The sequence below is a fragment of the Zingiber officinale genome, chromosome 4A (assembly GCF_018446385.1).
Source record: "Zingiber officinale cultivar Zhangliang chromosome 4A, Zo_v1.1, whole genome shotgun sequence".
NCBI classification, from domain to species: domain Eukaryota; kingdom Viridiplantae; phylum Streptophyta; class Magnoliopsida; order Zingiberales; family Zingiberaceae; genus Zingiber; species Zingiber officinale.
Genome location: NC_055992.1, coordinates 53,878,177 through 53,950,265, shown reverse-complemented (window position 1 = coordinate 53,950,265; position 72,089 = coordinate 53,878,177). Strand labels below are relative to the sequence as shown.

At 38.8% G+C, this 72,089-nt stretch overlaps 2 long non-coding RNA genes and 1 pseudogene across 4 annotated transcripts; 2 read left to right on the top strand and 1 right to left on the bottom strand.

Moving 5' to 3' along the window:
- Positions 1 to 1,743: 1,743 nt before the first annotated feature.
- On the top strand, positions 1,744 to 4,280 carry LOC121973297. Of its 2 annotated transcripts, none has more exons than XR_006109483.1 (4): positions 1,744 to 2,009; positions 2,112 to 2,261; positions 2,363 to 2,527; positions 4,233 to 4,280. It is a non-coding gene; the product is annotated as an uncharacterized LOC121973297 (long non-coding RNA). The 2 variants fall into 2 exon arrangements; XR_006109482.1 differs by lacking the exon at positions 4,233 to 4,280 and adding an exon at positions 2,908 to 3,360.
- A 41,320-nt stretch (positions 4,281 to 45,600) lies between these two features.
- On the top strand, positions 45,601 to 46,756 carry LOC121973296. 2 transcript variants are annotated; one of them, XR_006109481.1, is made up of 3 exons: positions 45,601 to 46,015; positions 46,481 to 46,542; positions 46,723 to 46,756. It is a non-coding gene; the product is annotated as an uncharacterized LOC121973296 (long non-coding RNA). The 2 variants fall into 2 exon arrangements; XR_006109480.1 differs by having other exon boundaries at positions 46,708 to 46,753.
- A 441-nt stretch (positions 46,757 to 47,197) lies between these two features.
- LOC121973295 lies at positions 47,198 to 49,232 on the bottom strand (annotated as a pseudogene).
- Positions 49,233 to 72,089: the final 22,857 nt, after the last annotated feature.

Sequence of the window (72,089 nt, the reverse complement as noted above, 5' to 3'; positions counted from 1 at the left end):
AGAGGCCAGGCCGGAGATCCATTCAGATAGCTTCCGGACAGCAGACTGAGTTTACACGAGACGATGAGGGGATTGTTTATTTCCGAGGCAGATTATGTGTACCTCAGTCTCACCTAGTCATGGAGGAGTTACTTCAGGAGGCTCATCGTTTTAGATTTGCTATCCACCCAGGTGGGACCCGTATGTATCGAGATTTGAGGTGTTCTTATTAGTGGAACGGTATGAAGAAGGACATCACGGAGTTTGTTGCTAGATGTCTTATCTGTCAGCAGGTGAAGGCTGAGCACCAGAGACCTGCTGGGTTACTTCAGAGGATCCCTATTCCAGAGTGGAAGTGGGAGCATATTACTATGGATTTTGTGGTAGGACTGCCTAGGACTCGACGAGGCCATGATGCGATTTGGGTAATCGTTGATCGATTAACCAAATCGGCACACTTTTTAGCGATCCGGAAGACTGATTCTCTGGATCGATTAGCAGAGTTATATTGTCGTGAGATTATTAGATTACATGGTGTTCCTTTGAGCATCATATCAGATAGAGACCCACGGTTCACGTCCCGATTCTGGCAGAGTCTGCAGCAGGCCTTGGGCACACAGCTTCGTTTCAGTACGGCATTCCATCCGCAAACAGATGGGCAGTCAGAGCGGACTATTCAGACATTGGAGGACTTGCTGAGGTCTTGCGTTATGGATTTCGGAGGCAGTTGGGAGGACCACCTGCCATTAGTGGAGTTCGCCTACAACAACAGCTATCATTCGGCTATCCAGATGGCACCGTTTGAGGCGTTCTATGGTAGGCCTTGTTGGACACCCATCCTCTGGGAAGAGGTTGGGGAGGCTCAGTTGGTAGGACCTCAGAGAGCTCAGCAGGATGCAGAGCTGGTTCGCACTATCAGATGGAGGATGTCAGAGGCCCAAGACCGTCAGAAGAGTTATGTTGATCAGAGACGGAGACCCCTGGAGTTCTCCATTAGTGATCATGTATTTCTTAGAGTTTCACCCACGAAAGGGGTGAAGAGATTTGATCTCCGAGGTAAGCTAGCTCCCCGATATATTGGGCCATTCCAGATCTTAGAGAGGATTGGAGTAGTAGCTTATCGTCTGGCGTTACCACCATCTCTAGCTAGCATTCATGATGTATTCCATGTATCTATGCTGAGGAGATACGTATCCGATCCGGCACATGTTTTGTCAGATATATCTGTTCCTATTCAGCCTGATGTTACTTACGAGGAGGTTCCGGTGCGGATTCTGGACCATAGAGAGCGTCAGCTGCGGAACAAGACTGTCCGACTGGTTAAAGTTGGATGGCAGCATCATTCTGACGAGGAGGCTACTTGGGAGCTGGAGGATACGATCCGAGCTCGATACTCCCATCTTTTTACTTGAGGTATGTGGGTTAGAGTATCTTCAGCATTTATACTGCATGGCTATATTCTAGTGTTTACTGTTGGTTATAGCGAAATTTGGGGACCAAATTTTTATTAGTAGGGGAGGATGTGAGATCTCGGAAAATTTAATTATTAGGGTTATTTGAGAAATAGCCTTATAGAATTTTTCCGGAATTTTTAGAAATTTTCTGGGAATTTTCGGAGCTCGTACGGAGGGTTTTGAGGGGATCGATCGGCGGGTTCAGATAAAGCCTGTTTGGGATACCCGTTTAAGTGAGGAAAAGTTTTAATTATAAATTCTTTTTCTTATTTCTTTTCCCCAAACGCCGACTCTTCACCCAACCCGAACACCTTCTTTCCCCGATCTCCCCGACTCCTCTCGCTGTCTCTCTCGCGGACGAACCGAAGTCGGCGAACCTTAGGCAATCGTGGTCGTCGCCTGAGGAGTACATCGCCGGAGATCGAACCAGGAGGCTTGGATCATCTGGATCTCTTCTAAACCCTTCCCGAGCCCTTCTCCCTGCGCGTGCCGACCCCTTTATTCTCCGATCGACGCCGCTGGATCAAGCCAGATCCACCGATTTGCCGGCAGGAAGAGGCGTTTAGGGCTCCGAGGGTAAGTGATCGATTCTTTCTCTATTCTGTTCTTCGGTTTGTGCCTAGCTTCGAGACTTCTTCCTTGATTCTTACCTTTCTCTTTGACTGTCGGCAATCTCAGGTAAGGTTAGGTGGTTGATTCGATCGGTGTTTGGATTGGTGATCTTTTTGCTTGATTCATTGATTGAGCCGATTGATCCAGTGAGATAGGTTCTGTGAAGGTGATCTTGGGTCTCCTCTTCCTTGTTGCTAATTGAGATTCCGGTTGAAGGTGAGTTCTATTTGGAATTAGGTGTTGCTTGATCAGAGATCATCATTTCATGTTGATATGTGATCTTTGTTTTGATTCCTTCTTGATCCTATTGATTCCAGTGAGGGGAGGTGAGGTTCCATTCTTGCTGTGGAATTGTGTTTGGTTCCGGCAGTAACAATCACCTCAATCCAGCATCAACAGTAGGTTCGATCTGCTCTGTTCTATTTGTGAACTTTCTGATTTCGGCAGTAAACCATCCCGCAACAACAACAACTGGATTTGAGGTAAGGAATAGGATAATTGATCTTGTTGTAGATCATGTTTCGGAGTTGAATGCTAGATGATCTTGTTCTAGATTGGAATTAGGGTTTTACTTAGTGGTTTATGTGGAGGGATTTAGATACATGATTAGTGTGATTAGATTTAATTGTTTAGAATTAGTCTAATGGAATGATTAGGGTTAAGGTAATTAACCCTAGTCTACTGTTGGATTTCTAATCTAATGAGAGATTAGGGATTAGATAACTAATCCTAATTGACCGTTAGATTTAATTAGATAGGATAAGGTTGTGTGATTAGAGTTTTGCCCTAATTTAGTTTTAGGGATTTTATTTAGCTATTCATTTGATTTAGCTAAATAAAATATATATGTTGTTTGACGCAGGAGTCTGATTTGAGACAGGCGTCTCGACGTTGACTTCGGATTTGGATTGTACCTTCTATTTGAGGCGGGTACCCTTTGACTTATCTCTTGATAGTGTCTTTTGATATGTGCAGTTTATATATACTTACTAGTGATTGGTAGATTTAGCACTTCCCTGGTTATAGGTTATTCGATACCTGTAGACGGTTACTAGTGATTGGTAGTTCACACTTCCCCTGGATTTAGGTTTGGTTGCTACTTGATACATGCTTCTACTGTTATCTGCTATACATTAGGCTGGTATACCTTTACTTATTACCATGTGTATATGTGTTCGTGGATATGGATATTTATAATGCTTTACTATACTGGATTAGTTGTTATACATATTGGATATGTGATGTTGGATTCATATTGCCTATATCGTTGTTATATATGTGTTCTTGGATTTATGCTGCTTCTATCAGGGTTATTTATGTGTGTACCTTTTGACACACATATATATATGGAGGAGGATATGTTCAGGTATGACATATTGTAGCCGCACGCATCATATCGCATGATTGCATGCTGGGCGATTGACGACTCCATTATTGTTGAGCTCGTCGGCCGGCTACATGAGGGCCTGCACACAGCGTGACCACTGCATGGGTAGTGGCACAGCACTCAGGGTGTGTATGGCAGGTTGCTCGGTGGTGCACCGCTGGGGTGCTCATGGGTAGCACGATACAGTGGGGTTCGGTCGGGATCCCATCGCGTACCGGGAGTTGAGAGCATTGCGCTCCCTCACTATGTTTGAGGTAGGAGGATAGGTGTACTCCGACAGCATCCCGTCCACTCGGTCACTCTTCAGGGGTAGTGACGGCAGAGTGCACGGTGTCACAGCCCTACCCACGCGGTCTCACCATTGTGTGTGAGATACAGACTGGCGTCAGGGGTGACCATGTCATATTGCATCATATGCACAGATTGCATTTATTGTGATTGTTGCATATTGGATGATGCACTTGGGTGACTGCATATGATTGACATGCATACAGGATACATGCGTATTTGTTCTGACTATCTGTCCACAGTCATTCGCCCAAGCCTCGCAGGTGAGTACAGTTTATTTCAGTTATGCATTTCTTATTATTCTTGTTGTAAACTGTATTACATGCTTCTGGTTACTCATTACAGTTTATTCAGCTATGCATACCTGTTATATTGTTAGGAGACTGTACTGTAGGTCCTATGGTTTAGGAGACTGTACCTTAGGATATTACTGGTAGTTATATGTTGCTGTACATATCTATTGGATTACCTGCTGAGTTCTTTGAACTCACCCCGTTGTTATTATTTTTCAGGTTGAGGCCGTCAGGAGAGATTCCAGTCGCTAGCCCCGTTATCGCGAGGATTTTCTTTGTTGGATTATATTTTGCTTTTGCATCTTATATACTTGTATCGTGGGTTTGTATTGTGGACTTTACATTGAACATTCGAGTTTAATACTATTGTTTTCCGCTGCAGATATTTTCATTACTTCGTGGATTTGGTTTCTTCGATGTAGTGGAGTAGGATGTGTACATATATTTTCGAGATTTTATATCGTCCTTCCTTATTCAACTGCGTGGATTGATTATATGTTGAATTATGTGGAATGTTGATATAAACTGCGTGGCTTGTTCTTTTGTATTGTATTATTCCGGCCGTGTGTGGCCGAGGTATGGAGATATATGTATACTGAGCTTCATATTGTCCGCCGTACAGGGGAGATGCTGCCGAAATTTCTTCGGACAGGGACTACCTGGGGCGTGACATCAACTTATCCCTTTTATAATATTCTGTTAACTATCTTAAATAAATTCGCTACCTTTTCTAAACAAACAAATCCAAGATCAACTTATCCCTTTTATAATCCAATATTCTGTTAACTATCTTAAATAAATTCGCTACCTTTTCTATATAGAAAAATCTGTTTGCCCACCTGGTCAGCCAAGTTTTGACTAAGTCAAAGGTCGTGGGTTTAATTCTTGGCTTGGATATTTTTTTGTCGAAACTTCCTTCGTTTAGTAAAAATACCAAACGACCTCCAAAAATTACATAAAAATACTCTAAAAATTTCTAAAAATCCCTAGAATATTTCTATAGCATTTTTAAATATTTTTAAATTACTTTTAGGACTCTAATTGAGGAAATTTGGGGTGTTACAATTCTCCCTACCTTATAAAAGGTTCGTCCTCGAACTTAGAATAATTCTGGATATCTCTGTCTCATACTGTTCTCACGCTCCTAAGTAACTTCCTCGTGCTTCTGGTTCTAAATGACTTCCACTAATGGTACTCTTTGTTCCTTAGTCTCTTAACTTCTCGGTCCTCTATTATTCATATCGCATCGTACCCATTAGGGGTCCTTGGAAGGCTTGATATCTTCTCTATCCTTTCCAAACATACTTATGTATATGAATATAAGAGAGACAAAACTTCTATCTTACTAAAGCGCATTTAAGCAATTACTCCATACTGCAAATAATAAAGAAAGCATAAAAGGAAAACTTAAATACTTTCTTACTTGAAGACGGCAAGGTTGGTGCTGATGTGTGATGTTGGAGAATAGGAACTGCTCTGATACCAACTTGTAACACCCCACCCTCCTCACTACTGGACTGTGAGGGCGGAGCGCTACTGGACTACTAACTTTACTTAATTAGAGTTGTTCACATGTAAAGATCAATACATAAACTCTAAAAAAAACTCAAAACATACAATTAACTAGCAGCGGAAGACTAAATGACTCATCGAATACATTCTTAATAAATGGCAATCTTAATAAATTCTTATGCTAGGTCCCATGGCTTCTATAGTCCAGGCATCACACATCCATCCGCACCTCCTTATCGCCTTCCTTTGCTATAACTTTTCCTTTCCTTTATCTGCAGTAAGAGGAAATGCAACTATAAGCAAAATTGCTTAGTAAGCGCTATCTAACTCACAAAACTCGAATATGCATGTGAATAAAATAAATCTAAAATTGATTTGTGAAGTTTTGAAAACTATTTTTATAATAGATAATAATAATAATCAAACTGCTGATGGGCCCGGCAACTATACTTGTTATGCGCACATCCCTAACTAGACCCGAGATAGCTGGTCCGGAATCTAGTAGGGTTTACTAGGTTATCTAAACCTAGGGACGACTATGGGAGCCCAACCCAAGGACAACTAAGAGTCCAACACAGTGCCACTGATAAAAGTAAAATACTTGTTATCTTTTAATACTTCTAATATATAATGCCTCGGCATTTTAACAAGCACCTTGTGTGCCAAAATTCCTAAAGTCTTGACTTTGGGATCTACTTAAGGCCTTGGTCTTTTTCTTTTTTTTCTTTATCTTTCTTATACTTGTTAATACTTCTAAAAGAATGCTTCTTTAAAAAGAAACTGAAATGTTCAAGCAAATTCTAACTTTGAAATGCTTAAACAAAAATCTGCATACTATGCTAATCAAAATTCTGCATACTATACTAATCAAGATTCTGCATTCTATGCTACACTATTTCTGCATACTATGCAAACATAAATTCTGTACTATAATACTTAACCAAACTGCACTATAATCTTTTTCTTTAAAAGCTGCACTACAAAAAAACTATACTATAAGTTCCACAAAAATGCACTATAAATTCCACCAAAATCACTCTGAGCTCTAAAGAAATCGCTCTAAAGAAATCATTTTAAGATCTAAGAAATAGCCTATATAAAAATCTGCACTATAAGCTTACTTAAAAATCTGCACTATAGGCTTAATTAAAAATCTGCACTACAAGCTTAATTAAAATATGCACTATAAGCCTACATAAAAATCTGCACTATAGGCTTAATTAAAAATCTGCACTATAAGCTTAATTAAAAATCTGCACTATAAGCTTAATTAAAATCTGCACTATAAACTTAATTAAAATCTGCACTATAAGCTTAAATAAAAATCTGCACTATAAGCTTAATTAAAAATCTGCACTATAAACTTAATTAAAATCTGCACTATAAACTTAATTAAAATCTGCACTATAGGCTTAATTAAAATCTGCACTATAAGCCTAATTAAAAATCTGCACTATAAGCTTAATTAAAATATACATTATAGGCTTACTTAAAATCTGCACTATAAGCCTACATAAAAATCTGCACTATAAGCTTAATTAAAATCTGCACTATAGGCTTAATTAAAAATCTGCACTATAAGCGCTTCTCATGCTTCGAATTCAAGAAGAACAAAGGTCCGAAACTACTCCTACTGCAGGTGAGAAGCACTTACCTTGCTTCTTGGACTCACAACCGGACAAAAAGGGCTTCTAGGACCTTGGTCGGCCGCCGGAGATGATGCCCTAACTCCCTTTCATTTTCTCCCCGAGCTCCGCCATCGTACACAGAAGAGAAGGAGAGAATGGTTTAAGTCACGGGAAAACAGAGCATCAACTTATCCCTTTTTAGAACTTAATATTTCTGTTAACTCCTTAAATAAATTCGCTATCTTTTCTAAACAGACAAATCCAATATCAACTTATCCCTTTTATAATCCAATATTCTGTTAATTATCTTAAATAAATTCGCTACTTTTTCTAAACAAACAAATCCAACATCAACTTATCCCTTTTATAATATTCTGTTAACTATTTTAAATAAATTCGCTACCTTTTTTAAACAAACAAATCCAAGATCAACTTATCCCTTTTATAATCCAATATTCTGTTAACTATCTTAAATAAATTCTCTACCTTTTCTAAATAGAAAAATCTGTTTGCCCACCTGGTCAGCTAGGTTTTGACCGAGTCAAAGCTCGTGGGTTCAATTCTCGGCTTGGACATTTTTTTGTCGAAACTTCCTTCGTTTAGTAAAAATACCAAACGACCTCCAAAAATTACATAAAAATACTCTAAAAATTTCTAAAAATCCCTAGAATATTTCTATAGCATTTTTAAATATTTTTAAATTACTTTTAGGACTCTAATTGAGGAAATTTGGGGTGTTACAAGGATACTATTAGATGTGCCTAAGTGTATACCATTACTTGACACTAAGTCCATTAATAAGATTATGCCCCTTCCGATGGGGAAGATCACACACTCTTAATTAATTTCCAATAGTCATCCTAAATGAAAGTTTGATCTAGTGATCCGCAAACAAACTCATCCGATATAGAGGAAGGCACTCAGAGCCAACGCGCAAGTTTGTTTGTATCACTTACAAACCAGTAATGGAGACCGTGAAATTTATTAAAATAAGTCCCTCTCCCACTTAGTTATTTAAAGTGAGGAATTTTAAGTTATCCTAGCATACATCACATGCATACACACACATCACAGTAAATAAAGCAATAAATATGGAAATTATTTTCTAACTATTATGGCATTTTCCTGTTACTGTCCTCCATGTGCTCCAACCCTAGCTGCTGCCATCTTTAGCCACCGCCAAAAGGTCGAGTTGTCGCATCCATCTTGCTTCTTATTCCGCTACGCCTCTGGTGCTCCAAAAGTATCACGCCTCACAAGAATCCGATCCACGACAAAAAGAGAATTTTACATATATCGATCCTATATTCCACAAGGGAATGTACATGTATTCTAGATCAAAAATAAAATTCTAAAATCCTAAGTTAGTTACATACAATCATGCACACACAAAAATAATGCCCTTGACATGTCCAAGGGTCCAATCACACACAACATCTATAAGCCATAATAGTTGGAGCATGCAACCACAAAGTTAGCACATCCTACTATTATCCTGCCTAAATTATGTATGACATGTGCATAACCTAATTTGAAAACCAAACACACAGAGGAAAACCCTAACTCTGATACCAATTGTTGGTTAGTCCTAAGAAAATCATACCGGTTCCACTGTACAAAATTTTTTTGTACAAGTGTCGAACATTTCCTTAAATAACCTATTGCATTATTTAGAAGTTAAATTAGGAATCGCAGACGGAACTTAATATCATTGATTCCAAATTTAACTTATCTGTTCTTAATGGTTTAGATTTGAATCGCAAGCGGAACTTAACACTATTGATTCAAATCTACCTAAGTTATTAATTCCATAAATATTAATTTCCAAAATTGGCTTCCAGGACTACATAGCGAGGCACACGGCCTTCTTGGATATGGGAGCAACCACCACCGCCTAGGCAAAGCCTTTTAAGGAAAGCTAATATTTATTTCCTTAAATAACTCTAGGTTAACCAAAAAGAACAATCGAATCACAAATTTGAAAAAGAAAAAAACACAAACTCGAAAAAACTATTTCGAAAACTCTAGAATCATATGCCTCTTGTGTTTGGTATTTCCATAAATAACTATACAAAGAAAACTAGTATGATGCGGAAAATAATTACTAGTTATACCTTTCTTTGTAAGCAAAATAACCTCTTGATCTTCAACCGTATTCCTCTTCTTATCTCAGACGTTGTGTGGGCAACGATCTTCCGAGATGAGAACCACCAAACTCCTTCTTCCCCAAGCTAGATTTGGCCACCATTAATTCTCCATTAGAAGTAAAGGTCAGACCACCACCACCAAGCTCCAAGGGATGCTAGAAACGAAGCCTTCTTTCTCTCCTTCTTCTCCTAGCTAGAACCGGCCACCATGGAAAGCTCTTGTGTTGATGTCGCCGGCCACAAAGGAGGAAGAGAAAAGAAGGAGAAGAGGAAACCCTAGGGCCGGCCACACAAAGGAAGAAAAGGATAGAGTCGTTCGCCATGAAGGCACCTCTACCCCCTCTTTTATAATCCTTGGTCTTGGGAAATAAGGAAATTTTAATAAAAACTTCCTTAATTCTTTTTCCATGAAAAGGATTATTTAATTAATTTAAAAACAATTTTCTTTTCTCAATTCATATGGTTGGCCACTTTCTCCCCAAAACAAGGAAAGTTTTAATTAAATCAAGAATTAAAACTTCCTAATTTATTTTTGAAAATTTATAAAAATTTGTCCAATAATTTTTTCCTTCATGGTGATTTATAAAAAAGAAATTTTATAAATTAAAAGTTTTCTTTTAAACATGTGGATAATTTCTAAAAAGGAAAGTTATCTCTAAAAATTAAAATCTCTTTTCAATCTACAAATAAGGAAAGATATCAAATCTTTTCTTAATCTTTTGTAGAAACTAATAAAAGAGAATATTTAATTTTTAAAACTCTCTTTTAAATTATGATCATGGTTAAAAAAGAAAGTTTTCTCAAAATTAAAATCTCCTTTCAATCTACAAATAAGGAAAGATTTCAAATCTTTTCTTAATCTTTTGTAGAAAACTATAAAAGGAAAAATTTAAATTTTAAACTCTCTTTTAAAACCATGATATCCACATAAGAAATAATTTTAATAAAAATCCTTTTTAATATTCTAGTGGCCGGCCACCTAAGCTTGGGACCCAAGCTTTGGCCGGCCACCAACTTGGCTCATCCACTTGGTCTTGGCCGACCCTAGCTTGGGTTCCAAGCTAACTTGGTCAGCCCGATTAGGATGGGTAAGAAGGTGGGTATGTGGTGGGTATAAATCTCTATATACAAGAGGCTACGATAGGGACCGAGAGGAGGAATTGGTTTTGGTCTCCCGATGAAATTAAGCTTCCCGTGTTCGCCCCGAACACACAACTTAACTTCATCAATAATAATTCATACCACTAAAGAATTATTATTAAACTACCGCACCAATCCCAAATTACATTTTTGGGCTCCTTCTTATTATGAGTGTGTTAGTCTCCCTGTGTTTAAGATGTCGAATGCCCACTAATTAAGTGAGTTACTAACAACTCATTTAATTAATATCTTAGTCCAAGAGTAGTACCACTCAACCTTATCGTCATGTCGGACTAAGTCCACCTGCAGGGTTTAACATGACAATCTTTATAAGTTCCTCTTGAGGACATTATCAACCTAGATTACTAGGACACAGTTTCCTTCTATAATCAATAACACACACTATAAGTAATATCATTTCCCAACTTATCGGGCTTATTGATTTATCGAACTAAATCTCACCCATTGATAAATTAAAGAAATAAATATCAAATATATGTGCTTGTTATTATATTAGGATTAAGAGCACACACTTCCATAATAACTGAGGTCTTGGTTCCTTTATAAAGTCAGTATAAAAGAAACCACCTCTAATGGTCCTACTCAATACACTCTAAGTGTACTAGTGTAATTATATAGTTAAGATAAACTAATACCTAATTACACTACGACCTTCCAATGGTTTGTTCCTTTCCATCTTGGTCGTGAGCTACTATTTATAATTTATAAGGTGCTGATAACATGATCCTCTGTGTGTAACACCAGACACCATGTTATCTACAATATAAATTATTTGAACAACTGCATTTATCATAAATGTAGATATTTGACCAATGTGATTCTTTTATTTCTAAATAAATGTTTATACAAAAGCTAGGCTTTTAGTATACACTCTAACAGGAAATCCACAAGAATAGGCAGCCGCATTATCCTTCAAAGAAAAGAAATCATGAACTTTACAAACGAAAAGACCGAATGAAAACTCAACAAACAAGAATCCCTAAAAGGAACGAACACACAACAAACATCTTCTCCGTTCTAGGTTTCGATCCCTCTATACCTCACGGATCTCATGCTATCACCGTGAGATTTACTTGCCTTCCCTTCCGCGATTCTTTGTTAAAGCCCTTCCCCTAGCCGTAGCCGTCGGTGGTCGTCGCTGGACTCCACGCCCGCTCACGATGCTCCCGCGAAGTCGCCGAGGTGGTGAAATGTCAGAACAAGGATCTGAGCTCGGTGACAAGCTTGATCGGTCCAGCGAGGGGTTGAGGAGGAGAGGAGGCGGCGATTAGAGCACAATGGCTGGGTGTGAGAAAAATGGTTGAGAAACTTTATACCTAGGTCTTAATACCTAGTGCAATTAATCCCTAGCCTAGGGTAATTCTAATTCATCAGCCCCCATTTAATCCCTTTATTAAATAGTTTCATGATGTCGTACCAGTTCGTTTAACTTTCCTAGATTTCGTAGAAAATTTAGTGGATGATTTTCTTTATTGTTGCTCATGAGATCTTAATTTATCAATTTTATTTTACCTAACGCTTGGGGGATCTTACAATTAGCGAGGACTTCTTCAGAACTCATCCACGCGGCGGATTCGGCGCGGATGAGGGCGCCCTCAAGGGGATTGAGGGCGCCCTTAGCAAGCTTTATGAGGAGCACTCGACCAACACATTGGATCAATCAATTCCAAAGCAATCCTTCTTCCGTGTGCTACTGTAACGACCACCCTTCTTACTACTACTCCTCTCTAAGGATGACCGTTACTTAACTACTAACTCTACTTAACCGGTATGATTAAAAATCACATGGAAACCCTACCAAAAAATTTCGGCAGAGTCTCCCTTGTACCGGTTACCATATTCAACAATACATGCAATATATACTCAGCCACAAGCGGCTGGAACACATATCAATCAACCACGCAGTATAATAAATCCAAAATAAAGAAAACAACACCAATTTCTACTTACTAAACTGAACTCATCCTACATGCAATCTAAACAGAATAATCTCAAATGACATGAACTTAAAATACAACTCAAATGTTTACAATAACCAAAATGCGGAAACTAAAAATTAAAACTTCTTTCCTAGTCCCAAGGCTTCCATAGTCCTGGCATCACACATCCTTCGAACACCTCCTTGTCGCCTTCCTTTCTATATCTTTTCCTTTCCTGTATCTGCAGTAAGAGGAAGTGCAATCTATAAGCAAAATTTGCTTAGTAAGCGCTATCTAACTCACAAAATCATGAATGTGCATGTATACGAAAAGAACTAGAAACTATATGCTCTAAAAAGAAATAAAGCATAAACATAATTGCTCATGTCAAACTAATAGCAAAGAAAAGCTAAGGAATCTACTCATGTAATTCCAATAGCTAATCATGCTACTTATCCAATAGGTAAACATGAAAATTACTCATCCACTAGATAAACATGGTAGAATAAAGAACTAAACTTACTGATTTTTAGAACTATATGAAACTTTATTCCATTTGTTCTAACTTAATCTTGAATACTTTATGTTTATGTAAAACTCGTTTTAGTTGTTCAAAAACTTATACTTATAATACTTCAAAATAATAATCAACTTCTTCTTGGGCCCAGGCATAGTACCATCTTATGCGCGTTCCCTAATAGGTTGGGGTAGCGAGCCACCAATCCTAAAAGAGCAGACCTCGGTCTACCAGGGCCAAGACCTCGGAATTGGACACCTGGATTTGTTTAACGACAACCTCGGAAGTCGGGTACTAGCCTCTTCTTAAAAGTAAAATACTTATAATCTTAATTACTTCTTCTTTAAATGCCTTGGCATTTTAATAGGCACCTTGTGTGCCAAAAATCCCTAAAGTCTTGACTTTGGGATTTACTTAAGGCCTTGGCCTTTTTCTCTCTTTTCTTTATCTTTCTTATACTTTTCTTTATCTTTCTTATACTTTTCTTAAACCCAAAATACTGTTAGGGTATCTTTCGTATGAATCTGTGAATGAAACTAACTATGTAACACATAATCATGCATAGAATACAAAAGAAATCTACACATATAATACTTATCAAAAATCTGCACTTAAAATTCTGCACGCTAAGCTAACAAAATTCTGCTCTACAAGCTCTAAGATTGCCTCGGCAATTAAACAGTGAGCTAAAGTGTATAGTAGCTCCAAAGGACTGTTCGCACTTAGTAATTCAACACAAAAACAAAAGCTAGTTAAGGTCACAAGCAACCTAAAAACTAAAACTACACATGCTCACAAATAACAGTAAACAAAAAAACTGTAGACTGTATTCTATCACTCTTAACTAGTTTCTTAAGGCTTGATTTCATATATATCTATTCTTTGTGACTTAAATTTCCACTAAACATATTTCCTGCATCTTACTATCTTCTTTTCGTGTTTCATATCAATTTAGTTCTCTATACTTGATTCATATCATGTAATACCGATAACCATGCATCGCCCCTCTACTGTCATTCTTATAGGACTCAACTCAAAACTTCAAGTAGTACATGTACAATCCAAGTTTCATAGGAGAATGTTGTAAACACATCCACTTAACCACACTGAAACCTATCCCTTCAAATCTGCCCAGCATTTCCCAGCCAACACCAGTAGTGAAACACAATGGAAAACATTTTAAAACACTTCAATTCTGTCCAGAAATAGCATAATCTGTTCGTCATACAGCAAGAATCAAATTCAACTAACCCATACTCAAATCTTCTAACCACAATCTAATTCTTCAATACCTAACCAATCTTGGCAGGAATCTAACAGGAGACTGACAAGTTGCAAGTATCTGTTTAATTTAACTCTATACAAGGATTCCAAAAACAAAAGTAGAACCAATAAAGACGTACTAATCCGGAACCAGTAAAATTCCATATTTGACTGATCGTGCTCATAAAAAAATTCAACAGAACAATCTAAATAGAAACAAATCCGAACAGTAAACTTAAGGAATTGTTCATGCCCTCTTTTAATAACACCAAACTGATTTGCACAGCAAGATTACCAACCCGGATTACTCAACAATAAGGTGATCTCATATTCAAATTAGCAAATTTCGGAATTAATGGTCAAGGCAGCAACCAACACAAGCATAAACAAATTCACAGCTTAAACTTTTGCAAGGCCATCAAAATTCCCTACAAATCAAAATCCAAAAACTAGGAAAATAATTCCCCTTGGAACTATAGCATGGCAGGAAACCAAAAAACAAGGAAAAGAAGACTAATTCCCTAACCTATACAACCTTTCCCTTCTCCGTTCCCTTTTTGAGGCTCACGGCAACAAGCCCTAAACCCAAAAAAACTTCACAGCAAACTCGAAACACAAGAAAACTCCAAATTACAATCGGAACTACTCTTACCGCAGGTGAGAAGCAACTTACAGAATGTTCTTGTGTTCAAACCGAGAAGGAGAAGCTGTTAGGGTTCCGGTTAACTCAAGCTCTCGGTCCCTTCTTGTGCTCACGGCCTCTCCTCGACGTGAGGACCACGACCTCGTGAAGAAACCCTCGGAGAACAACCTCGCCGACCGCCGGAGACGTGATCGCTTGCTGCCGCGATTTCGCCCAAGAAGAAGTCGCGCCGTTGAGAGAGAGGAAAGGGATCGGGAATTATGAGAGAAATTTCTAGGTTTTTGAAAAAAAAACAAACTCAATTCCTTTCTTATACTAGGGTTTCCTATTATCTAACTACGGCTTAAGAATATTTTGCACCATATATATTTAACAAAACTTGCTTAGCTCAGTTGGTTGGCTGACTTTGGTTAGGGTCTAGTTCGGTCCGAGATCTTGGGTTCAAAACCCAACCTTAACACTTTTTATTTCTTCCTCTTGGTAAAAATACCAAATGAACTCCAAAAATTACGTAAAAATACTCTAAAAATTTCTAAAAATCTCTAGAATATTTTAAAGGTATTTCTAAATATTTTTGAATTATTTTTGGAGCTCAAAATGAGGAAATTTGGGTCATTACAGCTACTCTAGAAACATTCCAGAAGTGCTGTAGCAACCCCCCGACGACCCGGAGCTTCAAATTCAGTTTTTTCTGTTGTTAGTATAATATTAATAACCATTCTATTTATATTACATATCTGTAAATTTGTGCGATTATAGTTATTACCCAACGTAAACGCTCAATGAACATGCGCCTTGGAGTAGGAGTCGCCCTAGGCTCCGAACCAAGTAAATCTTGGAGTTCTCTGTGTGTGAGTGTGTTTTTATTTTAATTTCCGCTGCTTAACTTGATACGTTTTCGACTTCGATAAGTGAAAGCTACGAGCGCTATTCACCCCCCTCCCTCTAGCGCTTCTCGATCGAACAATTAGTATCGGAGTGGGGTAGCTTTGATTTGGTGCAACCACCAGTCAAGCACATTTTTCGTGGTGTTTTTTAGTTTTTCAAAGTCGATCGAAATCTGTATTCTTACCGCCTTCTGATCTAGTTTTTTTTCGTAATCGAAGTTTTCTCTCGATGTCGGTGCAACACCACTCAAGATCGAATTTTATTTTCCTTTTAAATTGCACTACTAATCCAGGATCAAGTCCTCGGATGAGTTTTCCAATTTTTTTTTGCGCAATTGTTTTCACCTTCAATGTCTCTCCAAGAAGGCTATAGCATTGCTCACTCAGCGCTCTTCACCGGGGATGACTTTGGTTATTGGAAGGGTCGGATGAAGTCGTACCTTCAAACTAACTTCGAGGTCTGGATGATCATATAAACCGGTCTTGAACTTCCACTCGACGACTCTGGAAAACCGGTATCGTGCGTGAACTGGGATGCAAGCATAATCAAGAAAGTAGAAACAAACGCTAAAGCAACCTGCACACTTCAGTGTGGCCTAACCAAGGAGGAGCTAAACCGCATTGGCCTATTCTCGAGCGCCAGAGAACTGTGGCAAAAGCTGATCGAGTTGCACAAGGGCATGTCTGACACTAAGGTAAGTAAGAGGGATCTAATTCTCAATGTCTAGTCAACGGACTCCACACAATCAGACAGAAAGTGGGGAACCGCGACATCCTAAGGTATGCCCTAAACGCCTTTCCAAGGAACACCTTGTGGGCATCTATGGTAGAGCTATGTGCTGAATTAGATGAACTATGTGCTGAATTCGAATTGCATGAACAAGTTAACGCACAATCGACCGACAAGGGTATGACCTTGATTGTAGGTACAGGCAGATCCCGTGAATCAAAACCAAGATGCAGAACCGAACCAGAATTAGAAGAAGAAACAGACTCAGACGATGATGACGACGAACTTACGGTCGAACTCGTCAACTTGGTAAGGAAGCTCTATAAAAAGAAGAAGAGCTTCAACAAGAAGGACGTTAAAAAGGTAATCCAGTCCAAGGAGGCCCAACCAAAGGTGAAGTTCGAAGTAACATGTTACGGCTGCAACCAAAAGGGGCATATCAAAGCCAACTGCTTAAACTAGAAAGATGCTAAGAAACAAAGAAAGAAGAAGGCTCTGAAGGTGACCTAGGATGAGTCTTCCTCAGAAGAGTTCGACGATGAAGAACTCGAACAGATGAGTTTTCTTGCAATGACGGCCCGGGACCAAATCAATGAATCCGGAAGTGATGACAAATCAGAAGCTGAGTCCAAGAGAAGTCACGGATCCATATCCATTTATGAAGGGCCCAACCCCTTTGTAAGTACTTCTCGTTTGTACAATATAATTAATTATTTGATGCATAAATTAGCTAAATCTAATGTTCGGATCAAGTCACTTCTAAAGGAGGTAACAGCTCTAAAAGAAGTGACTCACTCCGAATCTTTGACTGACCCGATTCAGACTGGAATCTCAATTCAAGTTCAAAAGCTTGAGGAAGAGAATTCCATCCTGAAAACTCAATTCAAGGATTTGATGATTGCATTGGAATGGTTTACATTGGGTTCCAAGAATCTTGACTTGATTCTTGGAAAATAAAAAGCCGTATACAATCAATCCGGACTAGGATTTAAAGCTAAAAGAAAATACCGGTCTTATCTAACGCTTGTTAACAAACCAAATAGAAAGGTAGTCCAAGCATGGGTACCTAAGTCTAACTTGGTCAATCAAGTTGGACTTGGTCAATATTGGGTCCTCAAGGATCAAGTTCATTACCTTGATAGACCATATTGAGGTTATGATCCAGGGGGAGCCAATGGAAAAACTATCTTGATAAATAGATAAAATTGCTTGATGATTGTTTATTTCCCTTTCTTTATAATATGCATATTTAGATTAGCATAGATTAAGGACCTAGACATAATTTACACTTGTCTAATTAAACCTAGGGGTTTCAAAAAGGAAATTAAATATATTATTTCTTTGAAAGGCTCTGTCTAGAAGTGGTGGATGATCTCATACCCAAGAAGGCCTAGTGCCTTGCCACAGCCCAGGAGCCAATCTTTGAAATGTGTATTTAATTGACTAATTGGAAAACCTAAGTCTAACTCAAATGTAAATTAATCCTTAGAAAAAAATCTAAATTAAAGATAACCATCTCACAAAACTACTTAAGGTTCCCTGATAGATAACTTAGAATCGGGTGAGATGGATATAGGATGAATTTAGTCAAAATTAATTTAACTTAATAATTAATCACCTTAATTAATTAACTTAATTAATTAATAAACTTAATACTTAAATCAAATTAACTTAATCAACTTTAAATTAACCTAATCAACATTAATTAAATTAACTTAATCAACTTAAATTAAATTAACATAATCAACTTTAATTAACTTAATCAACCTTAATTAACTTAATCAACATAATCTAATTAATTAACTTAACTAATTAATTAACATCATCAAATTAATTAACTTAACTAATCAAATTAATTATTTAACTATTTAATTAATTTATCAAATATATTCAACTTAATTAACTTAATCTAAACTTAACTACTTAATTAACTTTAACTTAACTTAACCTAACTCAATTAAACAAATTAAGTTAAACTTAACCCTCGGCAAGGCACCTCTTGAAGGCAACGCAAAAGCGCCTCTAACGTAGAGGAGGCACCCTTTGTTAGGATGTATACAAAAAGCCTAGCTTTTTGTATGGATATTTATTTTGAAATGAGAATCACATTGGCCAAATGTCTGTATTTAGTTAAAAATAGTTACCCATTTAATTTATATTGTAGATAACATGGTGTGTGGTGTCACACAGAAGATCATGTTATCAGTTCCTTATAAATTATAAATAGTAGCTCATGACCAAGATGGATAGGGACAAACCATTGGAATGGCCGTAGTATAATTTGGTATTAGTATATCTTGACTATAAAATTACACTAGTACACTATGAGTGTATTGAGCAGGACCATTTGAGGTTGTTTCTTTTTATACTGATTGTATAAAAGAGCATGACCTCTGTTATTATGGAAGTGTGCGCTCTTAATCCCGATATAATAACAAGCATAAATACTTAGTATTTATTTATTTATTTAATTTATCAATGGGTGAGATTTATTCAGTTGGATCAATAGGCCCGATAAGTTGAGAAATAATATTATTTATATTGGTGTGTTGTTGATTATAGAAGAAAACTATGTCCTAATAATCTAGGTTGATGATGTCCCCTTGAGGAGCTTATAAGGATTGTCATATAAACCCTACAGGTTGACCTAGTCTGGCATGACAATGAAGTTGAGTGGTACTACTCGTGGAATGATATGTTAATTAAGTGAGTGTCAATAACTCATTTGATTAATGGACATTCGATATCTTAAACACAGAGAGATTAATGCACTCATAATAAGAAGGAGCCCATAATGTAATATGGGTTGGTGCGGTAGTTCAATAATAACTCTTTAGTGGTATGAGTTATTATTGATGAACTTGAGTTGAGTGTTCGGGTCGAACACAGGAAGCTCAAGCTCATCAGGAGACCAAAACCAATTCCTCCTCTCGATCCCTGTTGTAGCCTCAATAAAGCCTTATATCTATAAAGTCCACTTCTTACCCAAGTAATGGGCCGGACACACCTTGCTTGGTGCAAGAGGGCCGACCAAGCATTAACTTGGAGCCCAAGAGGTGGCCAGCCAAGCTAGGTGCCCAAGCAAGGGGCCGACCACATGGAGTTAAAAAGAGAGATTTTATTTGTCAAAATCTTTCCTTTTATAGCCATCCACATGGTTTTAAAAGAGAGTTCTAAATTTTTAAAATTTTTCCTTTTATAGCTATCTACAAAGGCTTAAAAGAGAGATGTTAATTTTGTTAAAATCTTTCCTTTTTTGTAGTTATCTATAATGTTTAAAAAGAGAGATTTTTTTTTTGACAAAACTTTCCTTTTTGTAACCATGATTTAAAAGAGAAGTTATAATTTTAATCTTTCCTTTTTTGTAGCCTTCTACATTGTTTAAAAGAGAGAGATTAATTTTAAAACTTTCCTTTTGTAGCCTTGACAATAGGAAATTTAAAAGAGAGAGATTTTAATTGTTATTAAAATTTCCTTTTTCCCATGAACAAGGATATAAAAGAGAGGTAGAGGGTGTCTTATGGGACATATATCTCCATAATTCCCTTACTCCCTTAGGGCCGACACCTCTTCCTCTTCTTCTCCTTGTGTGGTCGGCTCTCTCATCTTGTTTTCTTCCCTAAGGCCGACAGCACACATCTTCTTCTCTCCCTTTCTTCTTTCTAAGGTCGACACTCATCTCTTCTTGGTGGCTGAAACTTGAAAGAAAAGAAGGAGCACTTGGTGTCCGGTTTCTTGAGAAGAAGAAAAAGAGAAGAAAGTTTCCTATTTTGGCATTCCTTGGTGGCCAGAATTTCTTGGAGAAGAAGAAGTGGTTCGGGTGGATTTCATCTTGGTAGATCGTTGCCCACACGACGTCCAAGAGGAGGAGAGGAATATAGCAGAAGATCAAGAGGTCTTTGTTTATAAAGAAAGGTATAACCAGTTCTTAATTCCGTAGCGAAACTAGTTTTTCTTTGTATGGATCCTGAAATACCAACACAAGAGGCTAGCGATTTCGTGTTTTATTTTTTGTGTTTCGATTTATTATTTTGATCTTGTGCTTCTATTGAGGTCTCTGTAGTTAAACCTAGGGTTATTGTAAGAAGTTTAAATATCCAAGTTCTTTGAAAGGCTTTGTCTAGGAAGTGGTGGATGATCCCATACCCAAGAAGGCCGAGTGTCTTGCCATGTTTAACCTGGAAGCCAATCCTTGAAATAGATATTTAATCAACTTCTGTAACATGGGATAACTTGAATTAATAGTCTTAAGTATCGTTTGCAATCTAAGTTTTAACTACTGAAGAACACATGAGTTGAACTGGAAGGAAAATGTTAAGTTCTATTTCTAATTCAAGTTTAACTCATGAGGAACACATAGGTTGTTAGAAAAGTTCTATGCTTGTATAAATTTTTGTACAAGGGAAGCAGAACGGAATTCCAAGTAGCGACCAACAATTGGTATCAGAGCTAGTTCTCTGCCTCTGTGTATTTGGTTTTCAGTTAAATTATGCACTTTTCATACATAAATTTAGGCAGGATAATAGTAGGATGTGTAATTAGATTAACTCTATGGTTGCAGGCATCCTAGTTCCAACTATTATGGCCCTATTGTATTTATGTGTGATTGGACCCTCGGGCATGTTGAGGGCATTTTATGTGTGTACATGATTGTAATTATTAAATACATCAGGAGCTGTATTAGTTTTAGGATTTTACATTCTGTTTGATCTAGATTACATGTACATTCCTTTGCGGAATATAGGATCAATAAATTTAAAATTTTATTTTATTGCGGATTGTATCCTTGTGAGGCGTGGTGCTATTTGAGGACCGGAGGCGCAGCGAAAAAGGAAGCAAGAAGGACGCAACAACATAAACCCTAGGGCCAGCGACCAGAGTTGGTGGCGGCTAGGGTTAGCGGCATACAGAGGACAGCTATGGATGAGGCCATAATAGTTGGAAAATTAGTTTTCATATTCATTGCCTTTTATGCTGTGATGTGTGTGTTGTGTTTGTGTGCTTGTGTGCATGTTAAAATTCCTTGTTTCTAAATAACTAAGTGGGAGAGGAATTATTTAAATTCCATGATCTCCATTATTGGTTTGTAAGTGATGCATTCAAACTTACGCGTTGGCTCTGAGTGCCTTCTGTTAGAGTGTATACTAAAATCCTAGCTTTTGTAAACATTTATTTGATGAAATAAAAGAATCACATTGGTCAATATCTGCATTTATTGATTAAATGTAATTGTTCAATTAATTTATATAGTAGAGAACATGGAGTGTGGTGTCACACTCAGAAGATCATGTTGTCGGTTCTCTATAAATTATAAACAGTTGCTCGCGACTAAGATGGAAAGGAACAAACCATCAGAATAGTCGTAGTGTAATTAAGTATTAGTTTATCTTGACTAATAAATAACACTGATACACTTTTAGTGTATTGAGTAGGATCATTTAGGTAAGTTCTTTTTGTACTGACTTAGTAAAAGATCTAAACCTTAGTTATTATGGAAGTGTGTGCTCTTAATCCTAATATAATAACAAGCACATATATTTAATATTTATTTCTTTAATTTATCAAAGGGTGAGGTTTAGCTTGATAAATCAATATACCCGATAAGTTGGGAAATGATATTACTTATAGTGTGTGTTGTTGATTATAGAAGGAATCTGTGTCCTAGTTATCTAGGTCGAGAATGTCCCCAAGAGGAGCTCATAAGGATTGTCATGTTAAACCCTGCAGGTAGACCTAATCCGACATGACAATAAAGTTGAGTGGTATTACTCTTGGAGCTAGATATTAATTAAATGAGTTGTCAGTAACTTACTTAATTAGTGGGCATTCGTAATCTTAAACACAGGGAGACTAACACACTCATGATAAGAAGGAGCCCATAATGTAATTTGGGATTGGTGCGGTAGTGCGGTAATAACTCTCTAGTGGAATGAGTTATTATCGATGAACTTGAGTTGTGTGTTCGGAGTGAACACGGGATACTCAAGCTCATCAGAAGGCCAAAACCAATTTCTCCCCTAGGTCCTTGTCGTAGCCTCATTATAGCCTCAAGTCCATCCAAATGTAAGGCTCTTCTTGGTGTCCAAGAAGGGGGCCAGACCATTGCTTGGTGACCAAGCAATGGCCGGCCACATCCTCTTATAGGGGCCGACCCTATAGCTTGGTGACCAAGCTTGTAGGGGCCAGCCAACATTAGTTCAAATAGGAGGGTTGTTTTGAATTTTTAAAATCTTCTCTTTGTAGAAAACTATAAGTTTTAAAAGAGAGATTTTAATTTTTAAAACTTTCCTTATTTGAATTAGGCCACATGTTTAAATAGAGAGTTTAAAAGATTTTAAAACTTTCCGTTTTTAACCATCCTCATGGTTTAAGAAAAAAAAGGGAAAAGAAGTTTTAAAATTTAAATTTTCTATCACCATGTTAAAAAAAGAAATTTTATATGAGAAGTTTTAAATTTTAAAACATGGTTTTAATTTTTAGAACTTTCCTTTTTTAACTCTTACTTTAGGAAAGAGAGATTGTAAAATTTTATAAGAATTTTTCTTGTAAAATTTTATATAAAAATTATTTATTTCTTTCTCTTGTGGGGGCCGGCCAACCTTGCTTGGTGCCCAAGCAAGGTGGCCGGCCATATAATAAAATAAAATCATCATCGAATTAATTTTGGTGATTGATTTAATCAAGAGGAAATAAAAGAAAAAATAAAAGAGAAAAGGAAAAATTAGAGGAAGATTTTAATTTTTGTAAAAATTCTTCCCTTATTTGCCTTGGGCAAGTAATATAAAAGAAGGGGTGAGGAGGTCTTATGTTACAACAATTCTTATTCTCTTGTTTGGAGAAATTGGTGTGGCCGGCCCTCTCCCTTCTCTCTTTTCCCTTTTGCTCTCTTCTACTTGTAGTGGTGGTGGTGGTCAGATTTTACAAGAAGAGGAAGGAGGCTTTTGGGTGGTGTTCATCTTGGAGGATCGTTTCCCACACAAGGTCCAAGGCGAGGCGAGGAATACGGCAGAAGATCTCGAGGTCATTAGCATACAAAGAGAAGGTATAATTAGCAATTGTTTTCTGCATCATGCTAGTTTTTCTCTTTATAAGAATTCTAAATACAAGAGGCAATTAGATCTAGTTTATCGAATTTATTTTTCGATTTTGTGTTTTCTTCTTTTTCGAATTTGTGATTCGATTATTCTTTTTGGTTAACCTAAAGTTATTTAAGGAAATAAATATTAGTTTTCCTTAAAAGGCTATGCCTAGGCGATGGTGGTTGCTCCCATATCCAAGAAGGCCATGTGCCTCGCGATGCAGTCCTGGATGCCAATTTTGGAAATTAATATTTATGGAATTAATAACTTAGGTAGATTTGAATCAATAGTGTTAAGTTCTGCTTGTGATTCAAATCTAAACCATTAAGAACAGATAAGTTAAATTTGGAATCAATGATGTTAAGTTCCGTCTGCGATTCCTTATTTAACTTCTAAAGAACACAATAGGTTATTTAAGGAAAGGTTCGACACTTGTACAAAAAATTTTTGTACAGTGGAACCGGTACGTTTTCTTAGGATTAACCAACAATTGGTATCAGAGCTAGGGTTTGCCTCTGTGTATTTTTAGAATTCAAATAGGTTATGCACATGTCATACATAATTTAGGCAGGATAGTAGTAGGTGTTGGTGCGGTTAGCATTAGCGATTTAACCTAGGTTTTATTGAATGACAAATCAGGTTAAGTTAGTTTGTTGTTGTCTGACACTGTTGATCAAGTGTGTAGGTGAAGTCCAGACAGGTCGACGGGCTGATCGGTTGTCTGACACGAAGCCCAGCTAGGTCAACGGACTGATCGGATAGCTAGCGAGAAGACCAAGCGGATCGACGGGCTGACCGGACGCTTGGCGAGAAGTCCAACTAGATGGACGGGCTGATCGGGTAGCTGGCACGAAGTCCAGACGGGTCGACGGGCTGACCGAATGTCTGGCAGGTAAGTGAGGTAAGTCACTGGAGGGGAGTGACTGCGAGGACGCGTTCCCGGGAAGGGGACATCAGGCGTCGATCCAGCTTAGATCCATTTCGGATATCTAAATCGAGATCGTGACTAGATTCCGGTCTCGGAAAGACAGAATCTAAGTCATACTCTTTGCTATTACTTTGTTGAACTTTAATTGTGCTAACAATCTATTTTACAGGATATATATTTGCCTCGGACTAACTCTATTTTGCAGGAGAAGGAGTTCCTGGAAATAGGAGGTCCGGGCGCCCAGAAGGGATCCGGGCGCCCGGAGGTAAGTTTTATCCAAACTCGCGTGTCGCCACGTGGAGCTTACTGGTTGGACCTGCCACTTCCCACCAGGGCGCCCGGAAGGGATCCAGGGCACCCCGAGCATCATATAAAAGAAGTGTCAGAGGAGAGCTTCAGAACAACAATGAAAAGAAAGTCTTCTACTGCTTGCTCTACTGCTCTGCGCTCCAGCGACGCTAACAAAGATCCGACAACACGTTCCTTTCCTTTTCTTTAATTCTTGTCGGTATTTTCTTTATTTTGCTAGCATTCCTGTACTTCAAATTGTAATCATTTTCAAACTGCTAGTGATTGCCCAACGAAAGTACTCACGGAGTATGGGCCTTCGAGTAGGAGTCGTCACAGGCTCCAAACGAAGTAAAAAACATCGTGTTTAGTTTTTCTAAGTTTTTTATTATTCCGCTGCGCTTAACTCTTATTAATGCTGTTTTTTGAATCAATATTCACCCCCCCCCTCTATCGACGTTTCACGATCCAACAAGTGGTATCAGAGCAGGTACCGCTCTGATTTGGTGCAACCACCAATCAGACAGGGGGTGAAAATATTTTTTTACGCTTAATTCTAATCTGATATTTTTACTATTAATTTGGGAATTTTTCTTCGTTACAATTAAACCGATATTGGTGCAACACTAATTTAGATACTCATATTATTTTTTTCCACACTGCTAATCCAAGACCAAGTCTTGGGATATTCTTTTTCGTCGTTTACTTGTGTGCAGGATGTCCCAACTAGAAGGCTTCAACATAGTACGTCCTCCCCTATTCAACGAGGATGACTTCTCGTACTGGAAGAAAAGAATGGAGGTATACCTAAAGACAGACTACGATCAATGGTTCAGCGTCATAAAGGCGTACCGAACTCCAGTCGACAACTCCGGAAATCCACTATACCCGGAACAGTGGACTCCGGACATGAGGAAAAAGGCATCAACAGAAAATAAGGCAATCAACATGCTACACTGCGACCTAACACAAGAAGAGCTGAATCGGGTCAGACCGCATCAAAACGCTAAAGAATTGTGGGACAAACTGATCGAGCTACACAAAGGAACGAGCGATGCAAAGGTAACAAAAAGAGACCTACTTTTAAATAAAATATTTAATATAAAAATGCAGGAAGGGGAAACGGTAAGTCAACTGCATGCGAGAATCAAGGACGTCCTCAACGGACTCCACGCGATAGGCCACCAGATGGAAAACAGAGACTTAATAAGGTACGCACTAAATGCCTTTCCTCGTAATAGCTTGTGGGCATCAATCGTAGATGCCTACAAAATTTCGAAAAACCTATCTAAGTTAAAATTAGACGAGCTTTTCTGTGAGTTAGAATTACATGAACAAACTAATGCTAGAGCTGAGAAAGGTATTGCTTTATTTGCAGGCTCATCCAAAGAAAAGAAGAGCAAGCCTGAATCTGAAGAAGATTCCGATCAAAATTCCGAAGACGAAGAACACCTGGTGAACCTGGTAAGAAAAATGTTCACCAGGAGAAAAAGGAGCTTCAGCAAGAAGGACCTTCAAAAGATCAGTTCTCCCGCGGAACAAAAGAACGTGACGTGCTTCGGATGCAATAAAAAGGGGCACTACAAGAACGAATGCCCAAGACTAAAATTCGACAAACCGAAGCCAACCAAAAAGAAGGCCCTCAAAGCAACGTGGGACGACTCCTCGGATGAATCGGAGGTAGAAGAGCAGAAGCACCAGAGCCACCTCGCGCTGATGGCCCGCGAAGCTGAAACGGAAGACGAGTCGGGAGATGAAGACGGATCCGAACCCGAATCAAGCCACGAGTCCGTACTCGTTTCCGAAGACCCGGATGAGGTACATTTTAATTTAAACAAAAATTTTTTAAAATTATTTTCTGCTTAAATAGTAAGTTAATTAAAATAGAAAATGAAAACAAATCACTCCTTGAGGAAAATCAAGACCTCAAGGAACAAATAAGAAATTCAAATCCAACTCAAGATCTAATACTTGAAGAGAATTCATCATTAAAATCAGAAATTAATAACTTAAAAGAAATACTAGAAAAATTCACTACAAGATCAAAAAATCTAGACCTAATCCTGAACAATCAAAAAGCATGTTATAATAAAACCGGACTTGGATACAAGTCGAACTCAAATAAAACCTTTAAATCATTAATAACCCAATACAAATCAACTAATCAAGCTTGGGTTCCGAAAGCGTGTTTGACCACGTAAGTAGGAATTAATCAATATTACATACCTAAAGAAAAAATATATTATATAAACTCGAATAAACTAAATCAAAACCCAAAACACAAATCAAAGAAATCAAAATTTAAACATATTAAAACTCAACAAAATATAAATTATCACCAAGTTAATTATAACTATAAAAGAAATCGACACAAACCTAAAACAAAAATTTAAATTAAAGGCCAATAATTCATGGGGAGGCTCTAGAATAGCTGGCACCTCCAAAACTAACTTACCCGACAGGGTAACCTAAACTAACTTACCCGACAGGGTAACCTAAACAAACTAACCCGGCAGGGTAATTAGGATTAGTTAAAAGGAGACCAAGTTTAACTTGAATCATGGTACTGGTGAAGTTTTTGGATGATAGTACGTTAGGGAAGCTTGGGCATCGCATGTCTAGAAAGATATAGTTTCGATCTGGTGCATTTGGCCAAGTGGAACTGACCGAAGCTACCCTTAAATGAATCCTAACTAGTTAGACCAAGGTTTAGTACTAAGCTCCGTGGATAGGACTATTCGGAAAATCTTGAAAGGTTGGTTACTTCTAATGACGTCCATGTGACTCACCAAGCTTAGAAGTTTATCCGAAGAATGCCTATTTGTAGAGACCAAAGCTAAACCTGAATCTAACACAAGTTAAACCAAACTTCACAATTAAAATCCAACCCATCTCACAAAATTATAGGATTCTCTGATTGAAAACTTAAATCGGGTGAGATGACTAAGGATCAAAATTAAATTTCGAATTAAATTTCAAATTTCAAATAAATTAAAATTAAATTCTGAATTTCAAATTACATTAAATTAAAATTGAATTTCAAATTTCAAATTTCAAATGAATTAAAATTAAATTTCAAATTTCAAATTTCAAATTAAAATTAAATTTCAAATTAAATTTCAAATTTCAAATGAATTAAAATTAAAATTATGAATTTTAAATTAAATTTCGAATTAAAACTAAATTTATTTTAAACTTTAAAAATTATTATTTTAACTCTAAAAACTAATTTAAAAATTAAATTAACTTTAAAATTTTTTATTAAATTAACTCTGAAAACTATTTTAAAAATAAAAGACTAACCTTAAGTTCTACTCATTGTAGGAAACCAAGTGGATTTTGGACAGTGATTGCTCCAAACACATGACTGGAGATCACACCAAGTTCACTCAACTCACCTACAAAAGCTTAGGAACAGTTGCCTTTGGAAACAATGGCAAACTCAAGGTAATCGGAATAGATAATATTGAATTAAAAATAGATTTCATAATTACAAATGTTCTACTTGTCAAGAATTTTAAATACAATCTCCTGAGTATAAGTCAATTGTGTGATACTAGGTATAAGGTTAAATTTCTATCCACAGAGTGTTTAATCAAACATCTAGATAATCCTACTATAAGCCTAAAAGGTTTTAGAAAAGACAACATCTATGCTATCAACTTAACCACCTCTTCAATTAAGTGTTATTTAACACAAAAAGAAGAGACTTGGTTATGGCATAGGAGAATGTCTCACACCAACTTTAGAAATATAAGCAAATTAAATGGACTAGTGAGAGGCTTACCGAAATTACCTAACCTAGATTCAACCATATGTAATGCTTGTCAACAAGGTAAACAAACAAAATCCACTCACAAACCAACCAATCAGCCACAAACTAACTCGATATTAGAACTTCTACATTTAGATCTTTTTGACTCCCATGGGGTCAAATCCATAAATGGAAACTTATACTACTTAGTAATAATAGATTACTATTCTAGGCTTACTTGGGTTAAATTCTTAAAACATAAAGATGAAACTTTTGAAATCTTTACAAACTTTTGCAAACAAATTGAAAACAAAAAAGGTATTAAAATTAAAAGAATTAGGAGTGACAACGGGGGAGAATTTAAAAATCATAATTTTAACAAGTTCTGTCTTGAGAATGGCTACCATCACGAATTTTCGTGTCCTAAAACCCCCCAACAAAATGGAATTGTAGAAAGAAAAAATAGAACTTTACTAGAAGCCTCTAGAACTATGTTAAATGAATATAACTTACCTAAATATTTCTGGGCAGAAGCTGTTAGTACAGCCTGCTATGTGCAAAATAGAACAACATTAAATAAAAGACATAATAAAACTTTCTTTGAAATATTTTATAACAAACAACCCAACATAAAATATTTTAAAGTATTTGGGTGTCCAGCCTACATCTTAAATACTAGAGAACACTTAGGAAAATTTACCTCTAAAGTAGAAAATGGAATTTTTGTAAGATATTCTCTAAACAGTAGGGGTTACAAAATATATAATAAAATTACGTTAAAAATCGAGGAAACCACAAATGTAAAATTTGAAGAAACCCAAGGACAAACTCAACTTCAACCTGTTGAAAATAATAATTCTGAAGAAACCAATCAATCCCTAGATCATGAAGAAGATGAACACACTCAAGCAAATCAACCCCCTAGAACTATAAGAATCAACCCTAACCATCCAACTGATCAAATAATTGGTGACCCAGACCTAAGGGTTCAGACCAGATCATCCTTTAGGAACCTAAGTCAAATTTCCCTGATTTCAAAAATTAAACCCAAAACTGTAGCTGAATCCCTACTTGATCCAGATTAGATCATCGCTATGCAAGAGGAAGTAGCTCAATTTGAGCGTAATGAAGTTTGGGATCTAGTACCACCACCTAAAGATAAGAAAATAATAGAAACAAAATGGGTATTTAGAAACAAATTAAGTGAAACTGGGGAAATTACTAGGAATAAGGCTAAGCTAGTTGCCAAAGGGTTCAGTCAAGTTGAAGGACTTGATTATGATGAAACCTATGCCCCAGTAGCCAGATTAGAATCCATTAGAATGTTACTAAGTTATGTAGCCCATAAGGGATTCAAACTATATCAAATGGATGTTAAGTCAGCTTTTCTTAATGGACTGATTAAAGAAGAAGTTTATGTAGGTCAGCCTCCTGGATTTAAAAATCTAGAACATCCTGATTATGTCTTTAAGTTAAAGAAAGTGTTATATGGACTTAAACAAGCACCCAGGGCTTGGTATGAAAGGCTAACATCTGACTTAACATCCAAAGGATTCAACCAAGGTCAAATTGACCCAACCTTATTTGTTAAATTACTAAATAATGACATATTTATAGCACAAATATATGTAGATGATATAATATTTGGTTCAACTAACTCAGACTTTTTAGAAGAATTTATCAACCTAATGGAACAAGAATTTGAAATGAGTTTAGTAGGAAAATTGACATAGTTTCTAGGACTTCAAATTAAATAAACAAATGAAGGAAATTACATTTATCAACATAAATACACTAAAGAATTACTTAAAAAATTCGGAAGGGAAAATACAAAAGAAATAAAAACACCCATGGCAGTAAACACAATCTTAGACAATGACCCAAATGGAAAACCAGTGGATCTAAAGTATTATAGAAGTGCAATAGGCAGTCTACTTTACTTAACTGCAAGCCGACCTGATATCTTATTTGCAGTTAATATGTGTGCTAGATACCAAACATGTGCTAAAGAATCCCATTTGACTCAAGTCAAAAGGATTTTTAGATATCTTAAGGGAACAACAAACATAGGAATTTGGTATCCTAGGACCAGTGGCTTTGAATTAATAGGATATTCTGATTCAGATTATGCTGGATGCAAATTAGACCGCAAAAGCACAAGTGGTGGATGCCAACTACTAGGCCCATCACTTGTTAGCTGGTTTAGTAGAAAGCAACATTGTGTTGCACTATCTACAACTGAGTCAGAATACATAGCCATAGGAGAATGTGTAGCCCAATTATTATGGATGATGCACACCTTAAAAGATTTCAACTTAAAAATCACAAATGTAAAAGTTTTAATTGACAATATTAGCTCAATAAATTTAACAAAAAATCCAGTGCATCATTCAAGAACCAAACACATTGAAATCAGGCACCACTTTATCAGGGATCATGTCACTAAGGGTGACATTGAGCTCAAATACGTTGAGTCCAAGTCAAACTTAGCTAACATATTCACTAAACCACTCCCTGAAAGTGAATTTAGCAACTTGCGTAGAAAACTAGGAATGTGCTTAATAGACTAGGAGTTTCAAATTTCAAAAATATTTTTCAAAAATGGTTATTCTAAAATTATAGGTTAAAACATATTTCATTTTCAAAAATTTCCTATTTTTAGATTTTTAAATATATTTTTAGCCTTAGACTAGTTCAAAATCCTTATAAAGCATGTACCCATAGGACTAGTTTTGAGCATCTCACCAAAACCCTAGGCTTACCTTGCTTGTGATTGACGAACATAGAAAGGGGTGAGATGTATAGGCCACTTGCCTAAGACATAAGATGCCTATTTCAGTACATCGACATAAGTCTGGGCGTTAAATACAAAATATACATTAATCAAGTTAAGGTTGAACTTAACTTGACTAACCAAGTGAAAGCTGCTATCTTCTGATAAGTCAGTCAGTAACAAACTGGTTAGACATTTGATTTTATGTCAGGTTCAGGGGGAGAAATAAAACTACTTCAGTATTTCAAATTAAATTTTTATCTTATTTTTTTCAAAGTCTAAACTCAACGTGGTTAAAAATGTACAATTCTATTTATTTTTGAAAATTTGATTCTGAAAAAGAATTTTACTCCTTTGTTTAAATATATATATATATATATATATATATATATATATTCTGCTTTGAATATTTTTAGCAAATATTTTCAACATTTTATGTTAGTGATTGAAAAATGTTTTCTTAAATATTTCTTAAACTTATTTTTGAAAACTAACTCTTATAAAACTAAGTTGTTTTGGGTTTTCCTCTTTGATTTTGAAAATTATATCTAACTTAGTTTTGAAAATTGAATGTTTTCACTTAATTTTGACAATTTGATTTGAAAGTTAAATTTTACAAAAATTAGTGTTAAAAATTGTTGTGTTACTGAAAATTGTGGAAATTAGAGTTTTTTTTAAGCTTCTAAAAATCAGTTTCCTTAATTTTAAAACTATACTTGAAAAATTAGCTATTTTTCAAATCAGCTATTTTTCAAAGATACTAAGTTATAAATCAGCTATTTTTCAAGACTTAGTTTTTTTTAAGGAATAAAAGTAAAACTACCTTTTAAACTCCCCCAGATTATCTTGACATTATTTCTTACTGAAGTCTATGTTTATACTTACTTAATCCATGCTTATTTCTGATGAATGCCAAAGGGGGAGGGGTAGGTGGTTAAGTTAGCTAAACCAATTTGAAAATACAAACTAACTTAAAAAACCACATAAATGAATGTTGTTTCTTGCATATGTTTTCACTAACTTAACCAGGTTGTCATTCCATCAAAAAAGGGGGGATTGTTGGTGCGGTTAGCATTAACGATTTAACCTAGGTTTTGATGAATGACAAATCAGGTTAAGTTAGTTTGTTGTCGTCTGACACTGTTGATCAAGTGTGTAGGTGAAGTCCAGACAGGTCGATGGGCTAACCGGATGTCTGGCACGAAGCCCAGCTAGGTCGACGGGCTGACAGGATAGCTGGCGAGAAGACCAAGCGGGTCGACGGGCTGACCGGACGCTTGGCGAGAAGTCCAGCTAGGTCGACGGGCTGACCGGATAGCTGGCACGAAGTCCAGATGGGTCGACGGGCTGACCGAACGTCTGGCAGGTAAGTGAGGTAAGTCGCTGGAGGGGAGTGACTGCGAGGACGCGTTCCCGGGAAGGGGACATTAGGCGTCGATCCGGCTTAGATCCATTTCGGATATCTAAGTCAAGATCGTGACTAGATTCCGGTCTCGGAAAGACGGAATCTAAGTCATACTCTTTGCTATTACTTTGTTGAACTTTAATTGTGCTAACAATCTGTTTTATAGGATATATATTTGCCTCGAACTAACTCTATTTTGCAGGAGAAGGAGTTCCTGGAAATAGGAGGTCCGAGCGCCCGAAAGGGATCCGGGCGCCCGGAGGTCCAGGCGCCCGGAATGGATCTGGGCGCCCGGAGGTAAGTTTTATCCAAACTCGCGCGTCGCCACGTGGAGCTTACTGGTTGGACCTGTCACGTCCCACCAGGGCACCCAGAATGGATCCAGGGCGCCCCGAGCATCATATAAAAGAAGGGTCAGAGGAGAGCTTCAGAACAACAACGAAAAGAAAGTCTTCTACTGCTTGCTCTACTACTCTGCGCTCCAGCGATGCTAACAAAGATCCGACAACACGTTCCTTTCCTTTTCTTTAATTCTTGTCGGCATTTTCTTTATTTTGCTAGCATTCCTGTACTTCAAATTGTAATCATTTTCGAACTGTTAGTGATTGCCCAACGAAAGTACTCACGGAGTACGGGCCTTCGAGTAGGAGTCGTCACAGGCTTCGAATGAAGTAAAAAACATCGTGTTCAGTTTTTCTAAGTTTTTTATTATTCCGCTGCGCTTAACTCTTATTAACGCTGTTTTTCGAATCGATATTCACCCCCCCCCCCCCTCTATCGACGTTTCACGATCCAACAGTAGGATGTGCTAACTCTTTGGTTGTAGGCTCTAACTATTATGGCTTATTGATATTGTGTGTGATTGGACCCTTGGACATGTCAAGGGCATTATTTGTGTGCATGATTGTTTGTATAAAATACAGCAGGAGCTGCATTATTTTTAGAATTATATTTTTTTGTTCGATCTAGAATACATGTGCATTCCCTCGTGGAATATAGGATCGATATATGTAAAATTCTATTTTTGTCGCGGATCGGATTCTTGCGAGACGTGGTACTTTTGGAGCACCAGAGGCGCAGCGGAATAAGAAGCAAGAAGGATGCGACAACTCGACCCGATGGTGGTGGCTAAAGATGGCAGCAGCTAGGGTTGGAGCATACTGAAGACAGTGATGGAAAAGGCCATAATAGTTGGAAAATTAATTTCCAAATTTATTGCTTTTATTTACTGTGATGTTTATATGCATGTGATGTATACTAGGATAGGTTAAAAATCCTCATTTTTAAATAACTAAGTGGGAGAGGGATTTTAATAAATCCCATGGTCTCCATTACTGGTTTGTAAGTGATGCAACAAGCCTGCGTGTTGGCTCTGAGTGCCTCCCTCAACAACGGATGGGTTTGTTGCGGATCACTAGATCAAACTTCCTTTTATGGATGGTTATAGGAAATTATTTAGGAGCGTGTGATCTTCTCTAATTGAAGGGGCACAATCTTATTTAATGGACTTAGTATCAAGTAATGGTATACACTTAGACGCATTCAATAGTATCCTCCCCAACGGAGTCACTGCTATTGTCTTGTGTGACCAAAATGAAACCAACTTTTAATTTTCTGTCATAAAGTTAGGATGACAAGATAATAAAATTAATGGGTCACACCCTCCTCTTACAAATGATGAATTTGTATACGTCCACACTAACGTGGCATGCAATATTCACGGTGATTTGAGGTGTTGGTTAATTTAAAATAGTATTGTTTGAGGGATCAATATTATTCTAAATTTAGAGTCTTAACCAAAGTTTATTTTTTTTATTCTTAGGATGACTTTCAACCCACTAGCCATTATACTGAAAGAGAACAAACTTACTGGTCCCAACTATATTGATTGGAAAAGGAACCTGGACATAGTTCTTACTACTGAAAGCTATAAGTTTGTACTGACTGAGGCTTGCCCTGATGCACCTGACGGTGACTCTACCCAAGAGGAGATTGAGTATCATAAGAAATGGGTAAAAGCTGATGAGATAGCATGATGTTACATTTTGGCATCAATGTCAAATGTATTGCAACATCAGCATCAAGATTTACCAACAACTTATGATATAATGAACAATCTCAAAGAACTCTTTGGGCACCAGAGTCGGACTGCTAGGCAAGAGGCAATGAGAAAGCTAATGACAGCCACCATGTCTAAGGGGACACCCGTAAGGGACCATATCCTCAAAATGATGGCTTATCTGAATGAAATACAAGTCCTTGGAGGAGAAATTGATGGGGAAACCCAGGTCGATATAATTTTCCAAACGCTACCCAGAAGTTTTGAGCAGCTCCGCCTAAACTATAACATGAACAAAAGAGAGTATATGTTGGCGGAACTTCTGACAGAACTACAGGCAGCAGAAGGAATATTTCGTCACAATTCTCAGATTCACTATTTTGAAAATGGTTCTACTTCTAAGTCGAAAGGCAAGAAGAAGAAGAAACAAGTCTTTTTAGCAAAGAAGGTGAATAAACCTCAGAGTACAGGATAGAAAGCTGGAATGAAGAAGCCGAAGGGCAAGTGCTTCATCTATAAGCAGTCTGGACATTGGAAAGCGGACTGTCCTCGTACAAACTAGAATAATAAAGGTATATCTCATACTCTAGTAGTTGAAACATGTTTAGCGGTGTTATCTACCAGCACCTGGTGTGTAGATACGGGAGCCAATGATCATGTCTTCAATTCTTTGCAGGGGTTCCAGGAAACCCGACGACTATTTGATGGAGAGATAACCGTCTACATGGGCAATGCTACTAAGGTGGAGGCTGTTGCAGTGGGAGACGTCTACTTATCTCTTGATAGGAATAGAAATTTGATTTTAAGAAATTGACTTTATGTACCCAGTTTTAGAAAGAATTTAATTTCAGTTTCTAAACTGTATATGGATGGATATTCAGTTTCCTTTAGTAACAATGTCGTTATAAAGAGAAATAAGGTGATTATCTGTTCTGGTGCATTAGTTGGAAATTTATACACTTTAAATCCAATTTATCCCACAAAGCAAAATATGGAAATTAATAACACATCTTCTAACTCTAATAAGATAAAAGAACCTTCAGAGATGAACCAAACATATCTTTGGCATCTAAGGCTTTGACATATTAACTTAAGTAGGATTCAAAGGCTTGTAGCCAATGGACTCTTGGGTTCACTAGAGTTGGAAAACTTTCCAACATGTGAATCTTGCTTGGAAGGAAAAATGACCAAGATACCTTTTAAGGCCAAGGGGTATAGAGCCAAAGATGCGTTAGAACTAGTTCATTCTGATTTGTGTGGTCCTATGTCTGTCCAGGCAAAAGGTGGTTATGAATACTTCGTCTCCTTTATAGATGATTATTCAAGATACGGATATATTTACCTGATGCGCCGCAAGTTTGAATGCTTTGACAAGTTCAAAGAATATAGGGCTGATGTGGAGAAACGTCTTGGTAAAAGTATCAAGACACTACGGTCTGACCGTGGTGGCGAATACCTCTTTGGAGAGTTTAGAAATTACTTATCAGAAGTCGGGATTCAATCCCAATTGACTGCACTTGGTACACCCCAGTAGAATGGTATGACAGAACGAAGGAATAGGACTCTTATGGAAATGGTTAGATCGATAATGAGTTATTCAGAATTACCAAATTCGTTTTGGGGATATGCTTTAGAAACAGCAGTGTGCATTCTGAATATGGTACCTTCTAAAATAGTTCCTTCTACTCCCATGGAATTATGGAATGGACGTAAGCCTAGTCTGAATCATATACGGATATGGGGTAGTCCAGCACATGTGCTGAAGGGAGATACTGACAAGTTGGAATCACGTACAGAAGTTTGTCTGTTTGTGGGATATCCTAAGGGAACGAAAGGTGGTTTGTTTTATAATCCTAAAAATCAGAAGATCATTGTTAGCACCAATGCTCGATTTTTAGAAGAAGATTATGTAATGAACCATAAGTCCATGAGTGAAATAGTTCTAGAAGAAATTAGAGAGGACACGTCTACTTCAGTACCAACAGTACAATATGAAGTACCACAAGAGACTGCAACACGTGTTGCACATGATACACAACCACAGACGGTGCCTCGTCGTAATGGGAGAGTTGTAAGGCAACCTAAGAGATTCATGTTTTTGGGAGAGTCTTCGGACTTGATCCCTGGTAAACATGAATCTGATCCCCGGACATATGATGAAGCACTCCAAGATATAGATGAAGTATCTTGGAAAAAGGCAATGAATTCTAAAATAGAGTCTATGTACTCTAATAAGGTCTGGGAGCTTGTAGAACCACCTGATGGTGTAAAAGCCGTTGGATGCAAGTGGATCTACAAAAGGAAAAGAGAGACAGATGGGAAAGTAGAAACCTTCAAAGCAAGACTTGTTGCGAAAGGGTATACTCAGAAAGAGGGAATCAACTATGAGAAGACTTTTTCGTCGGTAGCCATGCTTAAGTCTATCCGGATACTCTTATCCATTGCTGCTTATATGGATTATGAGATTTGACAAATGGATGTCAAGACAGCTTTCCTTAACGGAAGTCTTGAAGAAAACATCCATATGAAGCAACCAAAACGGTTCATTGAAAAAGGTAAAGAGCATCTAGTGTGCAAGCTTAATCGGTCCATTTATGGATTGAAGCAAGCTTCAAGATCTTGGAACATCCGGTTTAACGAAGTAATCTAGTCATATGGATTTATTCAATGTTCGGATGAGTCTTGTGTATACAAGAAGTGTAACGGAAACGTGGTGGTATTTCTTGTACTATACGTAGATGATATTTTGTTAATTGGCAACAATATCAAGGTATTATCAGACGTAAGGGTATGGTTGTCTAAACAATTTGATATGAAGGAGTTAAGAGAATGTGCACACATTCTTGGGATCAAAGTTATAAGGAATCGCAAGAAAAGAATGTTGTGTCTATCCCAAACTTCATATATTGATACGGTCCTTGCTCGTTTTAGCATGCAGAACTCCAAGAAAGGTTTCTTGCCTTTTAGGCATGGAGTAGCCTTATCTAAAGAGATGTCTTCAAAGACATCAAAGAAGATGGAGGAAATGAAGGCAGTCCCTTATGCCTCGGCTGTAGGAAGCCTTATGTATGCAATACTGTGTACGAGACCTGATATCTATTTTGCCGTGGGTATGGTCAGCAGATATCAGAGTAACTCTGGACAAGGACATTGGACTGCGGTAAAGCATATATTGAAGTACCTGAGAAGGACTAAAGATTATATGCTAGTTTACCAAGCAGACGAGTTGCTCCCTGTGGGTTACACGGATTCAGACTTCCAATCAGATAGGGACAATAGTAAGTCAACATCAGGCTATGTGTTTACTCTAGGAGGTGGAGCCATTGCATGGAGGAGTGTTAAGCAGAAATGCATCTCGGACTCAACCATAGAAGCTGAGTATGTGGCAGCCTCTAAGGTAGCCAAAGAAGTTGTATGGCTTAGGAACTTTCTAATAGACTTAGATGTGATTCCTGGTTTGCCCAAGATCATCATAATTTATTGTGATAATAGCGGTGCAGTTGCAAACTCGAAGGAACCATGAGCTCATAAGGCAAGTAAACATATTGAGCGCAAGTACCACCTGATATGAGACATCGTCAAGCGAGGAGAAGTTGTCGTCGCCAAGATTGCATCAGAAGATAACCTAGCAGATCCTTTCACAAAGGCCCTTCCAGCGAAAGCTTTTGATCGGCATGTAGAGGGGATGGGAATCAGATGTAAGGCAACAGATATGGCAGCTTAGTCTTTTAGTATAAGTGGGAGATTGTTAGAGTGTATACTAAAAGCCTAGCTTTTGTAAACATTTATTTGATGAAATAAAAGAATCACATTGGTCAATATATGCATTTATTGATTAAATATAATTGTTCAATTAATTTATATAGTAGAGAACATGGAGTGTGGTGTCACACTCAGAAGATCATGTTGTCGGTTCTCTATAAATTATAAACAGTTGCTCGCGACTAAGATGGAAAGGAACAAACCATCAGAATAGTCGTAGTGTAATTAAGTATTAGTTTATCTTGACTAATAAATTACAATGATACACTTTAAGTGTATTGAGTAGGATCATTTAGGTAAGTTCTTTTTGTACTGACTTAGTAAAAAAAACTAAACCTTAGTTATTATGGAAGTGTGTGCTCTTAATCCTAATATAATAACAAGAACATATATTTAATATTTATTTCTTTGATTTATCAAAGGGTGAGGTTTAGCTCGATAAATTAATATGCCCGATAAGTTGGGAAATGATATTACTTATAGTGTGTGTTATTGATTATAGAAGGAATCTGTGTCCTAGTTATCTAGGTTGAGAATACCCCCAAGAGGAGCTCATAAGGATTGTCATGTTAAACCCTGCAGGTGGACCTAGTCCGACATGACAATAAAGTTGAGTGGTACTACTCTTGGAGCTAGATATTAATTAAGTGAGTTGTCAGTAACTTACTTAATTAATGGGCATTCGTAATCTTAAACACAGGGAGACTAACACACTCATGATAAGAAGGAGCCCATAATGTAATTTGGGATTGGTGCGGTAGTGCGGTAATAACTCTCTAGTGGAATGAGTTATTATCGATGAACTTGAGTTGTGTGTTCGGGGCGAACACGGGATACTCAAGCTCATCGGAAGGTCAAAACCAATTTCTCCTCTAGGTCCCTGTCGTAGCCTCATTATAGCCTCAAGTCCATCCAAATATAAGGCTCTTCTTGGTGTCCAAGAAGGGGGTCGGACCATTGCTTGGTGGTGACCAAGCAATGGCCGGCCACATCCTTTTATAGGGGTCGGCCCTATAGCTTGGTGACCAAGCTTGTAGGGGCCGGCCAACATTAGTTCAAATAGGAGGGTTGTTTTGAATTTTTAAAATCTTCTCTTTGTAGAAAACTATAAGTTTTAAAAGAGAGATTTTAATTTTTAAAACTTTCCTTATTTGAATTAGGTCACATGTTTAAATAGAGAGTTTAAAAGATTTTAAAACTTTCCTTTTTTAACCATCCTCATGGTTTAAGAAAAAAAGGGAAAAGAAGTTTTAAAATTTAAATTTTCTATCACCATGTTAAAAAAGGAAATTTTATATGAGAAGTTTTAAATTTTAAAACATGGTTTTAATTTTTAGAACTTCCCTTTTTTAACTCTTACTTTAGGAAACAGAGCTTGTAAAATTTTATAAGAATTTTTCTTGTAAAATTTTATATAAAAATTATTTATTTCTTTCTCTTGTGGGGGCCGGCCAACCTTGCTTGGTGCCCAAGCAAGGTGGCCGACCATATAATAAAATAAAATCATCATCCAATTAATTTTGGTGATTGATTCAATCAAGAGGAAAGAAAAGGAAAAATAAAAGGGAAAAAGAAAAATTAGAGGAAGATTTAAATTTTTGTAAAAATTCTTCCCTTATTTGCCTTGGGCAAGTAATATAAAAGAAGGGGTGAGGAGGTCTTATGTTACAACAATTCTTATTCTCTTGTTTGGAGACATTGGTGTGGTCGGCCCTCTCCCTTTCTTCTCTCTTTTCCCTTTTGCTCTCTTCTCCTTGTGGTGGTGGTGGTGGCTGAATTTTACAAGAAGAGTAAGGAGGCTTTTGGGTGGTGTTCATCTTGGAGGATCGTTGCCCACACAACGTCCAAGGCGAGGAATATGACAGAAGATCTCGAGGTCATTAGCATACAAAGAGAAGGTATAATTAGTAATTATTTTCCGCATCATGCTAGTTTTTCTCTTTGTAAGAATTCTAAATACAAGAGGCAATTAGATCTAGTTTATCGAATTTATTTTTTGATTTTGTGTTTTCTTCTTTTTCGAATTTGTGATTCGATTATTTTTTTTGGTTAACCTAAAGTTATTTAAGGAAATAAATATTAGCTTTCCCTAAAAGGCTTTGCCTAGGCGGTGGTGGTTGCTCCTATATCTAAGAAGGTCATGTGCCTCGCCATGCAGTCCTGGAAGCCAATTTTGAAAATTAATATTTATGGAATTAATAACTTAGGTAGATTTAAATCAATAGTGTCAAGTTCCGCTTGCGATTCAAATCTAAACCATTAAGAACATATAAGTTAAATTTGGAATCAATGATGTTAAGTTCCATCTGCGATTCCTTATTTAACTTCTAAAGAACACAATAGGTTATTTAAGGAAAGGTTCGGTACTTGTACAAAAAATTTTTGTACAGTGAAACCGGTACGTTTTCTTAGGATTAACCAACACCGACCTCCACAATGGATGTGTTTGTTTGCGGATCACTAGATCAAACTTCCTTTATGGATGATTATAGGAAGTTATTTTGGTGTGTGTGATCTTCTCCAACTGAAGGGGCACAATCCTATTTAATGGACTAAGTATCAAGTAATGGTATACACTTAGGTGCATTTAATAGTATCCTCCCCATCGGAGTCACTACTATTATTTGTGTGATCGAAGAAAAATCAACTATTAATTTTATTTGTCATAAAGTTAGGTTGACAAGATAATAAAATTAATGGTTAAAATCCCCTCTTACAAATGTTTGAATTTGTATATGTCCACACTAATGTGGCATATAAAATTCACTGTGTTTTGAGGTATTGGTGAATTTAAATGATATTGTTTAAGAAATCAATATTATTTTAAATTCTAAAGTATTGACAAAATATTTTGTGATTCTTAGGATTTCAAATGGCCTTCAAACCTCCTGCTGTTATATTAGAGAATAAACTTACAAGTCCCAATTATATTGATTAGAAACAAAAAGTGGGTTGTCCTCATAAAATTGAGAACAATAAATGTGTATCCTATTCATTAATTGTTGAAACATGTTTAGTGGTGTTATCTACTAATACTTGGTGTGTAGATACGGGAGCCATTGATCATGTCTGCAATTCATTGTAGGGGTTCCAGGAAACCCGACAACTACATGAAGGGGAAATCACCGTCTACATGGGTAATGATACAAAAGTGGCGGTTGTTGCAGTGGGAGATATTTATTTATCTTTTTATAGAAATAAAATATTGATTTTGAGAAATTATCTTTACGTACCAAGTTTTAGAATGAACTTGATTTCAGTTTCTAAACTATTTAAGGATGGATATTCTATTTCTTTTGATAACAAAGTTGTTATCAAGAAAAATAGGGTAGTGATCTGTTCTGGTATGTTGGTTGGTAATTTATATACTCTAAATCCAATAACTCTCACGATGCAACAAATGGAAATTAATAACATATCTTCTAATTCTAATAAGAGAAAGCAACCTTCGGAAATGAACCAAACATATCTTTGGCATCTAAGGCTTGGTCATATTAACTTGAGTAGGATTCAATGGCTAATAGCTGATGGACTTTTGGGTTCATTGGGGGTGGAAAACTTTCCAACCTATGAATCTTGCTTGGAAGGAAAAATGACCAAGATACCTTTTAAGGCTAAGGGGTATAAAGCCAAAGATGTGTTGGAATTGATTCATTTTGATCTGTGTGGTCCTATGACTATCCGGACAAGAAGTGGTTTTAAATATTTTGTCTCTTTTATAGATGACTATTCAAGATACGGGTACATTTACTTGATACAACGCAAGTCTGAGTGCTTTGATAAGTTCAAAGAGTATAAGGCTGAGGTGGAGAAACATCATGGTAAAGGTATCAAGACACTACAGTCTGATCGTGGTAGCGAATACCTCTTAGGAGTGTTTAGGAGTTACTTATGAGAGCTCAGGATTCAATCCCAACTGTCTGCACATGGTACACCCCAACAGAATGGTGTGGCAGAACGAAGGAATATGACTCTTATGTAAATGGTTAGATCAATGATAATTATTCAGAATTACCAAATTCATTTTGGGGATATGCTCTGGAGATGACAGTGTACATTCTGAACTTGGTACCTTCTAAGTCAGTATCCTCTACTCCCATAGAATTGTGGAATGGGTGTAAGTCTAGTCTGAAATATATTCGAATTTGGGGTAGTCCAGCACATGTCCTGAAGGGAGACACTGAAAAGTTGGAATCACGAACAGAAGTTCGCTTATTTGTGGGTTATCCTAAAGGAACGAAAGGTGATTTATTTTATAGTCCTAAAGATCATAAGGTCATTTTTAACAGCAATACCCGAATTTTAGAAGAGGACTATGTAATAAACCACAAGTTCATGAGTAAAATTATTCTTGAGAAAATAAGAGAAGACACATCTACTTTAGTACTAACGGTACAAGATGAGATACCACAAGAAACTACAACACATGTCACAAATGATTCACAATTACAAGCAGTGCCACGTCGTAGTGGGAGGGTTGTTAGGCAACCTGATAGATTTATGTTTTTGGGAGAATCTTTGGACTTGATCCCTGGTGAACATGAACTTGGTCCCTAGACATATGATAAAGCACTCCAAGATAAAGATGCAACATCGATCTATCTATAGACTGAAGCAAGCTTCAAGATCTTGGAATATTCGATTTAATGAAGTGATCTAGTCTTATTGTAACGCCCCGCCTCCTACTGTCTAGGCTGGGAGGCCGGGGGTTACATTATGCTCATGCTAAACTGAATATTAAGGTGTTGAAAGCTGAACTAATTAAAACCCTCTGCTAATTGCTATAAAACCTGGATTTTATATTCAGAATACACTTCTGAAGTTGTACATATGCTAAAGAAAGGAACCTAAACTTCCTATTTGATCAAAGAGCTGAGGTCAGGCGCTTCTAACTGAAATCAGACCTTCTAATTGATCGGCTGATCGATTGGAGTTGTTTGATCGATCCACTGGTCGATCCAACGTGCTACTGTGCACAGGAGTCCCGTCTAGATCGATTGGCTGATCGATCCAGTTTGGCCAATCAATCCAGAGATCGATTCAGAAGCTCTCTATTCGCAGGAATTAAATTCCCGATCGATTGGCTGATCGATCCATGGTCGATCGATTAGCTGATCGATTTATCAGCTTTCTGTACGCGGCAGATCACGTTTCAATCGATCGGCTGATCGATCAAGGGCTCCTTAATCGATCAGCTGATTGACTTAATGGTGTTCTGTACGCTGGGATTTCTTCCAATTGATCGGCTGATCGATTAAGGACTTCTCAATCGATCAGCTGATCGATTGGGTTTCTGATTTCTGTAGAAATCCCACCCGAACTCGTACAGGACCTTCAGAAATCAAATAAAAGCATAATACCACTACTAGGCATATCATAACTCATGGTTAGCTATCTAATATCAGGACAACTAATAATCTAAGCACATTTCCATAGTTCAAGACACTTAAACATCTAAAAGTGCGGAAAAGTAACACTATAAGAAAACTAAGTCGTTAGACTTGCGAGTCACCAAGAATCTTTATTCCAAGTTCCTTTCACACACATCTTTATTGCATTGCCCTTCAGCCTCTGCTATTCGATCTTTCCTTTACCTTTATCTGCAGTATAAGGAAAAAGGGAAACTATAAGCTTGGGAGCTTAGTAAGAACCATCTACCTCACAAAACATGCATTCGAAGGAATCATGCGTTTAAACGATGCTATTTGAAATACATGCTGAAAATGCTAAAACATGGCATATGGACAATTAAATTATGCTAAACATTACTGAAAAAAAAGCTACTCGTTGTATCAACAAGCTAACTAAATCGATACATAAGCTAGGTTGTATGTTATAACAATAAGAAAACTAAACTGAAGCTAAGCTGTATTCACATATTTGGTTTGTGAAGTTTGAAAACTATTTTCATAAATAGATAAAAATACTAAACATGCTGCTGATGGGCCCGGCAACTGTACTTATTGTGCGCGCATCCCTAACTAGGCCCGAGGTAGCAAGTCCCGAATCTAATAGGGTTACTAGGTTATCTAAACCTAGGGACGACTATGGGAGCCCAACCCAAGGACAACTGAAGTCCAGTACAGTGCCACTGATAAAGAAAAATTCTGATTTTAATTTAATTATTTTGTCTTGTTCTAACTAGGTTATCTGAACCTAGAACTAGGTTATCTGAACCTAGAGGCGACTATGGGAGCCCACCCATTAGACCGTAGTCTCATATAACTGAAGTAAGATCAAGAATGCTATTTAGAATGCTTCTATGGCATTTAACTGAGCTATTAAAATGCCTACTGTAGCATTTAACTATACTAGTCATTTTGTCGAGCACTTGGTGTGCTCTAATTCTGCATATGGGTAAACTGAGACTGAAAACTCATACGATTAACTACTTATACTGCAGGTGAGGGGTTACTTACATCCTGCGCAAGGTTTCCGGAGAAGAAGATCGTTTCGGCGATCCTCTTACGTCTACGCTTCCTTCTCACGGAGGGGAGTGTCCTCGTATCGGAGACGTCGCCGAAAGGTGCTCCTACGACCCTAGGGATGGAACCCTAGGTCTTCTTGGGTTTGTGCGCCAAGAGGAAGAGGAGGAGAGAGGTTCGGCGGTAAGGGTTTGAGGGTGAGGAGGAGTTGTCGATCAGAAAGATAATAATAATCTTCCACTTAATTCCCTATTTATATTAAGTGATTAATACACCCCAACTAAACCTAAAATATAATTGCTCTCCTCTTCTTTCAGCACACCCCTGTTGGGGCTCCTGGACTAAAATCACCCCACAAGCAAGAATAACTCTCTCACGTGCAAGGCACGTGCACGCGCCAACGCCAGAAAAGCCCTAGCCTCTTCCAGCGTTGCCTCTCTCCCTCCAATGCAGCTTCCCTCCCGTGCCTCCCTCGTCGCCTGCGGCCTCCCTCCAGCGCGACCTCCAACAAGTAAAGGCCCATCTCCAGCGCCACCTCCAGCGTCGACCTCCAGCGCCGCCTCCGCACAAAAGCACTAGCCTCTCAACATCCAGCGCCGCCTCCCTCTAACGCTGCCTCCATCCAGCATCGCCGACCTTCAGCACCGCCTCCAGCCAGCATCGCCGACCTCCAGCGCCACCTCCCTTCAGCATCGGGTACCTCCAGTAACCTCCCGTCCTCCGCCTCCAGCGGCCTCCGGCAACCTCCCGTTCTAGATGTTGAATACTTTGTATTTTTGGTTTATCATTTGTCTTGTGAACTATCAGATCATTCATGATGGCACATCTCTGAATGGTTATGAACAAGAAGCTACTACTTCATCAGGGATGACTAACTTGTTTTATGTGGCAGGGCACAAGTGGTTGGATGGCCACCGATCCGAAGTTATAGAGAGAACACAATGGTCGCAAACCCGACCAAGAAAAAGGAGGATGATGAAGTGAAACAAGGGGTGGAATGCCTCTATGTCAAGGTCAGCATGGATGGAGCTCCATATCTCAGAAAAGTTGACCTCAAAATGTATTCCAACTATAAGGAACTCTCACTGGCTCTTGAGAAGATGTTTATTTGCTTTACTATTGGTAAGCTATCTTGATCTATGGTGAGTATACATGCTATATCTTGGTAATTGGTGTTAACACGGCTCATTAACATTAATGTTGTTGGAGATGCACTGAGAATGAAAATTAAACACAAATGTGATAATGTTCTTTTCATTTCTCTATTTAAACTACAATATATTAGCAGGATCTGATAAGTGCCATGAATTGATATCCTAAATCTATTCTATGCGAATCTTCACTAGTCAGTTAGGTGGAAAAAACTATCGGTCATTTGATTCCAATGTCAAATAGGAATTGAAGAGAAGAGTCTCCTATGGTTTTAGATTCCATGCATTTCTGGCCTTTGTGCCGAAACTGCATCAAATTGATTTATCACATTTTTTTTTTGCGATTTATTTTGACAGTCTTATATTCCAATTGGATTCAGGATTGGAACTGTTCTCTACTTCAACTAGTACTAATTCTTTGTAGTTGGTGTTGCAGCATGTTTACTGATTCATGCAGAAGGTTGAGGATCATGAAAGGTTCAGATGCAATTGGTATTGGTATGTGTTTCCATTTCGTTTCTGTTTCTTAATCAGCAATCATTAATTATCAAACAAATTCTGATTGGTTGATAACATACAAGCTTAGTTTTTTTACCCCTACAATATCTCTGAAGTATGTGTAATTGTCAATAATTAATCTAAGCTGATAAGCCCTACTTTTAGCTTGTGGTTGACCAGATCTTGCGCCTGATAGAATTCGCAACAGTTCGTATCCTATTTCCTAACAAACTGAGTAAATTTTGATGTAGCTCCAAGGGTCATGGAGAAATCCAAGAGCAGGAACTAACAAAACATGCAGACCAAACTAGTTGCAACTGGCTCATAGAAACTGAAAGATATCTGTTTAGTCTTGTCTTTATTTTGTGATTTACCAGAGTGGAGTGAAACCTCTAGTTTACTTGCTAGTTCGTCGACTGTGTTGGTAGTTGCTGTAGTAGGTATTATCTTATCATCTCGTATGCATTGGTATTAGAAGCGTGTTTTCATTAAGTTGAATGGTTTCTCTTGCATGGTTGATTCAATTTGATTGGAACAAGATTATCGAATTGGCCCTGCGAACAACTTCCAGATAAAATCGTCAATGCAAGTTCACTAAAGTTACTGATAACGTTTATAGCTTCAAATCCAATCGTGAGGATCAATTTGATTTACTAATGGTGAGCCAAGCTTGCATAGTTCAACTTGAAATAAGATGAAAAAAAACTATGTACAAAGAACAGTCAAGAAACGTGAAGGAAATATGAAAAACAACATAACAAACTAGTTCAATTTCCTTGTGTAGAACACAAAAGGAAAGCGATTCTAAAAGCTCTGCATGTGATTTAAGAGGCTGAGGCAGACACTTTAACATACACCATTTGTGTATATCCATTAAAAACTGACGTTTCAAGTTTTGCTAGGCCAAGCCTTTGGAACAAGCCAAATCTTCCATCTTCGATAATTGGATCAGAGGCACGGGCAGGGCCGCACCTTGTTTGGTGAGTAAGTGAAGGACCAGCAACAGGAGGGAGTTCCCAGTAAACATCCAATACCGAATCCACAAACCTGCTGTTTTGAAAATGTTCTTCATAGGAGATTGCCTTGTTGCTATGGTTGAAAGCGTCTCGCATATAGCCTTGCGCACCCCACCATTCTTCACCATTTCCACAAAGTTCATCTCTGCCCACAGCTATCTCCTAGAACCTTTTCCTTGTCATCCTGATCCTTGCTTCATCACTCTCGATGAAGCAGCTATGTCCACCTCCTAAATTAAACAAAGTGGATTATCTTCAATGCTTATACCTTTCTACATGGAGATAATCGATGAAGACAAGATATGAGGTTATTTAAACTTTGACGCAAAAAAGAACAAACTGCAACACAATAGTCACATCACAGATGACATAATGAGCTATTGGACGGCATCAAAATTTCACAAAAGAGCATAATTGCAATTGACAACAATTCAAGTTTTAGGATGCAGATTTGTGATTTAGCAATCAAGCATAAGCAAAAAAACATGGATTAACAAACCCAGTCTTAAAATTCCATTCTCATCTTTTTCATCTCAGCCTGCAAAAGAGGAGCATTGACCACTCAAACATTTGATCCTTCTGATTGATATTAGTATAGTATAGCAAAAGACAACACGGTTTGACTTTTACCACTAATCACTTTGTATGTTATGATCATTGGAAGGAGAAAAACTATATGCGCAATTAAAATTCAGAGAAAGAGCTTGAATTCTCTAAAAAAAAAGTAACTAAAGAAAATTGTTATTAGATAAGATTCCAACAAAGACACTAAAGAAATTAGTTGCTTGAAAAGATTCCAAGAAAGAGCATACTCATCTATGCTAGATTAAGGATGCAAAAGTAGCTTTGACCATCTACAGAGAATGCAGGATCTACGAGACTTACCTCTAATATAGTATTGGTCGCATATATGTCTTAAGGAATAATGATCTCCAGATCCAGTACCGTAGTTATCCTCAAAAATTAAGATGTTGGAAACCAGCATTTAGAGCTTGTTTTAATCTGTCCAAGAAATTATGAAAATGAACAACTAGATGCTAACAAACCAGCCAAAGAAATACACGGAGATTGTCAGAAAATTTCATCAAATTCCAATCAGAGACATCAGTAGCTATTTATCAGTGCTTGTCAGGACTAACTAAATTAATGGCACACAAGAATCCTTTGAAGCACCAGAAAACAAAAAGAACAAATATCCCATAATATAAAACTGTATAGCCTAAAATAAATCGTGTTATTGAATATCAAAGACTGTATCATACTTTTTTAAGTTTGAGAATCAGAGAGAAATTCCCATACCTTTTCAATTCATTCTGGTGATCATCAAAGAACACAAGAACCTGACTCAGGTCAGAAATCCCACGCTTCATCAAAACGCTCCCCCAGTCAACACTGCCAAAGTCCAGAAACTCCTTTCCAGCAAAGTAAGTGCAATTCTTATCAACATATGCTGGTCCCTTTTTAGATACTTCTCTGGGTGGCGAGGCGATAGTGATATTATCCACGTCTCTGGCATTGCCTACCGCAGAACCCAAGTAGAGTGGCCCTTGAAAGCACCACTTTCTATCATCAGATCTGGCTTAAGCCACCGTGCCATGAACCACAACCCAAAGCTGTGGTCAAAGCCCATGCCGTACATGTTGTTCTTGATAGGTCGAGTCTCATAGATCTTCACAAGCGGCGGTGGAGGTAGCTGGAGGGAGGAGAGTTCGAGAGGCTAGAGTGCTGGATGGAGGCGATGCTGGATGGAGGCAGTGCTAGAGGGAGGCGGCGCTGGATGTCGAGAGGCTAGTGCTTTTGTGAGGAGGCGGCGCTGGAGATGGCGCTATACTTGCTGGAGGTCGGCACTGGAGGGAGGCCTCAGGCGAAGAGGGAGGCACGGGAGGGAAGCTGCGCAGGAGGGAGGGAGACGACGCTGGAAGAGGCTAGGGCTCTTTTGGCGTTGCCGCGTGCACGTGCCTTGCACGTGAGAGAGTCTTATACTTGCTTTGTGGTCCAGGGATTCCTGGTCCAGGAGATCCGCCCTCCCCTGCTGGGTCCCCTTAGTTACTAGAGTCAACTATAAGTCGTAGGGTCTAATAGGTCTCGGGTTCAATTCCCGCTTAAGCTGTTTTATGTTTTTATTGAATTTTGCTACTTCTGCTACTCCAAAACTTCTATAAAAATATTCTAAAATTCCATAAAAATAATAGAATATTTCTAAAATTAATTTGAGAATTTTTGGGCGCTACAATCCCCCATACCTTATAAAAGTTCGTCCTCGAAATTAAAATAACTCTAGGTACTTCTGCCTCAAACTAGCTTCTGTCGCCCAAGTTGCCTCTTCTGCTGTGTGATTTTTCCAAATAACTTTTACTAATGGTACCTCCTTATTCCGCAATTTCTTAACTGTTTCCTCAACTGAAAACTCTAAGGGTCGACACTGTGTATCAGCATAGCTTTTCTGGCGGCTGTGAGCTGTCTCTATCCTCTGGCGGATCTGCTGTATAGCTGCTGTGGTATCTGCTACTAGATCTATCTGGAGTTCTAGTTCTTTCTGTTCACCACTTTCATACCAGCAGATTGGAGATCTACACCTCTGCCCATAGAGAGCCTCGTAAGGTGCCATGCCGATAGTAGCCTCATAGCTATTGTTGTATGCAAATTCTTCTAAACTCAGATATTTGCACCAACTCCCCTTGAAGTCAAGGGCACACGCTTGGAGCATATCCTCGAGTACCTGATTTACCGCTCCGTCTGACCATCTGTCTGAGGATGGAAAGCTGTGCTAAACTTTAACCTGGTGTCAAACGCTAACTGTACACACTCCCAGAAGTGTGATGTGAATCTACTGTCTTTGTCTAAAATGATGGTCCGTGGAACTCCATGCAGTCTGACAATCTCCTTGAGATACAACTGAGCTAGCTGCTGCATGGAGTAGGATATCCTGATAGCTAAGAAGTGGGCTGATTTAGTCAATCTGTCAACTATTACCCAGATGGCATCAAAACCATTTGTGGTTCTGGGTAGTCCCACTATGAAATCCATGGAAATATCCTCCCACTTCCATTCTGGGATCTGAATAGGCTGCAGAACTCCTCTTGGTCTCTGGTGTTCTGCCTTGACCCTTTGATAGGTCAGGCAGGTACTGACATATCTAGCGATATCCCTTTTTATCCCAGGCCACCAAAAACATCTCTTTAGATCTTGGTACATCTTGGTGGAACCAGGGTGCATCACGTAAGGAGTCTTGTGAGCCTCGTCTAGGATCTCCCTCCGTAATTCCTCTTGATCCGGAACACATAGTCTGTCACTAAAATATAATACCCCACTATCAGATACTCTGAACTCTCCACCTTTTGATTCTGCTAACCCTTGCTTGATTTTCTAAATTTCAAGGTCCTGTCCCTGAGTTGTCTGAATGTCACCAAGTAGGGTAGATGCTAATGTAATAGTAGAGAGTTGCCCAACTATTAGTTCGAGATCAAAATCTGTAATCTCCTTTTGTAGGGCGGTGACATGGCTACTAGGGATAGTAAGGTAGCACTGGATTTCCTGCTAAGTGCGTCTGCCACCTTATTGGCTTTTCCTGGGTGGTAGAGGATGTCTATGTCATAGTCTTTGACCAACTCGAGCCATCTGCGCTGTCGCATATTCAGATCCTTCTGAGTGAAGAAGTACTTCAGACTTTGATGATCTGTATACACTCTGCACTAAGCTCCATACAAGTAATGTCTCTAAATTTTGAGGGCGAAGACAACTGTTGCAAGCTCAAGGTCATGAGTAGGGTAGTTCCTCTCATAGTCCTTGAGTTGTCTGGAGGCATAGGTGATCACCTTGCCATTTTACATCAGTACTGCTCCTAGTCCCAATTTAGAGGCATCACTGTAAATATCAAAGCTGTTTGTGGTTTCTGGCAGAGTCAGAATGGGTGCACTAGTCAATCTTCTTTTGAGTTCCATGAAACTGTTCTCACAGTCCTCTGTCCACTGAAATTTTTTGTTCTTCCTGGTGAGAGCTGTCAGTGGGGATGCTATCCTGGAGAAATCCTCTACAAATTTTCTGTAATAGCCTGCTAGTCCCAGAAAGCTTCTGATCTCACTAGCGTTCTTAGGTCTTTTCCAGTTACTCACAGCCTCTATCTTACTGGGGTCTACCATAATACCATCCTTGGAGATGATGTGACCCAGAAAGGATACTTAATCTAGCCAGAATTCACATTTCGTGAACTTGGCGTACAGCTGGTTCCGCTGAAGCGTCTGCAGTACTATCTTCAGGTGCTCTGCGTGTTCTTCCTGAGTTCCGGAATAGATAAGGATGTCGTCGATGAACACGATAACAAACTTATCTAAGTATTCTCTGAATACTCTGTTCATGAGGGCCATGAAAGTAGCTGGAGCATTCATCACGCCAAAGGGCATGACTACGAACTCATAATATCTGTATCTGATCCTGAAAGCGGTCTTGGGTATATCACCCTCTTTAACTCTCACTTGGTGATATCCCGATCTGAGGTTTATTTTAGAGAACACTGCTGCTCCCTTTAGCTGATCAAACAGGTCATCTATCCTGGGAAGAGGATACCTGTTGTTAATCGTGACTTGGTTTAGTGCCCGGTAGTCTATACACAGGCGCATGCTCCCGTCCTTCTTCTTCACGAACAATACAGGTGCTCCCCATGGTGAGTGACTAGAGCGTATGAAGCCCTTGTCGAGCAGCTCCTGTAGTTGCTCCTGAAGTTCCTTCAGTTTTACTGGAGCCATGCGGTAGGGTGCTTTGGAGATGGGATTCGTACCGGGGATGAGTTCTATCTCAAATTCGATCTCTCTGTCTGGTGCTAGGCCTGGTAACTCCTCAGGGAAGACTGCTGGGTAGTCACATACAACTCGGACCTCCTCTAGCTTTCGGTCCTTGTCCTGACTGGTACTGACTACATGTGCTAGGAATCCCGTACATCCTAACTCAAGTAGTTTCTGTGCTTCCAGAGCTGAGAGAAATTTCTTGGCCTTTCTCTTTGATTCTCCGATGTACCCAAATTGCACTCCTACTTCGGGTTGGAATACAACTCTCTATTTATGACACTCTATGGAGGCGCCGTACTTGATCAAAAAGTCCATTCCCAAGATGATGTCGTAGTCAGTCATATCTAGCACTATCAGATCCCCAAAAAGCTCTCTGTCTGCTATAATGACTGGCACTGCTCGAAGCCAGTGCGTGGATTCCATAATTTCTCCTGAAGGTAGCGTCGTCAGAAACTGACCACTGAGTACCTCTGGAGATATTGATAGCTTATCGGCGAATGTCCTGGATATATAAGAGTGGGTTGCCCCAGTATCGAATAAGACAGTTGCACTTTGTTGTAAAATACTAATCTGACCTGTAACAACTGTCGAGGCATTCGCTACGTCTTCTCTGGTGAGTGAGTAGATCCTCGCGTTCGTCGTGGCTGAGGGGGCTTCTAGTCTGCCCTGGCTGATGTGTAGACCATCTAACGCAGCCTGCATCTGGTGTAACTGTGCTGGTGTAACTGCATCTGGTGTAACTGTGCTTGGTTACTAGAGTTATCTATAACTCGTAGGGTCTAATAGGTCTCGGGTTCAATTCCCGCTTAAGCTATTTTATGTTTTTATTGAATTTTGCTACTTCTGCTACTCCAAAAATTCTATAAAAATATTCTAAAATTCTAGAAAAATAATAGAATATTTCTAAAATTAATTTGAGAATTTTCGGGTGCTACACTTATGGATTCATTCAGTGTCTGGATAAGTCTTGTGTATATAAGAAGAGTGATGAAAACGTGGTGGTATTTCTTGTACTATACATAGATGACATTTTGCTCATTGGCAATAATATCAAAGTGTTGTCAGACGTAAGGATATGGTTGTCCAAGCAATTTGATATGAAGGACTTGGGAGAGTGTGGACATATTCTTGGGATCAAAGTAATAAGGGATCGCAAGAAAAAGATGTTGTGCTTATCCCAAGCTTCATACATCGATACAATCCTAGCACATTTAAGCATGCAAAACTCCAAAAAAGGTTTTCAACCTTTTCGGCATGAAGTATCTTTATCTAAAGAGATGTCTCCTAAGACATCAAAGGAGATAGAGGACATGAAGGCAGTTCCTTATGCTTCGACTGTAGGAAGCCTAATGTATGTGATGCTATGTACGAGCACAGATATCTGTTTTACCGTGGGCATGGTTAGCAGATATCAAAGTAACCCAGGATAAAGACATTGGACTGCCGTAAAGCATATATTGAAGTACCTGAAAAGGACTAGAGATTATATGCTAGTTTACCAGGCAGATGATTTGCTCCTTGTGGGTTACACGGATTCTAACTTCCAATCAAATAGGGATAATAGTAAGTCGACCTCGGGGTATGTGTTTACTTTGGGAGGTGGAGCCATAGCATGGAGGAGTGTTAAGCAAAAATGCGTTTCAGACTCTACCATGGAAGCTGAGTATATGGCAGCCTCTGAGGCAGCCAAAGAAGTTGTATGGCTCAGAAACTTCTTGATGGACTTAGATGTGATTCATAGTTTGTCCAAAATTATCATAATTTATTGTGATAATAGTGGTGCAGTAGCAAACTCAAAGAAACCACGAGCCCATAAGGCAAGTAAACCCATTGAGCGCAAGTACCACCTAATATGAGACATCGTAAAACGAGGAGAAGTTGTTGTCTCCAAGATTACATCAGCAGATAACCTAGATCCTTTCACTTAGGCCCTTCAGGCGAGAGCTTTTGATGGACATGTGGAGGGGATGGGAATCAGATGTATGGCAGCATATATGGCAACATAGTCTTTTAGTATAAGTGGGAGATTGTTAGGATGTATATTAAAAGCCTAGATTTTTGTATGAACACTTATTTTGAAATGAGAATCACATTGGTCAAATGTCTGCATTTAGTTAAAAGCAGTTGTCCATTTAATTTATATTGTAAATAACATGGTATGTGGTGTCACACAGAAGATCATGTTATCAGTTCTTATAAATTATAAATAGTAGCTCACGACGAAGATGGATAGGGACAAACCATTGGAACGGTCATAGTATAATTTAGTATTAGTTTATCTTGACTATAAAATTACACTAGTACACTATGAGTGTATTGAGAAGGACCATTTGAGGTTGTTTCTTTTTATACTAACTGCATAAAAGAATATGACCTCTGTTATTATGGAAGTGTGTGCTCTTAATCCCGATATAATAACAAGCATATATACTTAGTATTTATTTCTTTAATTTATCAATGGGTGAGATTTATTCAGTTGGATCAATAGACCCGATAAGTTAGAAAATAATATTATTTATATGGTGTATTGTTGATTATAGAAGGAAATTGTGTCCTAATAATCTAGGTTGATGATGTCCCCTTGAGGAGCTCATAAGAATTGTCATGTAAATCCTGCAGGTGGACCTAGTCCGGTATGACAATAAAATTGAGTGGTACTATTCTTGGAACTAGATGTTAATTAATGAGTGTCAATAACTCATTTGATTAATGGACATTCGATATCTTAAACACAGGGAGATTAACGCACTCATAATAAGAAGGAGCCCATAATGTAATATGGGATTGGTGCGATAGTTCAATAATAATTCTTTAGTGGTATGAGTTATTATTGATGAACTTGAGTTGGGTGTTCGGGTCGAACACAGGAAGCTCAAGCTCATCGGGAGACCAAAACTAATTCCTCCTCTCGGTCCTTGTTATAGCATCTATAAAGCCTTGTATCCACAAAGTCCACTTCTTACCCAAGTAATGGGTCGAACACATCCTTGCCTAATGCAAGGGGGCTAGCCAAGCATTAGCTTGGAGCCCAAGAAGTGGTCGGCCAAGCTTGGTGCCCAAGCAAGGGGCCGACCACATGGAGTTAAAAAGAGAGATTTTATTTGTTAAAATCTTTCCTTTTATAGCCATCCAGATGGTTTTAAAAGAGAGTTTTAAATTTTTAAAATCTTTCCTTTTATAGCTATCTACAAAGGTTTAAAAGAGATATTTTAATTTTATTAAAATCTTTCCTTTTTGTAGTTATCTATAATGTTTAAAAAAAAGAGCTTTTAATTTTGACAAAACATTCCTTTTTTGTAACCATGATTTAAAAGAGAAGTTTTAATTTTAATCTTTCCTTTTTGTAGCCTTCTACATTGTTTAAAAGAGATAGATTAATTTTAAACTTTCCTTTTGTAGCATACGGATGATAGCTATGGATGAGGCCATAATAGTTGGAAAATTAGTTTTCATATTCATTGTCTTTTATGCTGTGATGTGTGTGTCATGTTTGTGTGCTTGTGTGAATGTTAAAATTCCATGTTTCTAAATAACAAAGTGGGAGAGTAATTATTTAAATTCCACGGTCTCCATTACTGGTTTGTAAGTGATGCATTCAAACTTACGCGTTGGCTCTGAGTGCCTTCCTCCACAACGGTTAAGTTTGTTTGTGGATCACTAGATCAAACTTCCTTTATGGATGATTATAGGAAGTTATTTAGGTGCGTGTGATCTTCTCCAACTGAAGGGGCACAATCCTATTTATGGACTAAGTATCAAGTAATGGTATACACTTAAGTAAATTTAATAGTATCCTCCCCATCGGAGTCACTGCTATTATTTATGTGATCGAAGAAAAATCAACTATTAATTTTATTTGTCATAAAGTTAGGTTGATAAGATAATAAAATTAATGGGTAAAACCCCCTCTTACAAATGTTTGAATTTGTATATGTCCACACTAATGTGGAATACAAAATTCACTGTGTTTTGAGGTCTTAGTGAATTTAAATGATATTGTTTGAGGAATCAATATTATTTTAAATTCTAAAGTATTGACAAAATATTTTATAATTCTTAGGATTTCAAATGGCCTTCAAACCTCCTGCTGTTATATTAGAGAATAAACTTACAAGTCCCAATTATATTGATTAGAAACAAAAAGTGGGCTGTCCTCATAAAATTAAGAACAATAAATGTGTATCCTATTCATTAGTTGTTGAAACATGTTTAGTGGTGTTATCTACCAGTACTTGGTGTGTAGATACGGGAGCCACTGATCATGTCTGCAATTCATTGCAGGGGTTCCAGGAAACCTGACGACTACATGAAGGGGAAATCACCGTCTACATGGGCAATGATACAAAAGTGGCGACTGTTGTAGTGGGAGATATTTATTTATCTTTTTATAGGAATAAAACATTGATTTTGAGAAATTATCTTTACGTACCAAGTTTTAGAAAGTACTTGATTTCAGTTTCTAAACTATTTAAGGATGGATATTTTATTCTTTTGATAACAAAGTTGTTATCAAGAAAAATAGGGTAGTTATCTGTTCTGGTACATTGGTTGGTAATTTATATACTCTAAATCCAATAACTCTCACGATGCAACAAATGAAAATTAATAACACATCTTCTAATTCTAATAAGAGAAAGCAACCTTCGGAAATGAACCAAACATATCTTTGGCATCTAAGGCTTGGTCATATTAACTTGAGTAGGATTCAATGGCTAATAGCCGATGGACATTTGGGTTCATTGGGGGTGGAAAACTTTCCAACCTATGAATCTTGCTTGGAAGGAAAAATGACCAAGATACCTTTTAAGGCCAAGGGGTATAAAGCCAAAGATGTGTTGGAATTGGTTCATTCTGATTTGTGTGGTCCTATGACTATCCGGACAAGAGGTGGTTTTAAATATTTTATCTCTTTTATAGACGACTATTCGAGATACGGGTACATTTACTTGATACGCCGCAAGTCTGAGTACTTTGATAAGTTCAAAGAGTACAAGGCTGAAGTGGAGACATCCTTGCCTGATGGGTCGGACACATCCTTGCCTAATGCAAGGGGGCCGACCAAGCATTAGCTTGGAGCCCAAGAAGTGGCCGGCAAAGCTTAGTGCCCAAGCAAGGGGCCGGCCACATTGAGTTAAAAAGAGAGATTTTATTTGTTAAATCTTTCCTTTTATAGTCATCCACATGGTTTTAAAAGAAAGTTTTTAAATTTTAAAATCTTTCCTTTTATAGCTATCTACAATGGGTTTAAAAGAGAGATTTTAATTTAGTTAAAACCTTTCATTTTTTGTAGTTATCTTTAATGTTTAAAAAAAAAGATATTTTAATTTTGACAAAATTTTCTTTTTTGTAACCATGATTTAAAAGAGAAGTTTTAATTTTAATCTTTCCTTTTTTGTAGCCTTCTACATTGTTTAAAAGAGATAGATTAATTTTAAAACTTTCCTTTTGTAGCCATCACAATAGGAAATTTAAAAGAGAGAGATTTTAATTGTTATTAAAATTTCCTTTTTTGCCATGAACAAGGATATAAAAGAGAGGTAGAGGGTGCCTTATGGGACATATATCTCCATAATTCCCTTACTCCCTTAGGGCCGACACCTCTTCCTCTTCTTCTCCTTGTGTGGTTGGCTCTCTCATCTTCTCCCCTTCATCTTGTTTTCTTCCCTAAGGCCGACAGCACACATCTTCTTCTCTCCCTTTCTTCTTTCTAAGGTCGGCACTCATCTCTTCTTGGTGGTTGAAACTTGAAAGAAAAGGAGCACTTGGTGGCCGGTTGCTTGAGAGGAAGAAGAAGAGAAGAAAGTTTCCTATTTTGGCATTCCTTGGTGGCCGAAATTTCTTGGAGAAAAAGAAGTGGTTCGGGTGGCTTTCATCTTAGTATATCGTTGCTCATACGACATCCAAGAGGAGGAGAGGAATATAGCAGAAGATCAAGAGGTCTTTGTTTACAAAGAAAGGTATAACTAGTTCTTAATTCCGCAGTGAAACTAGTTTTTCTTTGTATGGATCCTAAAATACCAACACAAGAGGCTAGCAATTTCGTGTTTCATTTTTTGTGTTTCGATTTAGTGTTTTGATCTTGTGCTTCTATTGAGGTCTCTGTAGTTAAACCTAGGGTTACTGTAAGAAGTTTAAATATCCAACTTCTTTGAAAGGCTTTGTCTAGGAAGTGGTGGATGATCCCATACCCAAGAAGGCCAAGTGCCTCGCCATGTTTAACCTGAAAGTCAATCCTTAAAATTGATATTTAATCAACTTCTGTAACATGAGATGAACTTGGATTAATAATGTTAAGTTTTATTTGCAATCCAAGTTTTAACTACTGAAGAACACATGAGTTGAACTGAAAGGAAAAATGTTAAGTTCTGTTTCCAATTCAAGTTTAACTCATGAGGAACACATAGGTTGTTAGGAAAGTTCTGTGCTTGTACAAATTTTTGTACAGGGGAAGTAGAACGGAATTCCAAGTAGCGACCAACACCCTCGAGAGCGGTGAGAAAATTCCCGCCGAACCCATTTAAGGCGCCTCCCATCGGCACTGAGGCACCTCCCACGCCACCTTCAGTGTAAAGCCCGAGAAAAATTCCCGAATTTATTTTAGAATTTTTCTATGATTTTTGTGGAATTTTTAGATATTTTTCCTGAATTTTCCGAGTAGCGGAAGTGGCAAAAATAATTGGAACCGTAAAATAGCTTAGGCGGGAATTGAACCCGAGACCTATGGTTTACGGATAAGTTTAGTAACCGATGAACCCAGCAGGGCCGTGCTGAAAGAAAGGAGAACCAAATATATTTATATTAGAGTTGGGTTCATTAAACCACTTAATATAAATAATAAACTTAAGATGGAGTTGGGTTATTTTATTTTGGTTCAGCAAATCCCTCTTCACCGAGACCATTCACGCCGCCCCCTCCTTTTCTTCCTCCTTCTCTCGGCGCCACATCAAGGAAAGGCTAGGGCTTTCTTCCTAGGGTCCCAAGGTTACCATCCGGCAACGATTTCAACACAAGGAAGTTCCCTCCGCGAGTAGAGCACGTGGACGCGAGCGAATCGTCGAGAAATTTGTCTTCACCAGAATTTCTAGTGAAAGGAATTGTAAGAAAACCTTGCGATTGAGGTAAGAAACCCCTCACCTGCAGTATAATTGCTCTCGCTTGTTAGTTTTGGGCGTTAGTTCAGTAGTTCTACAGTTTTCAGTTTTAGGGTGTGCTTTTAGTGCACACCAAGCATTCGGTAGAATGCCCAGTTCAGAAGGATGCACCAGTAGGCGTCCTAACAGCATGTAAAATGTATTAGAAACATTTTATTCAGCTTATTACCAGTTATTACAGCCATATGGATCAGATATCCATTGGGTGGGCTCCCACAGTAGCCTCTAGGTTCAGATAACCTAGCTCTAGGTTCAGATAACCTAGAACAGCAAAGTAAAATAAAACAGTATTCAGTATTTTTACTTTTATTCAGTTGGCACTGTACTTGGATCAGATATCCACGGGCTGGACTCCCACAGTCGTCCCTAGGTTCAGATAACCTAGTAACCCTGCTGGATTCGGAACTTGCAATCCCGGGTCTCGTAGGGATGCGCGCACAGTAAGTACAGTTGCCAGGGCCCAACAGCATGTTTAGTATTTTCATCTATTATATGTATAGTTTTCAAATTTGAAACTAGTGATGAGAACACTAATTTAGCTTTCAGTTCAGTTCAGGTTCAGTTTACATGATTTGAGTTCATGTACAGATTTAGATATATGCATGACTAGTTCAGTTTCATACTCAGTTTATAAGTGTGCCATGTTCAGTTTAAAGCATGTTCAATTTATATGCTATACATGTTTCAGTTCCAGTTTATGCTTTTATATGCCATGCCATGTTGCCATGCTCAGTTCAGTTTTCATGTTTTAAAAACATAATCGCATCGTTGCATGTTTTTGTGAGATAGATGGTTTCTTACTAAGCTTCTTAGCTTACAGATGCTACTTTTCTTATACTGCAGATACCGGTAAAAGAAAAGTGGATTAGCGGAGGCTGGAGGGCGATGCTACGATGATGTGTGTGTGCAAGGGGTTTGGAATAAAGATCCTTGGGATCTACACGCTTTTATTTCAATTTTAGTACTTAACATGTCTAGTTTTATGACTTAGTCTTGTTACTAGGTGTTATAGCTTAGTAAACTATGCCTTGTTTAGTTTATCATGTTTAGAATGTTAGTATTTACATGCTAGAGTGTTTTTCATGTATCTAGAGCTTGTGTATGTGATTCTTGGCACGAATCAGTGCTGGAAATCAGAAATTCTGATTTCGTTTCAGACTATCAGAGCCTGGATCTGTCAGCAGACCGATCCAGTGCCGTTTATTCTCCTAGATCGGTCAGCCGACCGATCCAGATGGATACAGTAGCCTACTGTATCTCCCAAGATCGGTCAGCCGACCGTTCCATCCGCGAACAGAGAGTTCGGGACGAAATCAGCGGTCACTGATCGGTCAGCCGACCGATCAGTGAGCAGCTGGATCGGTCGGCAGACCGATCCAGCCAGCGTTCCTGTGCGCGATCAGTGAGCCACTAATCGGTCCGCCGACCGATCAGTGAGCAGCTGGATCGGTCGGCAGACCGATCCAACCAGTGTTCGCGTGGGTGTCAGTGGATCGTTCCACGAACCGATCCAAATCTCCAATTTCACCTCCTCAGTATAGCTATGAATATCTAGAAGGTAGTTGGATATGAAATCTCACTCTCACAGAGTTAACAGAGGCAACTACAATAGTTTAGTAAAATTTTATTTTACCCAGTCTTCCGCACAGTACAGCACAGTAGTTTCAATAGTTAATGTAGCGATCCGGCTCACAGCTTAGTACCCAGGAGTTGGGTCGTTACAGAGTGGTATCAGAGCAAGTTCCTCACTTCCTACACACACATCAGCATTGTGCCTACAGCTTCCAAGTAAGAACATCTCTCACTCAGTTTTGTTTTCAGCTTTCATATCAGTTATATGTGCTTCATGTTTGCTCTCATGTTGGTAGTTAATTAATTCATGTTTACAGTAATAGTATTTAACATGTTACCAGTAGTTAACTATAACATGATAGCCTAGTTATATATATGTGTTCTCTGCTATTTAGAAAATGGTACGAGGACGCCCGCCTAAGAAAGCATCACGAGCCCCAAAGATGAGGCGTGGCCTGCCTCCCTGCACCTTACAAAGACTAGTGGCTCACCACAATAGCGAACAGCAGAGATAGCCTCCTTAAAGGCTAACCACAGACTACTCCCCGCCACCCAAGATCAATCTCACGACTCCAAGAATCACAGAGGTTGTACCACCACCGCAAAGATCCCAAGAGTCTCAGAGTGGGCTAAGAGAGAAGCCTACCTTATCCAGTGGCAGAGAATTAAGCCCGAGAACTTTTCAGGCACCAGCGAACCATGGAATGCTCAGGCATGGTTTAAAACACTGGAAAGCACGATGGAGCTTCTAGACTGGCCAGAGCACGAAAAGGTGAAGTGTGCCTCCTTCTATTTAACAGGAGACGCACGCATGTGGTGGAGCGGATTAAATCGAAGTGGCCAGTAAATCGGATGACATGGGCCAGCTTCGAGAAAGAATTCTTCGAGGAATTCTTTCACATGCAAGTCACGAACCGACACTATGACGAGTTTACAGAATTTCGTCAGGGCAACCTATCAGTTCAGGAAGCCGTGAAGAAATTCAACAGGTTGGCCCGTCTGTGTCCGGAACTAGTCAGCACAGAGAAGGAACAAGTACGGTTGATGCTAAAGATGCTCAGACCAGAGATCGCAATGAATGTGGCTGGTGGCGTTCATAGGCCACAAACCACAGAGGAGCTAGTGAGTAGTGCTCTGATCACCGAGCACTATCAGCACAGCATCACCCAGCAGAAGCAGGTTTCCACAGAGCCCAAGGGACAAGCGGGCTCGGTACTCAGCAGGCAACAGGACATAGCTCCAACCGAAGGGGAAACGAAGGCGCAAGGACCCAAAAGGAGGACCACCGAAAACATTCCGACATCCCAAGTCCGCTACTGTGGGAAACATCATCCGGAGTTTGCCGCAAGGGTACGCGAGGTTGTTTTGAATGTGGATGTGAAGGGCACATGACTAAGCAAAGGTTCGAACAAGAATCTTCCTCACCTCAACCGATACAAGATGGAGCTCACCAGCCTACACCGGATGTATGTCGCCTTAGATGGTCCATGATCGTCGAGGCATTAGAAGCCCCCACTACCACAAATGCCGTGATTTTCTCACCGACCGAGAGGACGTAGCAAATGCCTCGGCAGCTGTCACAGGTCGATCAGATTTTACATCACAATGCAACTGTCTTATTCGATACTGGGGCAACCCACTCTTATGTATCCAGGGCATTTGCCGAGAAATTAGCAACACCTCCAGAAGTACTCAATAGTCAGTTTCTGACAATACTACCCTCAGGAGACATTATGGCATCTACACACTGGCTCAGAGCAGTGCCAGTCATTATAACTTTTTGGTGATCCGATAGTGCTAGAAATGACCGACTACGATGTCATCTTTGGAATGGATTTTCGATCGGATACGGTATAGAGTGTCGTAAACAAAAGGTCATATTCCAACCTCAAGAAGGAGTACATTGAGTACATAGGAAACCAAAGAGAAAAGCTGTGAAGTTTCTCTCGGCTGAAAGCAAGCAGCTATTGGATTCGTGGATGCATGGGATTTTTAGCAAATGTAGTCAACACCACCAGACAAGAACCAACACTATCGAGGTTCGTTTGTGACTACCAATAGCTTTTCCCTCAAGAGCTACCGGCTTAGCACCGCATGTGGAGATTGAATTTGAGATAGAGCTCATTCCCGGCACAAATCCAATTTCCAAGGCACCGTACCGCATGGCTCCAGCAGAACTGAAGGAACTTCAGGAGCAATTACAGGAGCTTCTTGACAAGGGTTTCATACGCCCTAGTCACTCACCATGGGGAGCACCTGTGTTGTTCGTGAAGAAGAAGGATGGAAGCATGCGCCTATGCATAGACTACCGTGCCTTGAACCAGGTCACAATTAAAAACAGGTACCCTCTCCCCAGGATAGATGACCTGTTTGACCAGCTAAAGGGAGCCACAGTGTTCTCTAAAATTGACCTCAGATCAGGATATCACCAGGTTAGAGTCAAGAAAGGTGATATACCTAAAACAGCTTTCAGGACCAGATACGGACATTATGAGTTCGTAGTCATGCCTTTGGCGTGACAAATGCTCCAGCCTACTTTCATGGACCTCATGAACAGAGTATTCGAGAATACTTAGACAAATTTGTCATCGTGTTCATCGATGACATTCTTATCTATTCGTGCACTCAGAGGACCATGCAGAGCATTCAAGACGCTCGCAGATCCTTCACAGAATTCAACAGACGCCAAATTCACAAATGTGAATTTTGGCTAGACCAGTAGCCTTCTCGGTCACATCATCTCTAAGGATGGTGTTATGGTAGATCCCAAAGAAGATAGAAGCGTATAATCGAAGAGACCCAGAACGCCAAATAAATCAAGCTCGGGATTAGCGCTACTACAGAAATTCAGAGGACTTCTCCAGATAGCCTCCACCGACTCTCACCAGAAGAACAAGAAATTTCAAAGGATGAGGATCATGAGAATTTTCAAATAACTAAAACGGAGATTGACGGTGCTCCTATTTTAGATATACCAGAAAACACAGACAGCATCTACAAAGGACGCCTAAATTGGGATTAGGAGCAGTACTGATGCAGCAGGGCAAGGTGATCGCCTATGCCTCCAGACAACTCAAGGATTATGAGAGGAATTATCCTACTCACGACCTTGAGCTTGCAGCAGTGGTGTTCGCTCTCAAGATTTGGAGACATTATTTGTGCGGAGCTCAGTGCAGAGTGTATACAGATCATCAAAGTCTGAAGTATTTCTTTACTCAGAAGGATCTGAATATGCGACAGCGCAGATGGTTAGAGCTGGTCAAGGATTATGACATAGATATCCTCTACCATCCAGGGAAAGCTAATAAGGTAGCAGACGCACTCAGCAGGAAGTCCAACGCTACCTTATTATCTTTAGCAGCTATGTCACCACCCCTAAGGAAGGAGATTACAAATTTTAGTCTCGAGCTTATAGTCGGGCAACTTTCCACTATGTTCTTAGCATCTACCTTGCTTGATGATATCCAGACAGCTCAGGAGCAGGATCCTGAAATCCAGAAAATCAAGCAAGGGTTAGCAGAATCAGAAAGTGGAGAGTTCAGAGTGTCCGCCGGTGGGGTAGTGTACTGTGGTGACAGACTTTGTGTTCCTGATCAGGAGGAACTACGAAAACAGATTCTAGACGAGGCTCACAGGACTCCCTATGCGATGCATCCTGGTTCCACCAAAATGTATCAGGATCTAAAGAAACGATTTTGGTGGCCTGGGATGAAGCGAGATATCGCCAGATACGTCAGCATCTGTCTAACCTGTCAGAGGGTTAAGGCAGAACATCAGCGACCAGGAGGAGTTCTGCAGCCGATCCAGATTCCAGAATGGAAGTGGGAGGATATCTCTATGGACTTCATAGTGGGATTACCCAGAACCACGAATGGTTTTGATGCCATCTGGGTAATAGTTGACAGGTTGACTAAATCAGCCCACTTCTTAGCTATCAGAATATCCTATTCCATGGAGCAGCTAGCTCAGTTGTATCTCAAGGAGATTGTCAGGCTGCATGGAGTCCCACGAACCATTATATCAGACAGAGACAGCAGATTTACATCACACTTCTGGAAGTGTGTACAGTCAACTATGGGCACCCAGTTAAAATTCAAGATGACCTTCCATCCTCGATGATGGTCGACGGAGCGAGTAACCGTGTACTCAAGATATGCTCCGGCTTGTGCCCTAGATTTCAAGGAAGTTGGTGCAAATATCCGAGTCTAGCAGAATTTGCATACAACAGCTATCGTGCCACTATCGGCATGGCACCTTATGAGGCACTCTATGGGCGAGGTGCAGATCACCAATCTGCTAGAGTGGTGAACAAAAGGAACTAGAGCTTCAGACAGATCTAGTAGCACCACAGCAGCCATACAACAGATTCGCCAGAGGATAGAGACAGACAGAGCCGTCAAGAGCTATGTCGATACATGACGCACCCTAGAGTTTTCAATTGGGGACATGTTTTCTAGAGTAGCTCCCATGAAGGGAGTCATGCGCTTTGGGAAGAAGGGCAAGCTAGCTCCCAGATATGTGGGACCATACCTTATCACGAAGAGAGTGGGCAAGGTAGCATATGAGCAAGAGCTACCTCAGGAGATGTCAGCTGTCCACAACGTATTTCATGTCTCCATGCTGAAGAAGCATATTCCAGACGCCACCTAGGTGATTGAGCCCCAGTTGGTACAGGTCCGTGATGATCTCAGCTATGACAGTCGGCCTATTCAGATAATAGACCGAGCAGTAAAGAAATTACGGAACAAGGAAGTACCATTAGTCAAAGTCAGCTGGCAAAATCACACAGCAGCAGAGGCGACTTGGGAGACAGAGGCCAGCATGAGACAGAAGTACCCAGAATTGTTTTAAGTTCGGGGACGAACTTTTTATAAGGTATGGGGGATTGTAAAGCCCGGGAAAAAATCCCTAATTTATTTTAGAATTTTTCTATGATTTTTTTGGAATTTTTAGATATTTTTCCGGAATTTTCCGAGTAGCGGAAGTGGCAAAAATAATTGGAACCGTAAAATAGCTTAGGCAGGAATCGAACCCGAGACCTATGGTTTACGGATAAGTTTAGTAACCGGTGAACCCAGCAGGGCCGTGCTGAAAGAAAGGAGAACCAAATATATTTATATTAGAGTTGGGTTCATTAAACCACTTAATATAAATAATAAACTTAAGATGGAGTTGGGTTATTTTATTTTGGTTCGGCAAATCCCTCTTCACCGAGACCATTCACGCCGCCCCCTCCTTTTCTTCCTCCTTCTCTCGGCGCCACATCAAGGAAAGGCTAGGGCTTTCTTCCTAGGGTCCCAAGGTTACCATCCGGCAACGATTTCAACACAAGGAAGTTCCCTCCGCGAGTAGAGCACGTGGACGCGAGCGAATCGTCGAGAAATTTGTCTTCACCGGAATTTCTAGTGAAAGGAATTGTAAGAAAACCTTGCGATTGAGGTAAGAAACCCCTCACCTGCAGTATAATTGCTCTCGCTTGTTAGTTTTGGCGTTAGTTCAGTAGTTTTACAGTTTTCAGTTTTAGGGTGTGCTTTTAGTGCACACCAAGCATTCGGTAGAATGCCCAGTTCAGAAGGATGCACCAGTAGGCGTCCTAACAGCATGTAAAATGTATTAGAAACATTTTATTCAGCTTATTACCAGTTATTACAGCCATATGGATCAGATATCCATTGGGTGGGCTCCCACAGTAGCCTCTAGGTTCAGATAACCTAGCTCTAGGTTCAGATAACCTAGAACAGCAAAGTAAAATAAAACAGTATTCAGTATTTTACTTTTATTCAGTTGGCACTGTACTTGGATCAGATATCCATGGGCTGGACTCCCACAGTCGTCCCTAGGTTCAGATAACCTAGTAACCCTGCTGGATTCGGAACTTGCAATCCCGGGTCTCGTAGGGATGCGCGCACAGTAAGTACAGTTGCCAGGGCCCAACAACATGTTTAGTATTTTCATCTATTATATGTATAGTTTTCAAATTTGAAACTAGTGATGAGAACACTAATTTAGCTTTCAGTTCAGTTCAGGTTCAGTTTACATGATTTGAGTTCATGTACAAATTTAGATATATGCATGACTAGTTCAGTTTCATACTCAGTTTATAAGTGTGCCATGTTCAGTTTAAAGCATGTTCAATTTATATGCTATACATGTTTCAGTTCCAGTTTATGCTTTTATATGCCATGCCATGTTGCCATGCTCAGTTCAGTTTTCAAACAGCATGTTTTAAAACATAATCGCATCGTTGCATGTTTTTGTGAGGTAGATGGTTTCTTACTAAGCTTCTTAGCTTACAGATGCTACTTTTCTTATACTGCAGATACCGGTAAAAGAAAAGTGGATTAGCAGAGGCTGGAGGGCGATGCTATGATGATGTGTGTGTGCAAGGGGTTTGGAATAAAGATCCTTGGGATCTACACGCTTTTATTTCAATTTTAGTACTTAACATGTCTAGTTTTATGACTTAGTCTTGTTACTAGGTGTTATAGCTTAGTAAACTATGTCTTGTTTAGTTTATCATGTTTAGAATGTTAGTATTTACATGCTAGAGTGTTTTTCATGTATCTAGAGCTTGTGTATGTGATTCTTGGCACGAATCAGTGCTGGAAATCAGAAATTCTGATTTCGTTTCAGACTATCAGAGCCTGGATCGGTCAGCAGACCGATCCAGTGCCGTTTATTCTCCTGGATCGGTCAGCCGACCGATCCAGATGGATACAGTAGCCTACTGTATCTCCCAGGATCGGTCAACCGACCGTTCCATCCGCGAACAGAGAGTTCGGGACGAAATCAGCGGTCACTGATCGGTCAGCCGACCAATCAGTGAGCAGCTGGATCGGTCGGTAGACCGATCCAGCCAGCGTTGCTGTGCGCGATCAGTGAGCCACTGATCGGTCCGCCGACCGATCAGTGAGCAGCTGGATCGGTCGGTAGACCGATCCAGCCAGTGTTCGCGTGGGTGTTAGTGGATCGTTCCACGGACCGATCCAAAGCTCCAGTTTCACCTCCTCAGTATAGCTATGAATATCTAGAAGGTAGTTGGATATGAAATCTCACTCTCACAGAGTTAACAGAGGCAACTACAATAGTTTAGTAAAATTTTATTTTACCCAGTCTTCCGCACAGTACAGCACAGTAGTTTCAATAGTTAATGTAGCGATCCGGCTCACAGCTTAGTACCCAGGAGTTGGGTCGTTACATTCAGGGCGCCTTCAAAGGCTTTGAAGGCGCCCTCAACCCGCGAATTCACAGCGAACAGAGACTTCTTTGCTCGCCATTTCTCCCGATTTTCCCCAAACACAATGACAACAAGGCGCCTTCAACCCAAGCTTCTCCCCTTCAAAACTCATCAAAGCTTCAAAATGCCTCATAGGTATATCCCAATCCATCTTAAAGGTTTCAATATACTTTTATTATGTAGTTTTTGGTGTTATAACTATGTTTTGTCTAAAATTAGGAAACGACGCAATGTTGCGTCCACTTCCCGTAGTGCCCCCTCCATAGATGCTAGATTCCCTACTGAGCGACATAGGCTTGATTTCATTGAACATACATATTCTGTAATCAAATGTAGATATTTGAATAGACAGTTTTTTACTAGTTATTATCAACCTGTGGTCCAAATGATTGAGTATTTTCAGCTTGATAAGCTAGTTTACTGTAGTAATGAAGTAAACCAGACCTTATGTGTTCAATTCTATAACAACTTGGAAAAGAGTTGATGACTTGACCTATTCCACCAGAGTTGGTGGAAAGGAATTTTAGCCTATCCCCTCCTTATTACATACTAGTCTATATCTTAGACCCTCTACATGTCCATTTTTGTGCTACCTTAGTAGGGATTTGCCATTTGACGAGCTCTACTCCCATATTACATTGGATACATTCCATATGTATTTTTTTGGGGAGGAGAGACCACTTGGAGTTTCCAACTTCATGTCACTCTCTCTTAGGGTTCAAGACTACATCATGTATAGAGTCCTGACAGCATGCATTTTGCCTATCTCATATCGGGATGTCCCAAAGATGCGTCCATCACATTCCTTCTTTTTGTATGCATTATGTTAGCACTTAGATATAGACATCGCATTACATATTTTTTATAACATTATTCATGCGGCCAGTCTTGTTACGTCCCGTATAGTCCATATATATGCCTTACTGTCATGTCTTGACATATATTTTCTTGACTATAGATGGTATAGATATGACTCAAAGGACGGTTACCCACCTTACACTGTATGATGAGATTGGCCAACATCATCTTAGACTAGCACATATAGACATCACTGCTCAGGGGGTCCTAGCATGGAGAGGTGGGTCGCCGCCAGCCGATCCAGTCGAGGATGAGCCTGTTGCTCCAACCGAGGGGTTCATCCTAGCCCCAGATGAGTACTTTCAACCAGCCGAGGGACTGGAGGAGTTATTTGAGTTCACTGATGCTCAGCTATTTGAGGAGCCTCTCAATCCATCACAACCCTTGACGTCAGCTCAGCCTTCCACTTCCTTATCCATTGAGGATAGACTCGCTCGTCTTGAGCGATCTTCCGCGCAGACATGACAGCTCGTCTCGGACGGTTTCTGTACGCTACGGGCTGAGATGATCACTTTCCGAGAGGAGATTCTTCGTGCACTAAATGCACCCGAGCGATCTCTATCACCTCCTCCAGCTGACGATCCTCCTAGTTGATCATACTTTGAACGTGCATTGTATCTATGTATTTGGGTAACATGCTTTATTATTTAGGTTTGCAATGCCCTAGATATTTTTATGAACTTGATGTATTTGGTATTCCTAGAGTGTTTGGATTAGTTTCCATTGTCTTCATTGACGATGTTGTGATCTATTCCCAATCCGAGGTGGATCATGTACACTATCTTCACATAATTCTAGAGATGTTTCAACTGGAATATCTATATGTGAAGTTCAGTAATACATATTTTGATTGACTTCTGTGAGATTCCTTAATTCATGGGATTACCCAAGACTTATAGAGGATATGTTGCGATATTGGGTAATCGTTGATTGATTGACTAATTTGCTCCTTTTCTATCGAATTGTAGGATGAATTCTTTGAATCGATCAACAGGGTTATACTATCATGAGATCACCGGACTTTATGGTATATCTCTGAGAATTGTACCAAGTTTAGATCCGTGATTCATTTCACATATCTAGCAGTGTTTGTAGCAGATCGTGAGTATGGAGCTTGTTGTAGTAGAGGTTTCCAACCTCAGACAGATGGATAATCTGAGTACACTATATGGATGATGGAGGATATGCTGATAGTGTTGGTTGCTACTTGGAATATCATACCCCTGTACAAAAATTTTGTACAAGTCTTGAACAATTCCTAACAACCTATTGTGTTCTTTAGAAATTAAATTTGGAATCGCAAACAGAACTTAACATTATTGATTCCAAATTCAACTTATCTGTTCTTAGAGGTTTAGACTTGAATCACAAACGATGCTTAACATTATTAATCCAAATCCACCCATGTTAGAAATTTGATTAAATATTTATTTCAGAGATCGGCTTCAAGGTTAAACATGGCGAGGCACTAGGCCTTCTTGGGTATGGGATCATCCACCACTTCCTAAACAAAGTCGTTCAACGAAATTCAATATTTAATCTCCTTATAGTAACCCTAGGTTTAACCATTAAGAACAATCGAATCACAAGATTGAAAAAAACAAAAGAAACACAAAATCAAATCGTAAATTCGCAACCTAGAATCTTTAGCCTCTTGTGTTTGGTATTTCAAAATCCATACAAAGAAAACTAGTATGAAGCAGAATAAAACTACAAGTTATATCTTTCTTTGTAAGCAATAACTTCTTGATCTTCTATTGTATTCCTCTCCTTCTCTTGGACGTCGTGTGGGCGACGATCTACCAAGAAGAAATCCACCTAAGCCTTCTTCTCTTTCTCCATGCTTCAGCCACCAAAGGGATCTAGACAAGAGAGCCTCCTTTCTCTTCTTCTTCTCCTCCTAGTAACCGGCCACCAAGACTCCTATAAGAATAGATGCCACCGGCCACAAAGTTTAAATCAAAGGAGAAGAGAGAAAGGGAGAGGGTTGGCCATCAAAAGAAAAGAGAGAGGAACGATAGAATAGAGTTGTGTCTCATGAAGGCACCCTCCCCCTCTCTTTTATATTCCTTGGTGAATCCAAAAAAGGAAAGTTTTATAACAAAAATAAAACTTCCTTTAATTACTCTATATTGGTTGACCACCTCTTGTAAAACCAAACAAGGAAAGATTTTAAACAAAAATTAAAATCTCTCTTTTAAAATATCTCTTTTGTGGTTAGCTATAAAAGGAATGTTTTATAAATTAAAATCTCTCTCTTTTAAATCCTTTTATGAATATCTATAAAAGATAAGAGATAAAAATAAAACTCCTTTTATATCATGGTTACAAAGAAGGAAAGTTTTGTCAAAAAATTAAAATCTTTCTTTCACATTATAGATAACTACAAATAAGGAAAGATATCTAATCTCTCTTTTAATCCTTTGTAGAAAATCTATAAAAGGAAAGATTTTAAAATTAAAACTCTCTTTTAAAACCATGTGGATGAAAACATAAAAGGAAAGATTTTATCAAAATTTTATTTTTAATAAAAACTCTCTTCCCTTTTCATACTTGGCCGACCTCTTGCTTGGGCACCAAACAAGGCTTGGTCGGCCCTAGCCTTAGCTCCAAGTTTAGCTTGGCTGACCCCTTGCTTGGGCTCCAAGCAAGGATAGGGGCTGACCCCTAGCATGGGCTAAGAGGCTAGGCTTTGGGTCGATATAAGGCTATATAAAAGAGGCTACAATAGGGACCTAGAGGAGGAATTGGTAATGGTCTCCCGATGAACTTGAGCTTCCCGTGTTCGCCCCAAACACTCAACTGAAGTTTATCAATAATAACTCATACCACTAAAGAGCTATTATTGAACTACCGTACCAATCCCAAATTACATTTTGGGCTCCTTCTTGTAATGAGTATGTTAATCTCCTTCTTGTAATGAGTATGTTAA